The sequence below is a fragment of the Chenopodium quinoa genome, unplaced genomic scaffold (genome assembly GCF_001683475.1).
Source record: "Chenopodium quinoa cultivar QQ74 unplaced genomic scaffold, ASM168347v1, whole genome shotgun sequence".
NCBI lineage: Eukaryota > Viridiplantae > Streptophyta > Magnoliopsida > Caryophyllales > Amaranthaceae > Chenopodium > Chenopodium quinoa.
In genome coordinates, this window is record NW_018745170.1 from 4838054 (window position 1) to 4910142 (window position 72089).

The 72089-nt window shown below is 39.0% G+C and overlaps 6 protein-coding genes across 7 annotated transcripts; 2 read left to right on the forward strand and 4 right to left on the reverse strand.

The window, feature by feature from the left end:
* Positions 1-21189: 21189 nt before the first annotated feature.
* On the reverse strand, positions 21190-23424 carry LOC110710399 (kelch-like protein 12). Of its 2 annotated transcripts, XR_002509160.1 has the most exons (4): positions 23158-23424; positions 22390-22710; positions 21824-22303; positions 21190-21611 (listed from the first exon to the last, which is right to left on the reverse strand). XR_002509160.1 is itself a non-coding variant. In XM_021888694.1 (3 exons), the coding sequence occupies exons 1-3, from the start codon at positions 23204-23206 to the stop codon at positions 22202-22204; spliced, it is 333 nt and encodes a 110-aa protein (XP_021744386.1). In that variant the 5' UTR covers positions 23207-23424; the 3' UTR covers positions 21933-22201. The 2 variants fall into 2 exon arrangements, 1 of the variants encoding a protein (XP_021744386.1); XM_021888694.1 differs by lacking the exon at positions 21190-21611 and having other exon boundaries at positions 21933-22303; positions 22529-22710.
* Positions 23425-25339: 1915 nt separating this feature from the next.
* Positions 25340-27541, forward strand: LOC110710450. Its single transcript, XM_021888742.1, has one exon. It carries the CDS (start codon positions 25340-25342, stop codon positions 27539-27541), a length of 2202 nt encoding a protein of 733 aa, XP_021744434.1.
* A 6679-nt stretch (positions 27542-34220) lies between these two features.
* LOC110710387 (probable RNA-binding protein ARP1) lies at positions 34221-38548 on the reverse strand. The gene is made up of 5 exons (XM_021888678.1): positions 38232-38548; positions 37617-37957; positions 37452-37494; positions 36126-36393; positions 34221-34678 (listed from the first exon to the last, which is right to left on the reverse strand). Exons 1-5 carry the CDS (start codon positions 38442-38444, stop codon positions 34659-34661), a joined length of 885 nt encoding a protein of 294 aa, XP_021744370.1. The 5' UTR covers positions 38445-38548; the 3' UTR covers positions 34221-34658.
* A 4987-nt stretch (positions 38549-43535) lies between these two features.
* LOC110710378 lies at positions 43536-50988 on the reverse strand. Its single transcript, XM_021888669.1, has 8 exons — positions 50714-50988; positions 50162-50630; positions 49152-49269; positions 46863-46984; positions 46010-46095; positions 44683-44792; positions 44549-44581; positions 43536-43816 (listed from the first exon to the last, which is right to left on the reverse strand). Exons 1-8 carry the CDS (start codon positions 50802-50804, stop codon positions 43766-43768), a joined length of 1080 nt encoding a protein of 359 aa, XP_021744361.1. The 5' UTR covers positions 50805-50988; the 3' UTR covers positions 43536-43765.
* A 3719-nt stretch (positions 50989-54707) lies between these two features.
* LOC110710358 (protein NRT1/ PTR FAMILY 2.6-like) lies at positions 54708-56927 on the reverse strand. Its single transcript, XM_021888644.1, has 2 exons — positions 56671-56927; positions 54708-55627 (listed from the first exon to the last, which is right to left on the reverse strand). Exons 1-2 carry the CDS (start codon positions 56808-56810, stop codon positions 54787-54789), a joined length of 981 nt encoding a protein of 326 aa, XP_021744336.1. The 5' UTR covers positions 56811-56927; the 3' UTR covers positions 54708-54786.
* Positions 56928-71393: 14466 nt separating this feature from the next.
* LOC110710451 lies at positions 71394-71942 on the forward strand. The gene has a single exon (XM_021888744.1). The coding sequence runs from the start codon at positions 71394-71396 to the stop codon at positions 71940-71942; it is 549 nt and encodes a 182-aa protein (XP_021744436.1).
* The last annotated feature ends 147 nt before the right edge of the window (positions 71943-72089 follow it).

Here is a 72089-nt window from a genome sequence, read left to right on the forward strand (position 1 = left end):
AGTGTAATCGGGATTTTGCGCGCACAAATGCCAACGTGAACAGTATATTGACGACGCCATTTGCCTGTAGGTTGGCCCGCCTTGTCGTACTCCAGGACCATGGGACCGACGGGTTTCTTGAAACTTGTCGTCGGACCCCTCACCTTTTTCTTAGCTGGTGCCTTCACCCCTCCTCCACTTTGTCGTTGGCTTTGAGTGTGGGAATTAGGGTTTTCACCAACCGTCTCAGAAATTGCATTTTCAATAGGAGGCGCTTGTTCAGCAGAAATTTCAAATTCATCAAGCCTACGCTTCAACTCATCTTGAGCCTGATCTTCTGCCTCACCCAAATCAGGCTCCTTGTTCGCATCATACAGCTCGTCCTCATCATCAGAGAGATCATCATCATCATCCTCTACATCCTCGACACAAATACGGTTCTGATCGTTCGCCATGAGATGTAAACACCTGCCATGACAAACATAACACGATATTAGTTGTAATATAAATAAATTTGTAAGTTAAAGTTATAAAATCAAATATAAATTGCTGAATTATAATACAAATCAACATAGAAAATGGACAAGTGTAGGTCGTTTTTATTCCATAATTCAAATGTTTTAAAAGTTACTTCATTCATTTAAAAGAAAATGTGAAAAATGGGCAAGTAAGTTAACACTTTCATTCATTTTCACCTGACATGTGATTTAATAATACTTTCAACGCCTACAATTTCAAAATTGCTGAAAAATAGTACCTTAATCTAATATTCCTTCATTGTGGTCTGATCGCATATAATTGGCTTAGTCGTCTATGTCATTTGGTACAACAGGTCTAGGAACAGTGAAAGGTGTTGAGTCATCAAACGCATCATATTCTTCTTCATCCTTGACATCTCCAATACCTAGGATTCTTCTTTTGCCGGCTAGCACAATAGACCATTTTGAATCGGCTGGGTCAGTTACGTAAAACACTTGCTTAGCTTGAGATGCAAGGATGAAAGGTTCTGCACTGTCATTCAGGTGGCCAAGATCTACAAGAGTGAAGTCATCATATTTGACGTTACACATGATATTATCAACCCACATACACCGGAAAAGAGCAACCGTGAAATTACAATAATCAAGCTCCCATATTTCTTGAATTCGACCATAGTATGACAACTTTGCATCAACGGGTGATTTATCCTTAGCACTTGCATACTCCCTTGACGATGCCACAAGAGTTACACCACTGTTTTGGGTCGAGGAAGATTTCAAATCTTGACGCTCAGTCCAAAAAGTGTACCAATTTATCTCATATCCCTCAAATGAGCGAACATCATCCCTAGGACCATAAGCAAGCCACCTCACTGTATCAGTGACACTCTCGTCCATTCTACCCATCACTCGATCACAAAACCAACTCACAAACCTCTTATTGTGCAACTGCATCAATGGCCTTTCACTTTTCGATGGGAATTCATCATGTAAACTAGCCATGTGCTCATCTAAGTATGGGTGAACATCTGCAACATGGTGCAACACATACAAGTGTGCTTGTAAGAACTTATCTCGATCAGGTGACATTTGTTTCGACCCGATTGTGCCCTGATCATCAAGTCTCCCTTCATGTCGAGAAGTAGGAAGACCAATAGGTTCAGCAACGGCTATGTAGTCGGCAACAAAATTACCAATATCCTCACCCACGGTCCCTTGAATCATACTTCCTTCCGGGTTAGCCCGATTCCTTACCTTATTTTGCAATGTACCCATGTGTATTTCAAAAGGATAGCACCACCTCATGAACACTGGATCGCACAATTTAATTTCACGCACCAAATGAAGAATCAAATGGATCATTATGTCAAAAGATAAGGGTGGGAAGTACATCTCAAATTTGCACAAAGTCACAACCACATCCGCCTGCAAAGCATCAAGTGTACAAGGATCAAGCACTTTGCTGCATATTGTATTGAAAAACGAACAGAGGCTTGTAATAGCTTCCCTCACGTGCTTTGGTAAAATACCACGTATTGCAATTGGTAGGAATACTTGCATCAGAACATGACAATCGTGGGATTTCATACTTGTCACCTTCAATTGTCCATTCAAGGATACAAATATTTTCATGTTAGATGCGTACCCTGATGGAACCTTAATGCCGTACAGACATGCACAAAACATCCGTTTTTCTACCCTTGACAATGTGTAGCAGGCCGGAGGTAAATAAGCCTTGTCATCCTTGGCTTTTCCCGCATATTTCTTCTTCCACGCATCCGTGGCCTTTCCCTTTCCCTTGCTCTTCCCCTTTCCTTTTTTCGAACTCATTTCATTTTCCGTTTCCTGTTCCTTTCCCTTTCTAACCTTTTTCTGAGCCCACAATTCTGGACGAACCCCCATCTTTTCCAATTCTAACCGTGCACCCTTTCCGTCCTTTGTTTTGCCTTGAATATTCATCAGCGTTTCCACAAGAGCATCACACACATTTTTCTCTATATGCATTACATCAAGGCAGTGCCTAACGTCATGTTCTTTCCAGTACGGAAGCTTCCAAAAGATTGATTCTTTTTTGAAGAGAGCAGTTGAGTCCACATCTTTTTTATGTTTTCCCAAATACTGTTCGTATACCCTTAACTCGAGCATAAACCTCCTCACCAGTCAATGGCCTAGGCGCAGTCTCCTCTTCCGCTTTCCCATCGAAAGCCTTTTTCTGCCTACGGTACGGGTGATCGCGCCTGAGCAACCTTTGAGTATGTACGTACACCTCTTTGTGAAAATTATCAAGGTGTATGCTTGGGGTGTCATCAATACAAATGAGGCATGCTTTTTTTCCTTTGTTCTTGTAACCAGACAAGTTGCCATATGCAGGAAAATCATTAACGGTCCACATAAGAGCTGCACGCAATGTGAACATCTCATTCTTATGCGCATCAAAAACGAAAACCCCTTCGTCCCACATCTTTCTCAAATCGTCAACAAGTGGCGCAAGATAAACATCTATGTCGTTTCCAGGTTGCCTTTGGCCCCGTTATTAGTAGTGAAAGCATTACATACTTACGTTTCATGCACAGCCAAGGAGGCAAATTATAGATCACTAAAAGTACCGGCCATGTGTTGTGTTGGGTACTAAGAGTGCCAAATGGATTCATCCCGTCGTGCACAACCCAAGCCTTAAATTTCTGACTTCATCACCAAATTCTCCAAACTTCATATCAATGTTCTTCCATTGCAGGGAGTCGGCTGGATGCTTCAGCATTCTGTTTTTCTTTCTTCCCTATGCATGCCACCTCAAGTTTTTAGCGTCTTTTGGTGTTGAGAAAAGACGCTTAAACCTTGGAATGATGGGAAGATACCACAACACCTTATTAGGAGGTCCCTTTGTACCAGCATTGCAACTCATGCGCTTGTAGCACGACTTCTTGCATCGTGGACACTCCTCCAATTGTTCATATTCATTTCGATAAAGAATAAAATCATTAGGACATGCATGTATCTTCTTATACTCCAAACCAAATGGACACATGAGCTTCTTTACATAATAGTAAGACTTAGGAATTTCATTCCCGTCAGGCAACATCTCACTTAACGCGGTTAACAAAGAAGTAAAACTAGTGTCCGTCCACCCATGCTTCGAATTAATGTTAAAAAGTGTTAGCACGGCTGATAGTTTGGAGTATTTTTTGCACCCAGGATACAAAGGCTTTTTAGAAGCCTCCAATAATGACTCAAACACATCACCTTCAACACCACGCATCATTTCATCCACCCCTTCATCCTCGACCTCATCCACCTGATCATCCTCAAATCCATCCTCATCACCATTATCAATAATATATTCATCATTCCTGTATTCCTCGTCCACACGAATCAAATTGCTTCTATAATGCACATCATTCCCATCAACATCCCCACTGTACTCTCCTTCTTCACCGTGCCAAATCCACACATGGTATTTAAGCCTAAACCCACGACAAACTACATGATCTCTAATGATATCAACACTATTAACCACCTTCACATTATTACAATCAACACAAGGACAATAGAGGCAATCGACACCCATTCTGCGCTGATAAGATAAAGCCCTCTCGCAAAACTCTTGAACCCCATTAAAGAATTCCAATGTATCAAGTCTACCATACATCCAACCACGATCCTTCTCCATTGAGTAAATTGTCTCTAAACATAGCAACACATTACGAATAATGTATAATTGCTACATATATTATATATGTAAATAAAATTCAAACACACACCATGCATATAATATTCTTATAGTAAAAAAATGCATATATGCTTCCAAAGGGTCCTTATCACTCCAACCTAACCCATCCTTGAACGTCTAATCTCACTAGTGAATGTATGTCGACATTCCAATTTTAAGGAAAATCCGGCAGCATTTCCCCCCAGTTCTCCAAGCACACGATGTAGATAATTACTTACCCACATATGTACCCAGAGAACAGTGTAAGGAAATGCTAAGCCAAGATATCGAAAAAAGAAGACATACATTCACCACCTAAGTGAGAGTAAACGTTCAAGAACAGTCCCAACCGGGGACTATTCAAGACTTTCTCCTAATGAGAAAGCCTTGAACGGGTATCTAGGCATATGATGATGCAAGCATTTATATATTGTTGTATTTATTTGTCATTAAACAATACACAAGTTGTAATAGCATGAAAAAACTTTCATTAAATGAATCAAGAAAAAGAAATATAGACTAAGTTTATAATTCATACCACTATAGCAAGTACAATGGATGTATTCCTTCTAACTTCCCACTTGAGCTAAATATGTAGTCTTCAAGCTAAACTTGTGCTTCAATTCACATATGAATCTATAAAAAATTAAAAAGAAAAAAACAAAAGTTAGTAAATAATTAATACCTACATACATTGGTAAAGAATAACGCATCATTAATCAAACTAACAATTGCTAATCACTAATTTTTTTAAAATTTAGAGTAAATAATGTAATTCCACTAATTTATTCACTAATTTATAACACAATTGCTAATCACTAATTCAACCACATAATATTTTCTTAAGATATAATAGACAATACTTGTATTAATTTTTTTAAAAAATTTAGAGTAAATAATGTAATTCCACACTTCACTCTTTTCTTATTTATTTTAGTTTAACATTTTTTTAACTTTGTTTTATTATTTTATTATATTTCCCGATAACCCCCTTGTGTTAACTTGGTTATTTAGGTGGTCGATCAAGGTTCGAGGCTTGACATTGAGCACGAGCAACAAAGACTACTAACCTATTTTGTTCCCCTGCCTCCCCCTTGCTGCTATGTCACCTTCAAACCAACACAACTCCACCAATTCGAACAAACAACCACGCCTCACCTCACAAACCCCACTATCTCCTGTTCTGCCAACACACAGCAACACCAAGCATCAACCACCACCGTCACCTCCCATCCCCAACAAAAACTCAAATCCAGGTACGAGAATGAAACACTCTATATACATTAGCTTAACCAAACCCAATAGTTAATGCATTTTATAAATTTATAAGTTATCCTAATCTTCAACTTAGGAATCCAAATCAAGACCAAATATCAGTATGCGTATGCATTATCGGGTTATCAGTCTATCAATTTCTCTGAATTCTCTACAAAACAAGCTAAACTAAATGAAATTTACTATTATATCAGGCATTCTTTATTCAGTACTTGTTATAAATCTGATGTCTCTTCACACTAACAGATACTCCAAAAGAATCAAGGCCAAACTTCTCTAACTGGGATTCACAAGGAAAGGGCAAAAGACAACGTTTATCTACAGATGAATGTACAACAAAATGCTGAGAGGCACAAATCTTAAAGGTGTTGGAGGAAAACACAACAGATTGTTGAATGCACAACTCGAAAGTCACAACAGCAGGCGAGCAGACAAACCTTATAATTATGAAATTGAAAAGCAAGTCAACGACTAACCCTAGATTGCAAAAGAATTCAATAGATTAAGAAGACCACAAAATAAATCTTACCTCGAAGCTGCTTCAATGGAGGTGAGAAAGCTCATAATGCGCTTCAATGGAGGTGAGAAAGCTCAGAATGCGCTTCAATGGAGGAGAGCTATGGTGAAAATTCGGAGCTATGCGCTTCAATGAAGGAGAGCTATGGTGAAGCTAGGCGAGAACGAGAGAAGAGAGAAGGTGGAAAAGCAGGGGAAAAAATTGAAGGAAGAAGAAGGTTTTCACGAATTAAGGCGGGTTTTTGGTTAAATTTGCGCACCGGTTCGAACCGGTTCTAAATAACTTTTTCGCACCGGTTTGGTCAGAACCGATGCGAAATCCCTTTCTCCCTTTTTTTTTTTTTTTAAAAAAAAAAAAAAAAATCGCACCGGTTCAAACCGGTGCAAAAAACAAGATTTGGCACCGGTTTATAAGGAACCGGTGCGAAAAGTAAGAATCCAAATCCCGCCCTTATCTTATCCCACCGGTTTTCAAGAACTGGTGCGAAAAGGGGGGCGCGTATTTCGTTTTTTTCTACTAGTGTAATGTTAATGATGAATTTATTATTGTATTGATCACCATATTGCATGTTTAAAGGGAATATGTAATTAAATATAACGCCTAATAAGATAATTTTGACAATTAGTTTAGGTTTCTTTTTAATCTTATTGTATAATCAAGTGATCACGATATTTTAGATTTATGTGAAAAGTAATTTAAAACATAGATAGAAAAAATTCAGAATATTGGGAAAGAAATAATAGCATAGAAAATAAGTTTAGAACATATACTAAAAATTTTAGAACACAGGAAAATAATTTAGAACATAAGGTGAAAAAATTTAGAACATAGGATAAAGTTTAGAACATAGATAGAAAAAATTTAGAACATACGGAAAAAAAAATTTAGAAAATATGTAGAAAAATTTAGAACATAGGATAAAATTTAAAGCATACGGAAAAAATTTAGAACATAAGGTTAGAACATAGGAAATAAATTTAGAACATAGACAAAAATTTTGAACATAGGATATATATTTACAACATGGACAGAAAAATTTAGAACATAAACAATAAAATGTAGAATATAGGAAATTAGGTAGAACATACATATATTTAGAGCTTAGATTGAAAAATTTCACAGCTTAAGCAATAAATTTTAGAACATATGCAAATAATATTTAGAACATATGATAAAACCTATTAGCTCAATTGGAAGAGCACTACGCAAATGCATAGAGGATGTAGGTTCAATTCCTACATAGGTTATCTTTATAAATAACTAAAAAAACTTCAAATGTATTTTTTTTTTTAAAAAAAATCCAATAAAACAAATTAAATTAGCACTAAATTATATGAGCAGAAAATTGGCTTGAAATGATTAATAACTATAGAAACTTTTTTACAAGTGAACTCTCATTATACAATGCTCGTCTCCACATTATACAAATAAACCTACGTGGGATTTGAACCTACATCTTTGTGCATTTGCACAATACTCTACCTACTGAGCTAGTAAGTTAATGTATATATAAAACATTTAAACTAAAAAAATTACTAAAGAGTAAATTAAGGTTAAAATAAAGTCATGATGACTATATCAAGATACTTGGTAAAGTAGATTTGTCAATTTATCACCATCGTATCCTCATTTTCCTATCTAACTCTTATGTCATTAATTAAGTAGTTTCAACCAAACATTAACATATATTATCAACCTACTTCTAATTTGAAACAAAACAAGTCAATTAAGCTATCTTCGAACAAGTTACTAAACATCCAAGAAAAAAATAAGGTAGAAATTAAAAATAACTTGGACTAGCAACTAGCCAACTATATAACATTGGTAAGTTGATATATATAAACAAAAAGATGATACACAGCTTATATATCAATTGATAGCACCACGACAACTAACCTATGTATGTAACTAGACCCCTTTCCTTTAACAATAAATTAAATCTCCTGATTCACTCTTAGTTCTAACCCCTGAAGGTCCAAGATGATGTTTATGCCTTTTTTTTTTTATCGGTCTAAGAGCCTAGGCATCCACGACTTGCCTCTTCCATCCAGAAGTTACATTTTACTGATGATGGGGATCAATTAGCCACTTGCTTTGAATCGATACTATGTTAAAAAGCCACATAAGAAGCACAAATGGTAAGCATATAAATATATTTTTGTATGTGTACTATATCTCAGCCACTGCTGGTGTTTCGGGGGTTTTTGATGTGTCCTGCGGGAGAGTTACAATCCCTAGTATGTGCAACTGACGCCCTTACCTGCAATACCACGAAGACTCCGGTTGATGGGAGCTCCGCCTCCAACGATCAAATTAGTAACTTACAGGAGGTAATAAGTGCGGAAATAGTAATTACTCCTCGCTGATACAGAAGGATTCTGCAATTAATATTGCTCGGGATTTGTGTTTGTATTTGTAGATGGATTTTTGAATGCCCCATAAATGAGGTCTGACCCACTATTTATAGTGGGGAGACCAGTACCCCATCTAGGGTTCAAAGGACACGTGTCAACAGGGGATTGACGTCCTGTTGACCCATGGCTGGCTGCCATGTGTCGTAAGGCCATTGGGCCACGTGTCTAGGGTGATTTTTACCCTAAACATTTGCCCATCTCAGGTGCTGACGTGACGGTGCCACGTGGCGCCTGAGACGTTTTTTATTTTTTAATTCGAATTTTTGAAGTGTAAGAAGCAGAAGGTGAAAAGGCGCGAGGGTTCGCCTTCTGAGGATTGCCTATAAGTAGCAAACCTCCTCCCCCATGTTCACATTTACAACCTTAATCAATTTCAAAGATTTTGAGAGCAGCCGGTTTTGAGAGCAAATTTCTCCAGAAATTTTCCGAGTGCACATCCGGTTTTTCGCTTTCTTCAGAATTTTCTGCCGTCTGTGGGTGTTGTGAACAGCATCGCTAATTTGCAGCTGCTACTCAGAGAATACATCCGGCTAGGAGGACGCCTGTACCTTCGCAAGCCACTTGAGGATTTTCCTGTTCGGTCAAGCGGTTTACTCTCCTCCATTTACTTAGGTACCGCCTCTGTTCTTTTCAGCTCTTCCATGTATTTACGTTTGTGCTTCTTTCTTGCTTTTTTCTTTATTAGTTCCATAAGTAGATGGACCCTTTATACCCACACCCGGAACATAGCTTTGAGACCAACCGGTTCCTCAGTATGGTTGAGTCTAGGACTGGGGGTGACGCCTCTGGTCATTGGAATCTTTCTTGTTCATCTCCCAATCCGACCGTCTCCGTGACTGTGCAGGACACAATGGCCAGGACCAGGAAGACGGCTGTGGATCCCAATTATAGAGGGCGAGGCTCAGAAGAGTTGCCGCCTGAGGAGAGGATCCCAGATGAGATGACAAGGGGATCTCCAAGAGGCACCCCAAGTACCCCTAGTGATGGAATTCTAGGGTCTTACAGTGGAGGCGGTGAGGAAGCCGCCTCTACTTCTGGAGCTGTGGATCAAGAAACCTCAGCCAGAAACGAGAAGAACCCCGCTTCCAGTTCCGGCTCTGAGTCCGGCTCTAATGGGAGCGACAGCAGCAGCAGCTATCTCACGCCGTCTGTGGATAGCGAGGAGGAGGAGTGGCCTACATGGAATAATAAAGGCGACCCTCTCATGATTACCGTCTCTGCAAAAGACAGGGCTAACATGTAGAGAAACTTGGCCAATTTCATACTCAATCGGCCCTTAGGAGAAGGGTACAAGTTAGTCGTCCCGCATGAGATGGGGACCATTCCCTGGGAAGACAACCAGCGCAATGCAGACGGTTTCTTTGGCTGCTATGAGGTGGCTTTCTTAGCGGGGCTCCGCTTCCCCCTTCATAACACAATAAAGGCCATACTCAGGGGTTATGGCCTTGGCGTCTGGCAACTTACCCCCAAATCTTGGGTAAATATTCTAGGGTATATTGCCGCCTGTGAAATGCAGAACCTGAACCCCGGCTAGGAGGCTTTCACCCACATGCATTACCTAAGTCAGAGCCTAGGCGGTTGGAGGGCCTGGTACACTTTGACAACATATCCCCAGTACTTAATGACACTTGAAAAGCCGTCAAAGTGGTCGGATTGGAAGAACCGCTTCTACCTGGTCAAAGCTCCCACCAATGAGGAAAATCGGGAGTTCCGGATGTACAACCGGAAGCCTGAGTTGCTTGGGCAAAAATGTAAAATGCCCCAGATACCGGATGGGGATTACGAAGCAATCATAGAGTCCGGATTCTTTGAGCTCACCACTTCCACTATCTCAACCGGCGAACTTATTAGTGTATCCAAGAATTGGGTACCCAAACAAGAGTTCTTGAGGGACGAGGCGTTCCTGTCCGCATGCGGGTTGAGCACCATGTTTAAAAAATGTAGGTTGGAGGACTCAGCCGGCCAACTTGTGCCGGATGTATGTTTCTTGCTTCGCTTAGATATTCATTTTTGTACTTTTTCTAACCAGGCGTCTCATTGTTATTTTGCAACTGAAGGCCTAGCCATGTTGCCAACATACAAGACGCCTGCTAAGAAGGCCTCTGATATCCGCAAGGAGAATGCAAAGAAGAAGAAGGCTGCCCAGGCGGCTAAGAAAGTAAGTCCGCGTGTCCTATTTGCGTATTACTCTATTTTTTCTTCTATTCAGTTGTTTCAAATCTAACCGTCTGACCCCTTTTTACCTTGTTTCAGGATGGGAGCAAGGTTCCTCGCTCTCTTTCCAAACAACTCCGGCAAAAGCCGGTTGGGGAGGAGCCTGCTCCTAAGGTCCAAAAGACCTCTCATGCTGACCGACTGGCTGTCGGCGGCAAAACAGTGAAAAACACCGGAATAGGGTTCGACCTTTCACACCGGAGGTCGGACGTCCCTCCGGTACCCCAAAAAACAGGCGGTACATCTGCCAAAAAAGTCCCAGGCGACACTCAGAAGACCCAAGGTACGGATGACCCCTTCAATTTCACTCTGCTTGGCCTGCCCATGCGGGTCAAGTCTTACTCCCAACTCCAGCCGGAGGACTCGTCATCGAGCCGGCAATCTATTGGAGGGGCATTTACTCCTTTCTCACCGTCTGTTTTTGGTGCAGATAAATCTCCTCGCTGGCCGGACGTGACACAATACGCCCGGGCCATGCTGAAAGCCGTCCCCAAGGACGAGAAGAAGGCGATCCCTGGGATCAACGCCTTCAATGCTGACCGTGTGATGGTAAGCCTGGCTGAGGTAATCTTATACATCTGTCTCTACTTTAAGCCATAATTTCATACTTGTCCGGTTTCTTCTAACATCGGCTGTTTCTTCGCAGTCATTGCTGCGCGTGGAGGGGCTAAAGAGAGCCTATGCACGCAAACAAGAGGAGGTAAGGAGAGCCAAACGAGACGCCAATGACGCCCATAATGTAGCTCAGTATTCAATGATTGTGCATGACTTAGAAACTAAATCTATAATCATGCAACAAGAGGACCAGATCAAGACCCTTCAAAAGGCCCTCAATGAGTCAAAGGTCAAGGCTGACAACCTTCAGGTGGCGTTGGAGAACGCTGAGACGGAGTGGAAGAACTACGAGGATTCTCTCCAGACCTTGGAGAAGACTCAGACGGAAAACTCCTCCCTGAAGAAGGAGAATGACCGCCTAAAGAAGGAGGTTGCCACTTCAAAGAAAAAATTCGAGGCAACCCTTTAGACGGAATAGAGCTGGCTCATTGAGGAGAATGAGCAAGACTGAGAGAACTGCATGAAGCTGACGTTCTCCCTGATTCACACAGAAGCTGACTACACCGCCTGGGAGCTCGCCTATCGATACACAGATCTTGCCATTCTGGCTGAGGCAATTGAGAAGAAGATGTAGACTCAGGCGGCCGAAGAGGAAGAGGAGTACCAGCCGGGAGTTGAGGAAACCTCCAACCTCCCTGGCTCTGAAGCTGTTGCCAACTAGGCCCAGCCACAGCAGACTCAGGCGCCTAGTGCTTAAACACCAACAGCCCGACTGACAATTGAAATTGAATGAATGTAATTTCCGAGCTGCGTGTCGTGTATCTTTGTATCTATTTTCACCGAACGGGGGTCCGGTTAACAATTTCAACATTTTGAATTTTTATTAAATATATTTTGCCGTCTGTGTCGGCTTTGCCTTGATTCGATTCTCAGTTTATTTTTGCTTAGCATTTTCTAATTTTCGCAAATTTTTGCCAAGTATAATGATGCCTGACTTCCCATATATACTGGGTGGGGTTATTGAGTTTGACCCTGGATGCCTGGTTGTTAACTTCAAAAGGTTAACAGGCAGACGTCCACATGTGCACCCGGTTAGACAGACAAGCGGTGCTTGATTGTTTGAAGGAAACTGATCGCATTACTAACCGGCTGGGGTGTGCTGGTAAAGCACCCCGTTTTGCCATGTTTGTATGCAGCCGGTTATTTGGCCGGCTGTAGATCATTCATTTGTTAAATGCTAAGGTTTGGACCTCGCTAAGCTGGTTATGGCATGACCAAGATTTCGTGTGCCGTCTGTACTGTTTGGCGGCTATATTTTCCTGTTGGGGGTACCGGCTGTATTACTTTGAAGTAAAGCCCAGGGGTACCGCATTGCAGAAATGACTGGTTGTACTATTTTTAGTGAAGACCGGTCGCATCTTGGTTACAAAGGATCATTCAAACAATCAGTTAGAGCCGTTTGATTCATGATCGCTAGAATAATGTACCACCCGGAAGGGAGATCTTCTCTTCGACGAATTCACCCCAAATGGGCGTCGCTGAATGTCTGCTCTTTTAGAGCAGACAGTTTAATTTTTAGCTGGCCGGTTAGCCTTTAATTTTATAGCTACCGCCTGTGTATTGCACAAGACAGGGCATATGTATGCGAAAAGGAAAATTTGGAAATAAAGCATTCTCATTAATATACTCTATTTACAAAAATTTACAATTTCTCTGAAGTAGTACTTTTTCAAGTTGTCTACATTCCAAGTTCTGGCTAGCTGCCTACCGTCTAGGGTCTCCAGGTGGTAGGTGCCGCCTCTGACTTATTCAAAAATCCGGTAGGGGCCCTCCCAATTAGGAGTTAGCTTCCCCTGCTCATTTGCCCTACCGGTTGCCTCCATTTTTCGCAGCACAAAGTCCCCCACTTTGAGGGGTCGTTTGTGTACTCTTTTGTTGTAGGCCCTCGTCATTCTCAGACGGTATATCTCATGACGCAAGGCGGTGTTGCCCCCTGCGCTCCTGGAGTGAGTCCAATGCAAGACGCATGGCCTCCCAATTATCCTCCTCATCATAGAGCATGACTCGGAGTGTTGGCTCATAAAGTTCAATAGGCAGGACGACTTCAGTGCCGTATGTCATGAGAAACGGGGTTTCACCGGTTGCCCCTTTTTCAGTTGTTCTGATGGCCTAAAGGACATGAGGTAATTCATCCGCCCAAAGACCGCAGCTCTCTCAACTTTCTTTATTATGCCATCTGAGATGAGCTTGTTGAAGGCTTCAATTTGGTCGTTTGCCTGGGGCCGGCCAACGGATGCAAAATAATGTGAGATCCCTTGATCTCGCAACCAACTCTTGAGCACAGGCGTTTCAAACTAAGGACCGTTGTCAAAGACCATGGACATGGGAACCCCAAACCGGGTGACTATGTTTCTCCAGATGAAAGAGATTACGTCCTTAGTCTTTATGCCTTTGACCGCCTCTGCTTCAACCCATTTGGTGAAGTAATCCACAGCAACCAAGATGTAACGAAGACCTTTGAAGCAGGCGTGTATGGTCCCAGAATTTCCATGCCCCATTTTGCAAAGGGAACCGGGCTGGGAATGGCTGTTAGGTTTGTGGCCGAACGGTGTATCAGCCGGCCAAACCGCTGACATCTATCACACCTCTTCACCAAGTTCATGCCATCTGCCTCAAGAGTGAGCCAAAAATAGCCCTGTCGCCTGGCTCTCTTAGCTAGGGATCTGCCACCTATATGTGATGCACAAAAACCCGCATGCAGATCCTCTAGGACTTCTCTCCCCTTCTCTGGGGTAACACATTTCAAAAACGGCTGCAGATACCCCTTTCGGAGGAGTTCCCCTTGATGCATTACAAAGCTCAGAGCTCGTTTCTTAAGAGCAGCCGCTTCTGAAGGGACATCCGGCAGAGTGCCATATGTCAAATATGCCCGGATGGGATCCATCCAGATAGAGCCTTGGTCCAGAACTCCAATGGGTTCATGTTCAATACTTCTTTTTTCCATGACCTCCCAAAAGACTGACCTAAGCGCATCACAGGAGGCGAATGATGCCAATTTGGAAAGTGCATCCACCTGATTGTTTTCAGATCGTGGCACTTGACGTAGTTTAAATTTGTCAAGTGTCGCAGCCTCCTCCCTAACTGCCTGCAGATATTTGATCATCGCCGTATGGGTGGCTTCAAAGTCCCCATGGAATTGGCTGACGATCAATTGAGAATCAGAGCAGGCATCAACTTTTCTTGCCCCTGCCACCTTGCACATGCGTATACCAGCCAGCAGGGCCTCGTACTGTGCCTCATTGTTTGAGGCTTGGAACTTAAACCGTAGTGCATATTCATATTTATCCCCTTCTAGAGAATGACAGATTACGCCTGCACCACAGCCGTTCATAGTAGAGTTTTCGTCTACAAATAACTTCCAATCCTGATCCGTATTTGCCGGCTGTACCGGCCTAGTCATTTCGACAATGAAGTCGGCAAACGCCTGACCTTTCACTGCCTACCTGGGTTCGAAAGTTATCTCTAGGCTTTGTATTTCAACGGCCCATTTGATCATTCTGCCGGATGACTCTATAGTATTCATTGGCCGCTTGAGCGGCTGATCAGTATACAAAGCCACCGGATGTGCCAAAAAGTAAGGCTTCAATCGCTTGACTGCTTTGTAAAGAGCCAGCCCAAAATTTTCAATCATTGGGTACCGGAGTTCAGCATTTCTGAGGACGTGACTGATGAAATACACTGGGAGCTGATTGCCCTTTCTCTCAGCAAGGAGAACATCACTAAGGGAGTGATCTGAGACGGCTAGGTACATGTAGAGAACCTCCTGGGGCAGGGGGCTCACTAGCCTTGGAAAAGAGTGCAGATGTTGTTTTAGCCTCTGAAATGCCGCCTCAGCCTCTTCACCCCACTCGAATCTTGACCTCTTCCTGATTGCTTGGAAAAAATAGAGGCATTTGTCGCCTGACCGGCTGAGAAACCTCCCCAATGCCGCCAGGCAACCGGTAAGTTTCTAGACTTCTTTGACAGTGCGGGATGACTGCATGTCAATAACCGTCTGTACTTTTTCCGGACTAGCCTCTATGCCGCTTTGATCAATCAAAAATCCGAGAAACTTCCCAGACTCAACACCAAAGACACACTTCTTGGGGTTAAGCATGACCTTGTACTGCCTGAGGGTGGTGAAGGTTTCTCGGAGGTCAGCCAGGTGATCCTTCTGTAGCTTGGATTTGACTATCATGTCATCAATATACGCCTCTACATTCCTTCCAATTTGATTGAGAAAAACTATGTTAATCATTCGTTCGAAAGTAGCAGGCGCATTCTTCAACCCAAACGGCATCACCGTATAACAATATAACCCCTGATCAGTGACGAATGCCGTCTTCTCTTGATCTTTTTTCCACAAGGGTATTTGATGGAAACCTGAGTAGGCGTCCATGAAACTCATCAGAGCATGACCGGCTGTAGAGTCGACTAGGCTGTTGATCTTTGGAAGTGGATAGCTATCCTTCGGACATGCCCTGTTCAGATCTGTGTAGTCTACACACATCCGCCAGGTGCCATTCGGCTTTTTAACAAGGACAACGTTTGCTACCCAATCCGCATTGCCGGATGAACCCAGCATCTAGCAACTTTTTAACCTCGGCGGCTGCCGCCTGAGATCTTTCCTCTCCGTGATTCCTCTTCTTTTGCCTAACCGGCTTCTTTTTGGGATCAACGGCGAGTTTATGGACAGCAAGATCCAGGCTGATGCCTGGTATCTCTTCCACTTCAAAGGCAAAAATGTCTTTGAACTCTCTCAGCAGTTAGAGCAAGTCTGCCCCCAATTTCTCAAAAGCGACTGTCCCAACCTTAACGGTTCTGTCGGGCCGGATGTCGTCTAGAACGACATCAACGCTCTCACCAGCCGGCTGGGGTCGGAGGTCATCCGACCGTTCACCGGTCAGTGATTGCTATTGTTTTTCTTTTTTGACGGGTGCTAATTGGTCCGCCTTTCTCTTTTTACTGGCAGCCCTTGGAGCCGGCAATGCCTGATTGCAATTATCAAGCTCTATGAGCTCTTCGCCGTGACCGGCTGAAGCCATAGTTGGTTTGACGTCTGAGAGGTAACACTCCTTAGCCGTCTTTTGGTCCCTATTTAGGGCACCGACTGTCCCATCATCCTTCTAAAACTTGAACAACATGAGAGACGGGATGATGACTGCCTTGGACTCGTTGAGGGTGGGGCAGCCAAAAATCATATTGTAGGCGGTCAGTTCCTCAACAACTAGGAACTTGACGACCATGTGCCGCCCTTGCCCCTTTTCTCCCAGCCGGATGGGTAGGTCAATCCTTCCCACCAAATGCACCACCCCTCCCCCCAAACCGACTAAGGGGTGAGGAGCCTCATGCATGTTGCTGGGCTTGTACTTTAGCTTTGTCAAGCACTGATAGCTTATCAAGTCAGACGAGCTCCTGGTATCGATCAGGATCCGGCCAACTCGTTGATTGGTAACCTTGCATTCGATGACAATGGGGTCATCGTGAGGCCGTCTGACCTGGCCTCGGTCCTTTTCAGAAATAAGGACCTTAGGAAAGGAATCTTTCGACGCCTGGCCCTCATCTACTGACTTGACCAGCCGCCTGATGTTATCCTTAGCACCCCGGATGTTATCCACCCGCAAAATCGCCTGCTATGGTGAAGACTGTTTCTTCATCTGTTTCAGAATTAGCAGCCGGTGATTTGGACGGATGCCCCTTGTTTATCTTAGGGTTACCCTTGGATTTGGGTTAATAGGACTTCAGGGCCCCCTCGTCAGCCAGACGGTCCAACAGCCGCCTGAGGCTATAGCAACCGTTGGTGTCGTGGCCAACATCCTCATGGAATTGACAGTATTTGCTCTTGTCCCGGCTGCTGACCGGACTTTTTATTGCTGCCGGTTTTTCAAGAGTCAACCGGTCTTTGATCTCCATGAGGATGGAGGAGTAGTCCTTGGTGAACTCTTACTTTGGGACGTACGGTTCTGATTTTCGTCGATTCTTCTAGGCCGACTGACCAGATCGATCTGCCGCCCATACTTCTTTTCTTTTCTTTTCTTCTTTTTTGTCGGCTGGGATGGCCGGCTCTCTCTCCGTTCAGACTTTTTGGGGTCCGACGGGTGCCTCACGGCACAAAGCTCCCTCGCCTGTATATAGGCTTCAGCTTCCATTAATGCCTCTTGGAGGGTGGAAACCCTCTTTCTAACCAAGTCGAACTTGAAGGTCGACCCGTCTTTCAGACCCTTGAAGAAGTCTGTGTAAGCAACGTCGTCAGACAGCCCTTGAATCTGAATTCTCATCAGATTGAACCGCCTGACGTAGGACCTAAGTCCTTCCTTCTCTCCCTGCTGTATGGCTCCAAGGTCGAGGCTCGTTTTCTTGGCAGGGATGTTTATTGAGAAGTTCGACGTAAATAAGTACGCCAAAGTTCTGAAGTTGTTGATGCATCTGGCTGGCAGGTTGCCAAACCATCGTTGGGCTATGCCCTTCAATGTAACCGGGAAGCACCGACACCAGGCAGCATCATCCAACCCCTGTAAGTACATGAGGTTGGTGTAGGCCATTAGGTGATCTTCTTGGTTGGCGGTACCGTCATAGGTACCAATCAACACGTTTTTCACCTTATCCGGCTGTGCCGCCTCGGTAATTTCCCTGGAGAAGGCCGTTAGCTGTTCCCCAAGGTTAAGCAGCCGGAGCTGCCAGTCCATAGGTTGGACCGGTTGTGCCGCCTGACCCCCGAAGAGGGCCGGCTGCATGTATGGAGATCCATACGGCATGTACGGTGACTCGTAATGTACCGGCTGGATAATTTTGGGACCAGAACGTGCGGAAAGACCGCACAACTGACTCCCTTTGTCTGATTCTGAATGCTTCATGGAATCATTTCGGAAGCTGTCTGGGTAGGTCGACGTTGAAGCTGACGCGGACAGCTGTAGACTTCTCTTTTCCTAGATAAGCATCCAGGCATCAGAGTAAGTCCTCTTTGATCCATCTGGCTGTACTTGGCGGATGGGCTTCCTTTGCCCTGTCTCGGGGAAACGAAGCTTTGAAACGTCGATCGTGGACCCATCCACCACCTTTGGTTTCGGGTGAGGGGTAGGCACACGATCTTTCAGCACCTTCTTCCCGGAGGACGGGAGCTTCTTAGCTGGCTGACCCTTATGAGGGCCAGTGGACTTGTTTAAGAGGCTCTTGATCTCGCCCTTGAAACTTGTCATGAATTTCATGAGTTCGTCTCCCGTGACGGGAGCAGCACCTTCTGCCGCCCGGGTTGTCCCAGTCGGCCTGCCAGTTGGGCTGCCTGGAGCAGCCTGACTTCCACCCCGCTCCTTTTTTTCTTTGGAGCAGATGTGTTTTGTTCTGAAGGACCCGTCTGGGGCCGCATAGGTGTCGATTTTATAATTGTCACCACTTTCTTGGTCCGTATGGACCTCAGGCTTGATCGTAGGCTGTTTGCCTTCATTCGTTGGTACAGTTTCAGAAGCCACCTAGGAAGTACTCTCCCCACAGACGACGCCAAATGTTTTGGGGGTTTTTGATGTGTCCTGCGGGAAAGTTACAATCCCTAGTATGTGCAACCGACGCCTGTACCTGCAAAACCACGAAGACTCCGGTTGATAGGAGCTCTGCCTTCGACGATCAATTCAGTAACGTACAGGAGGTAATAAGTGCGGAAATAGTAATTACTCTTCGCTGATATAGGAGGATTCTGCAATTATATGCTCATTTATCAAATGAGCACATAATTATTTGCTCATTTATCAGACGAGCAAACAAATCTTTGCTCATTTATCAAATGAGCAACAATTCTTTGTCCATTTTATCAAATGAGCAAACAATTCTTTGTTGATTTATCAAATGAATTGATTAAAAATTTATAACATAGAAAATGATTTAAAACATATGATAAAACCTATTAGCTCAATTGGTAAAGCATTATGCAAATGCATATGGGATGTATGTTCAATTTCTACATAGGTTATCTCTATAAACAAATTAATTAAAAAAAAATCAAATTCTTACTAAATTATATGAGCAAAAAACTGGTTTGAAATGATTTATAACTATATAAATTTTGTTACAATTAAACTCTCATACAAACTTGTGTCTCCACTTTACATAAAGAACCTACGTGGGATTTGAACCCACATCTTTTGTGCATTTGCACAATGCTCTACCCTTTAGCTAGTAGGCTAACGTATTTAAAACTGGAATGAGCAAACATTTGTTTAATTATTCATTAAATCAGCAAGCTGGAAAAATGCTGGAATTACTCAATTACAATTTGTTTTGTACTTATGCTCACATAAAGCTGGAAAAATCAAATTCCAGGTTTAGTTGAGGCAACTTCTTCAACGCTAGATGTGGCCATTGTAGACAATGCCTGGATCAAATAATCACACATGCAAATCAAAGAATGAATTTGATGCTTAAGGTCAGAAATAGAGGAAAAATAGGAAGGGAAAGAAATGTGAGTCAAAACCATAATTGTGCCAGCAGCAGATGCTGCCCTCGTTGTTGCAAATTCTCCTGAAAGAAAATGATCACTTCAAAAAAGGAGGTTTTTCCAGTTTCTCAATTCAGCACAGAGTATCTATACAGCAAGCTTAGACAAAGAAATTAAACACTCCACTATTCAGGAGGAAATAAATGTCATAGTAGAAACAATAATAGCATGGTGAGGATGCCCTGGGGAGTCTCAGATATATGCACCTTATGCAGGTACATGCCACATTATATACTTTAAAAGCAGGAACTAATGTAAAATGTGGCTCATGAGACTGTAAGACTAGAGTATTGACGAGTGTCAGACTGTGAATACTATTAATTAAAGTATCATATTCATATATGATAGAGCATCTAGTTTAGAGCATTTGATTCAAAGCATTGATCCAATATTGCTTTTAAATTAAAATGAAATATCAAGTTGATTGAGCTTTTTAATATTCAGATCATAACTCAATGTATTACTAAAGCCTACAGGCTACAGGATAGCAGGTGTCTGCTGGCCTTGTGTTAATTTTGACCAGCTATCCTGAAAACAAGAGTAGTAGTAACCATAACAAATTGCATATTGAGGATACTTTTAGAATGACTTGCATTAGTTTTTTGCATATGAGCATCAATAAACCAAAACACAGATTGACATATCCTGAAAGCTTAGTTTCTCATTATCATTTGGGAAATGAGCAATCAAATTTTTGATCATTTGGGAAATGAGCAACCAATTTTTTTACTCATTTAGCAAATGAGCAAATAGTTAGTTGCTCATTTGTCAAATGAGCAAATACTTAGTTGCTAATTTAACAAATGAGCAAAAACTTAGTTGCACATTTGTCAAATGAGCAAATAGTTAGTTGCTCATTTGTCAAATGAGTAAACATTTCTTTAATCATTCATTAAATCAACTAGTATTTCTTTGCTCATTTCATCCACATGAGCAATCAACAAGCATATGATATTCTTGTAATAAGCAGAGTATCATCCACATTCATTCAAAAATCTCAATAATAACACAATGGAGTTATAGGAAGCTGACTCAGAGATACATAAGTTCATGTAGGTCTGAGGTTGTTTGTCCACTTGCCTCCATTAGCACAGATTGGTAAATGCACATGGAGATCAGAGGATCTCCTCGAACTATGAGAGAAAAAGGGAGGGAAAAAAAGGGTACTATAATTGAAAACAAGGGATTTAGAGAAGTTGTGAGGAATGATCAGCAGTAGCTGACGTTTTCCTTTGAAGATAGAAAATTGCACATCGAGTATATAGAAGCTGTAGCCCTCCAAAGTTGCAGCCAACTTGGTTGCGCAATTCAAACCAAACATACAGGTTTAACTTCCAGCACATAAAAGAATCTTCAAGCTGCAATTCACTTTATATACAATTTCAGCTCTAAAGTTAACATGTGATATAATGCTCCATACAATTCTATGTTATGAGTCATGTGTTTTGTGATTACCATAGGTCTAATTGTTATCATCAAAAAGCCACATATAATACAAAGTGTTTTGAATAGTACGTACAGTCAATCAAAGTAGAAATCTTAAAGTACAAGTGGAGGTATTATCATGTGTAGGGATTGAAGGACGGAAGGAAAAGTGTAATAAGATTTAAAAGGCATCGCATGATATTAACAGAAAAAAATTTGACAGTCCTAAGGTAATGAAGTTTAGTGTCCTAAGTAGTGAAATAGTGTAATAAATGCCACCCTGTTTCCTATTCTAGTTACACATACATGCTAAATCATTTTAATCTAAAAGTAAGCAGTATATAGCTGAATGAAATGAACATATACTCTCATTAAAGCAATAGTGACAAGGAATAAAGCTCTGCCTTAAATTTTTATCTACAATTCCCATATGTTGCATCTCAAATATAGCGTTCCAATGTACATGTTTCAGGCCTTGATCACAATGAAACATCATTTCATTTACTTGGTTCAGCGAGCATTCCTACCACAAGTGAAATACGAGTAATTTTAGTTGCTTTCATCTAACTAAAATATTAGCAAATGACTTTTAAGAAGTATATACAAAGTGCTCAAATTGTAATACTAAATTACCGTCTTCTTCTTAACTAACCAGTTGTTTCTCTTCTTCGGAAAGAGAACTATCCATCTGGTTGAACAACTAATCAGTATAGAATATTTATATGGGCATTTTACCTTTAGTGTATCATCATGTGTGTTGAATGTGTTCATCAGAACCAAAGGCACTTTGGATCCATACTTGTTGTTAAGGTTCCGAGTTGTATATATATAAAAAAAACACTAATGAACATCAGCCTACCATATTTGGCTGTATTGATTCATATGTATCTGTCCCTATATGTGTATGAAGATTCATATTAATCATATGTAGCTCCAATTTACAAAAACATAGCTGAGACCAGAGAGAATTGCTGGATTTCGTTTCTCTATTCTGCAAGAAAATCTGTACAAAAGTGGATTAACAGTTATGCTGTACCTCCTATAAACAAAATTACAGTAAGCTTTAATGAACCAGCCCCTCTGAAATTCTAGCTTTCACATCTCCTAGCCCTTTCAATGCGCAAGCTGTACGACTACTGTTGGAGCAAAGCACCTTTTCCCCACAGCCTTGAGGTTTGTCACTTGCCAACCAAGACCTTCCTGGTATCGCTCGACCTGTTATCACATTTCATGAGAAATCATATACAAGTGTAAATATTTTAGAGAAGGAAAGGAATATGGTGAGCACAGACATGACCAACCTAATACGGAAAGCCTAATGCAAGTTGAGGTAAAGGAAGTGAAAGCTTAACCACAATTCTAGCAAGAAACAAAACTCATTACAGGAGAACTATTAGTAATTGATATTGCAGAACGAGGAAGAAAGAGAAAGGAATGCGCCTTATCCAGAACATTCTCATTTCCTCTCATTCCCCTAATTGCATATATCCTATCATTCAATACAACAGCTGTTGAATATCCCCTTGAGTGGTTCATTGGTGCCTCACTCATCCAGGTCCCTCGACGAGGGTCAAATACTTCAACACTGGCTACCATATTTCTTCCATCAAAGAACGATAATGCTGAAATATCAAAAAAAATGGAAGTGGATAATCAAACAAAAAAACAAACTGAATAATCATAGAAAAAAATTGAACACAAATAAGATGAAATTAAAATCGAAAGCAACAAAACAATAAAAAATGGAACAAAAATAGACTTAATAAATTTGATCAAAAAATTGCTCAAAATAATCGCTCTGAAATGCACTCATGAAATTGCTCTGAAATCACATGGATTCAATTAAAAAAATCGACTCAGAAATCGCATAAATCAATTAAAATGGAACATAACTCGAAAATCAAGCATAAATCAAACATAAAAAGAGCATATAAATCACAAAAATCAGGGAAAAAATTGAAAAAAACGTAAAAAAAAAAAAAAAAAAAAATGCAACAAAAATCATGAGAATATATAAAATAGAATATAATGAATAGAAAGAATTGAATCATAAGAATTGAATAACTAACCTTTATTTCTTGAAGTAAACCCTAATTTCTTGAAGGAATTTGCACCCATATTTATGAGAGGAGAGAGCTGTTTGATGTAAGTCTAGATAGAGAAAAAGAAAGGGGAAACAAACCGTAAAATAAATCAGATCGTGAATGAGGAGAAAGAATGGGGAAAGTATGCATTAAAAATTACAAAAGTGCCATTAATAACCAATTCATTTTGAGTGGTCAGATCAAATTTAACCCTACGGTCCAGATTTTTTTTATATATATTGCTCTTCTGTTGCAATTAATAAGAAACAGTGATTGTATTATGTATCCGGTTGATTGGTCACCCCAGCTTGCAAAACGCTGTACAATCACATTCATTTATTTTTGGGTTTTCTATATAGTAACCTCGTCTTTTGCACTTTTCTACGCTGTGCCCTAACATATATGACTTTCTACGCTGTAACCTGAAAGTACGAAGAGTCACTATATGGTGACCTCGCCATTAAAATGTCGTTAGTTGCTTTCGTTAACTTTAATGACACTACTAGAAATAGACTTAATTCCGACGGACTGCAATTCCCTCGGAATATTCGAAATTTCCGGCGGAAATTGGAGTTGTAGGAAAAATCCGTCGGAAAAGGTACGTTATGACAGAAAAATCCGTTGGAATTATTGCGACGGATTTGTATTCTCTCGGAATTAACCTCTTCCGACGGAATATTCCGCCGAGAAAAAAATTTCCGACGGAATATTCCGTTGGAAGAAATTAATTCCGAGGGAATTAATTCCGTCGGAACGTTACATCAAATTAAAAAAAAACCTGGAGTTTAATTTGTTTTTTGCGACAGAAAAAAAACCCCAAACAGGAAGAGAGAGAAAGGGAGAAAGAGGAAGAGAGAGAAAGGGAGAAAGAGAAAGAGAGAAGGAGAAAGGGAGAAGGAGACCTCACCTCCACCACCAGCCGCCGGTGTAGGTAAGTCTCGTTTTTTTGGTTTTTTTTAAATGTTACCGGAATTCACCATTAGCAGCGCCGAATTTCACCACAAACACCAAGGCTTCACCGGAATTCACCATAAGCGCCGCCGTTGGATAGTGGTAAGTGTTTACCCCTTTTTTTTTTTAAATAAACTGTTTTGGGGTTTTTTGGGGGTTTTTATGTGCTTTTTTTTTTTTTTTTTGGAATTGCTACTAATAGCCACAACCCCCACAACCACGAACCAGTCAGCCACCGGTCTGCAACTAGTACTACAGGTGCAGATCTACATGTTAGAGACTATATAAAACCTAAAATTATAAGTTTAGTTTATACTTGGCATGTTAGTCGGTAATTGTATTTAGATATATGTTAGTTTATTATTGTTTTTAGTGTAGTGTATACAATTTGTTGTATTTATATTTTAATATGTTGAAATATTTGAAATGAATTTGTTTTTGTTATGATATGTTAGTTTAGTTTAGTTTATTTAAGTTTAGTTTTTAATTGTTGTATTATAACATGTTAACATAGTTTGGTTTAGTTCATTATAATAATGTATGTTAGTTTAGTTTATTTTAGTTTAGTTTAGTTTATTTTAGATTAGTTTAGTTTAATGTAGTGTATGTTAGTGTATTTAGTTTAATATTTTTGTTTGATATAATGTTTAATATAATATTTAGTAATTGTGCTTATTTATTTGCTTAGTTTAGCTTAATTATGATAAATCTCTGTGTAGTATAATGCACGTGACCTTCACTTTATATATATATAATAAATGAATCATTTTCATAATCATTTGCCCAGATACCCGTTCAAGGCATACACATTAGGAGTATGTCTTGAATAGTCCCCGGTTGGGACTGTCCTTGTACGCTTATTCTCACTTAGGTGGTGAATGTAAGCCTTGCTTTTGATTCTAGGGAAAATCTTGCCTTTTCATTTCTCTACAGTGTTCTCTGGGTACATATGTAGGTGTGTTTAATCGCCTACATCGTGTACTTGGAGAACTGTAGGGAAATGTTGGCGGATTTTCCGTAGAATTGAAAACCTGGCTTACATTCACTAGTGGGATTAAACGTACAAGGATGGGTTAGGTTGGAGTGATAAGGACCCTTTGGAAGCATTTCAAATCTCATTTGCATTTCCATAACACTTTGATGGATAATGATTAGGAAATACGCTTTGTGACTAATGTGGTTATACATATGCGTGAGTTGTGTAGAAGTTGTAATCATGAAACAAACAGAACGTAGCTGGATGTATGAAAGGAAGGTTGGGCAATATGTTAATCCAGAGTTCGTGAAAGGGGTTGATGAATTCATGAAATACGTCAAAGATAATCCCGAGAGTAGCAACCCGAATGAAGTTAGGTGTCCATGTGCTAAATGTAAGAACAAACGGCTTTGGGATCCAGATACGGTTAAACTTCATTTGTTTCGCGCGGGTTTTATACCTAATTACTATGAGTGGATGTGTCACGGGGAAGGGTTTCCGACAGTTCCTGAACGGGGGTCCAATGAATATCGTGAAATGGTTTTCGATGCTTTTGGTCATAGTCAGGATCAAGGGCATTCCGAGCAGGCCAGTGTTTCATCAGAGGAGGAGCCTAATGCACAATCTACGCATTTTCTGGATTTGTTGAAGGCTTCTGAAAGGCCATTATACGAAGGGAGTTCGTTGTCTGTGTTACAGATGGCCGCTAGAATCACCAGTCTAAAGTGCGAGTATAATCTGCCCCATAGATGTGCTGATGGGTTTGTTTCTTTGCTCAGTGAAGCAATTCCTAACAACAATCAAATGGTCGACACATTCTATGAGGTGAAAAAGATTGTGAAGGGCTTGGAACTGCCTCATGAAAGGATTCACGCTTGCCTGGAAGGATGTATGTTGTTTTGGAAGGATGATGCCCAACTGTCTACATGTAGAGCGTGTGGCAGCGATCGATACAAGCAGACTTCCAAGGGTAGCCTAGTGCCTTTGAACGTTTTGTTTTATTTCCCGATCACACCCAGGTTGCAAAGGCTGTTTACAACCAAGAATATTTCAGAGGAAATGACATGGCATTCGAAAAATCCTCGAGTTCAAGGCACTATGGCACACCCTAGTGATAGTGAAGCCTGGAAACACCTCGATAGTTGCTTGCCAGAGTTTGCCTACGAGCCTCGTAATGTTCGGCTTGGCTTGTGTACAGATGGTTTTGCTCCTCATGGCAAGTTTGGAGGCCAATATTCTTGTTGGCCTGTCATTTTGACCCCTTACAACCTGCCTCCCTCAATGTGTATGAAAAGACAATTTATGTTCCTTTCGTTGCTCGCTCCTAGTCCTAAAAACCCTAAGGGCAACTTGGATGTGAACATGCAACCGTTGATAGAGGAGTTGAATCATTTGTGGGAAGTTGGTGCGCATACGTACGATATTTCCACGAAACAGAATTTCAATCTTCGAGCAGCCATCCTATGGACCGTTAGTGACTTCCGGGCTTATGGTATGTTGTCCGGTTGGGCCACATCTGGTAAGAAAGCTTGTCCATATTGCATGGACAAAAGCAAAGGAATTTGGCTAGAACATGGTTGTAAGGTTTCTTGGTTTGATTGCCACCGCCAGTTCCTTTCGACAGATAACCCTTTTCGGAATAGTAGAACTGCGTTCTGTAGAAACAAAGTCGAAAAGGGTGCACTTCCACACATTATGTTAGGAGAGGAACTGTGGGAATGTGTGAAAGACCTTCCGAAGGCTACAGATGGGTCCGAGTCACTTCAACGCCTCAAAAAAGAAAAGAAGGGGTGGTTCAAGAAAAGCATATTATGGGAGCTTCCATATTGGAAGCATCTGCTTATTCGTCACAACCTAGATTTCATGCACGTTGAAAAGAACTTCTTTGATCAGTTAATTCACACAGTAATGGATGTGAAAAAGCATACGTGTGACACGCCATCCGCTCGAAATGACATTGCCAAATATTGTAAACATCTGCAGCTTCATCTTCAGGAGGATGATAGAGGAAAAGAGTTCATGCCAAGGGCTCCATTTGGTCTTGACAAGGCTCAGAGAAAAGTTTTGTGTGAGTGGGTTAAACAGTTGCGATTTCCCGATGGTTACGCCTCCAATTTGAGCAGATGCGTGGATATGCAAGCATGTAAGCTACACGGAATGAAAAGCCATGATTGTCACGTGTTCATGGAGAGGTTGTTGCCTACTACTCTGAGGGAATTGCTCCCTTTCTATGTTTGGAATGCAATAACAGAGATCAGCCAATTCTTTTGTGATTTGTGTTGCTATACAACATCGATTAGTGACATGGAGCGATTGGAGAAAAACATAGCTGAGATCCTGTGCAAGCTTGTGAAGGTCTTCCCCCCTGCATTCTTTAACTCCATGGAGAATTTACCCATTCATTTTCCATACGAGGGGAAGTTATGTGGTCCTGTTCAATAAAGATGGATGTATCCATTCGAAAGGTAAATCAAAGACCCATGCACATCCTATTTCTTACATCAAATTCAATTTCATGTCATGTTTATACATTTACATACATAACTATGATTGCAGGTTCCTCAATCATTTGAAACGAAAAATTGGAAACAAGGCTCGAGTTGAAGGATCCATTTGCAATGCTTATCTTACCAAAGAGATAGCAAACTTCTGCAGTAACTACTTTCAGGCGATGGTTGACACTAAAACACGAGATCTCGGTCGAAATGTGAATGCCGACGTGGACTCCACAGTGGACGACGCTGAAATTCCAGAGTTGTTCACGGAGGATAGCGGTCGTGTGTCAAATGAGGGAAAAACTCAGTTTTTAGATGAAAAAGAACTCGAGTGCGCTCATCTGTTCGTGTTACGAAACACCGACATTCTTGGTGAATACGAAAGGTATAATATAGTTTAGGAATGAAGTGTAGTTGGATGATATGATCAACTAAAATGATTACAATGTTGATTTACATTAATTTTGGCCTCATAGGAAGTTTGAGGACTACGTTCTTAGTACTCGACCTTATCTGTGTAGAGAAGAAGTAATGGAGAAATGCGAAGCTGAATTCCCTGATTGGTTTCATTGCAAGGTGATGTACACTGTCTAAACTTAGGATAATTATGATTTACTATTCGTTGCTATTTAATTTACTCATTTAGGGAAGTGTGACGGTTATATTCAAAACGTTTATAGGTTGTTGAGGAGGAACAAAACTCGGATGTACTGCGAGCGTTGTGCATGCGCTCTTTCAAGCGTGTTCGAACTTGGAAGCAGATTTTTGTCGGTGGCTTTAATTTCCATACACATGCCCATGGCAAGCACAAATCTACGATGAATTATGGCGTGTGTGTATCAAGTGAGGATGGTGGAGAGTACTTCGGCATTTTAGACGACATTATTAAACTGGTCTACACTGGTCCCGAAAAAGAGTACAAGACTATTTTGTTTAAGTGTAGATCGATGAATTGTGGTAGGGGAATGAACATACATGAACAGTACAAGCTTGTCGAAGTGAATCATACTAAGAAATACCCCAAGTATGATCCCTTTGTTTTATCTTACCAAGTGACTCAAGTGTACTACATCATACCTTAGCCTGAAACGGGATCGAATACAATGGTGGGCTGTATTTAAAACACAAGCAAGATCAGTGGTTGATGCTCCGGTGGACTTAGAGTTCTTGCAGGCACTATCCCCACAATTACATGCAACGCTTTGCCCACCGAATGATATTCCTGACTATGTCCAAGATGATGATGATGAGGATGATGACGATGGCTTTGTTATCTCCAGCGATGAAGATGATGAATCTAGCATCAACTCTAGTGATAGTGACGAGGATGATGATATCGATGTATTATTAGATGATAGTAGTAATGATTCCAGTACTGATAGTAGTAGTGATGACATTAATGAATAGGGGAATATGTTACTCTCCTTCTTTGAATTTGCTTATTATTGTAAAATAGACAAATGACTTGGTCTTTTAATAAATCGATCATTACTTTTACACTGAAATGTTATTAGATTGCCCGAGTCACTTGTAACTTATAATATGCTATAATGTTATTAACAACAATTTCAGGTGATCATGGCGGGCGGTAAAGACAAAGGTAAACGGACAATGGAGATCGACTCTTCCGATGAGGACATGGAGGATGCACATGATTTGGGTACTACTCAGGAGCCCACTTCCAGCTCATCACGAGATCAGACACAAGAGCATTCACAGTTGCCGGTATTAGACCCTACTGTGCTCTAGTACGTACATACATTAAATGAATTGGGATTATAATCTTTTTTTTGAGAAGTTAACCTATTTATTACTTGTAACAAGTTTTGCAATACGTAACTTTGTGGTTTCCTCATTTCATGTAGGTTTGACGATAACAAGGTGAGGAATGCGGTCTTCAGGACACTAACCGGATACTATCGAGAGCCTTGGAGGAATTACGGGGAGGTGGATGCAGCAACCAAGGAACACTGGTGGAACCTATTCTGCGTAAGCTATTATAAACTTAATTGAAAACATGTTTTATGAAAATGTTGAGATGAAGTTGAATACATGACTTATAAAGTTTATCATTTGCAGAAAGAATTCACGTGGGCACCTCAATTGACCGAGGATGTGAAGCACACTTTTGAAAAGAAGCTTGCTACTCGGTTACGTGACATGTTCTACACAGTCACGCACAAGATGAGAGGTGGAAAGCCAGCCTGGCTCATTGAGGACGTCTACAAGAAAATGATGGATATTGTTGCCGCCGATCCAACTTACAAGAAGAGCTCAGCCCAAAATAAGAAAAACAGGAGGGGCAGCTCAATGGAAAATCCGGTTGAAGCTACCCACTATCAGGGTTCGATGTCAGCTGTATAACATGCTAAACGGATGGTAAGTTTGTTGAATATGCCGGTAAAATAGAAGAGTATTGTGTATTACTATGTACAGGTGCTCTAACATTTACAGTTTATCATTTTCTGCATGTATAATCAAAGGCGGCGAAGAATAAAGGCCAACTCCCAACAGCTCATGAGCTGTTTATGAAGACACACTTCAAGGAAGTGCCTGGGAAAGGCACAGTACCAGCCAACACCAAAGCACAGCATATTGCGGTATTAAATTCAATAACACCTAAAACTGTTATATGCATGTTATAAGAAAGGTCAGCTTCATTTGGTAACAAATGTAGAAAATAGGCAAAGAATAGGTCATATAGGCAAAGAAAATTGTTATATGCATGTTATAAGAAATAGGGGACTTAGTTGTTTTTGTGATTTCAAGGCATGTGCACCTAAAACTACCTATAATATGCATGTTATGAGAAAGAAATGGTCCATTAGGTCAGAAATGATGAAAATAGGCAACAAATTGGTCATATAGGGGTCTTTTGTTGAATTTGGTTCCAAATCGTCCCCGGAACTTAGAGACTTGGTTGTTTTTGTGATTTCAAGGCATGTGCACCTAAAACTAACTATAATATGCATGTTATGAGAAAGAAATGGTCCATTTGGTAAGAAATGATGAAAATAGGCAACAAATTGGTCATATAGGGGTCTATTGGTTGAATTTTGGTCCAAATCGTCCCCGAAACTTGGGGACTTGGTTGTTTTTGTGATTTCAAGGCATGTGCACCTAAAAATACCTATAATATGCATGTTATGAGAAAGAAATGGTCCATTACGTAAGAAATGATGAAAATAGGCAACAAATTGGTCATGTAGGGGTCTTTTGGTTGAATTTTGGTCCAAATCGTCCCCGGAACTTGGGGAATTGGTTGTTTTTGTGATTTCAAGGCTTATACATGTAAAACTACCTATAATAGACATGTTATGACAAAGAAACGGTTCATTTTGTTAGCAATGTAGAAAATAGGCAAAGAATAGGTCATATAGGTCTCAGTTGGTTCTATTTGGGTCTAAATCGTTCATAAAACTTAGGGAGTTGGTTTTATTTGAGATTTCAAGGCATGTACATCTATAACTACGTATAATAGACATGTTATGAAAAAGAAATGGTTCATTTGGTTAGAAATGTAGAAAATAGGCAAGGAATAGGTCATATAGGCCTCTGTTGGTTCTATTTGGGTCCAATTCGTTCCCAAAACTTAGGGAGTTGGTTTTGTTTGTGATTTCAAGGCTTATACATGTAAAAATACCTATAATAGACATGTTATGACAAGGAAATGGTTCATTTGGTTAGAAATGTAGAAAATAGGCAAGGAATAGGTCATATAGGCCTCAGTTGGTTCTATTTGGGTCAAATTCGTTCCCAAAACTTAGGGAGTTGTTTTTTTTTTTGTGATTCTAAGGCATGTGCACCTAAAACTAACTATAATAGCCATGTTATGATGCAGAAATGGTTCATTTGGTAAGAAATGTATATAATGGGCAAAGAATAGGTCGTATAGCCCTCAATTTGTTGTATTTTGTTCAGAATTTTGATTTTAACTTACATCTGTGTGCACCTTTTCATATGTGTATCTTGTAGGAGGCCTACAAGAAGAAATTTGAAGAAGCAAGCACCCAAGGGATTCAGAAGAGTCCAAATGAGTTGTACTAGGAAACCGTAGGTGGTCGCAACAAGAAGGGTCGTGTGAAGGGACTTGGCCAAGGTGCAGAGCTGTATTATGGCAACATGATGGGTTCCAAGTCTTCCCAGCAGTACACGCCTTCCTTTCTTTCCCAGATGCAGGATCAGATCGACCAGAGGGTGGAGTAGAGGTTGGAGGAGAGGGTGCAAGCTATGCGGAGTGAAATGGAAGTCGAGATGGAGACTCGATTGGCCGAAATAGAAAGGAGAAACCAAGAGAGGTATGAAGAGATGATGCGTCGATTCTCCAGCAACGACCCATGTTCCAACATTCCACATCAGCGTCGAGACCCCACAAACGACCCGAGTAGAGGCGGTGCAGGGCAAGGTACACCGGCTGTAGCTTAGCATTTGTGTATATAGTATGTACATATATTTAGATTTAGATTATGTTGTATAGTTGCACAAAATGTATACATTATTATAAATAAATATATAAAAATATTTTCGTAATTAAATCGTCAATTCAAAGTTATCTTAAATTAGGTGCAGGATATATTAGGTGCAGGATATTAAATTAATTCATTTAATTTTTGCTAAATAAACAGGACTATTCCGATGTATTTTTTCGTCAGAACATATACTATTCCGATGGAATTTTTCGTCGGAACATATAATCTTCCGACGAATTTTTCCGTCGGAAGGGTATACGTTGCGACGGAATTTTCCATCGGAAGGGTATATGTTCCGAAGGAATTTTCCGTCGGAAGCTTATATGTTTCGACGGATTATTTTTCGTCGGAAGATTGCGACGGACTCTCGTTTAAAGTCAGATCCAGCTCCGACAGAAAGGAATCCGTCGGAGATTCCGTCGGAAGTTGGTCTTCCGACGAAATTTTCCTCGGAAAACGTCGATTTTCCTAAGAGGTGTATTGCGACAGATAGTTCCGTCGGAAAGCCCTATTCTGAAGGATTTTCCGATGTTTCCGACGGAAAAATTCCGTCGGAATGCAGCTGTTTTCTTGTAGTGTGATAGTGCGTATAGGTAGTCTGTTATTAGTTTTTGGGGGAATATTTCACAAGAATGCCATATAATATTATCATTCTGCTAAATCAATCAAAGAAACAAAAAGGAAAGCGATAGACCTGGCCGCCGGAATATAGCAAGCCTTCTTCATTAGCCTTTCTACCAAGAGGAACCAGAGGTAAAACTTGCCACCAAATTTCAAGCAATTAATTCAAAAAATCGCCAAATTAAAGCAGCAATTTCATCTAAAAAAACTACAAAATCATATCAAAAATTAAAACCACCTGCCAAAGAGAGCAACCAGCATAATGACGCCAATCGATGAACCGAAAAGCTTCGTCTCCAAGATCGCCAATGCCATGAGGTCCAGGCAACGACATCGGATACAGTAGAATTCCAGCTCTCCGCCGGTCTGACGGAGACAACTCCGGCAAAAACTCATCGTAATTAACCGGAAGATCCTCGCCGACCCTGGTGGCAGTGACGGCAGCGTTAGATACGGCGGTGACGGAGGTAAGGTGTGTGGAGGTGACGGCGGAGGAGAGAGAAAGTGAGGAGGTGAAAATGAGGTTAGGTTTGGAAGGAATGAATGAAGATGGAAAGAAAGAGAGAGAGTTGAGAGACGCCATTGTTATAGGTATCGCCATTGTTAGGGAGGAATTGGAGGAGGAGAGAGAATTTGTATGGAAGTGTAATAACATTAAAAGTTAACGGAAGCAACTAACGGCAGTTTAACGGCGAGGTCACCATATAGTGACTCTTTATACTTTTAGGTTATAGCGTAGAAAGTCATATATGTTAGGACACAACGTAGAAAAGTGAAAAAAACGAGGTTATCATATAGAATAACCCTTTATTTTTTATGTTTTCATGTCGTACTCGATCTTTTTACGGATCACTATCGCTTATATGGTTGGAAAAAATAGGTTGTAAATTGTTATTCTGAATGCAAATCCCATAGAAGTACCATAAGGATATGTACTGCAAATATGCATGTTGTGATAGTCAGAAGTCGAGCTTCATGAGCATGTGGCCAAGTCATAAATGGTTCAAAGAACATGCAATTAATATACTTTTCAATCTCTTAGTCAGTACTCTCCATATCTGATCTTTGAATCTTACGCACAATATCTATTTCATCAAACTACCAGCTGTAAAGATTCCATAACTCTTTAGAATATTGATATGTATATCATATTAGTCCCTCTATTTTTCTTCATCTGTTACTATACTTTTCAACTCTTGCGTGGTTCTTTACTTCGCTTTTTGTAGGTTAAATACTTCAAAATAGGGGAAAAAGTAAGGGGAATCTTACCTCCTAGTACCCTCACTTGATAAGATTAGAGCCATAAACTTTTAGGATTTAGGTTAAGTTTCTTACAAAGTGAGCCAAGCCTTGATTGGTATGATCGAGAACTGTGATATGCTATAACTGCTGTACATTTGTGTTATAAATATATACGTAGTATTTTTATTAAATTATAGCATAAAGTTTTGATAATTAATTTTCTATTTCGTTGAATACATTGAAATATTAATGATAAAAGTCTGCATTTTAAAAACCATAAAATAAATAAATATAGCAAACAAAGAGGCCTAAGAGAGTATATTGTATAAAATAGTACTCCGGTAATTTATATATTTGGATATTGTAGGGGTGATTACATGATAGTACTTGTACTACACAACATGATTTAATGATCTATTAGAATCTCATTTTACATCATGTAAGTTAGAGAGAATGAATTTATTTATTTAATTATTTAGTTAATTGTCCAATACCTAAGAATGTAAATTAATAATAATAATTAAACAAATTAAATTTTAAAAAATTAAGGGTCTATTTTCCCCCTTTTTTCTTGTTTTTGTTGGAAATATGAGCCATTCTTCCAGCAAATGAATTGATAACAATGTTAATTCCGAGCCAAAGACGCCATCTTCCTTAGCTTGCACTTATTGAATGGTTCTTCCTTTAATTATCTTCGTCCATTCATTAAGCAATCTCTTGCTCCACTTGAACCTACTCCACAGCCAAACACACTGAATCTCAAAATATTAGCTTATAATTCATATATCAATTAATGATTAAATGACCTAAAAATATTTCTTATGTAAACTTAGTAGGAGAGTTACACGACACTGACACAGTACTATATAGTACAATAAAGGGTTCTATGGACTCCTATCACTTGTTATTTCAAGTACCCGTAAATAATATAACAATTTATACTCATAAAATCAATTTTGTTAATTATGATTTATGGTCACCACTTTCTATTTAAGATTGATGGAGTCCGGCCTCGGTGATCTATGAAAGGCTTGATACATGAATATGAATTCTTAACCTCATACACGATCGATTAAGCATTATCAATCTTATATTTGCAATTTCCGATTAAGGGTATGCTAATAGATTTTAAGTCTATCATTTAGCGGCCAGTGCCCTATTTACTAATCGTTTTTTTTTATCATAAACAATACGCGGTATTTAATTATGACACTTCATATATCTAATAGGATCAAAAAAAACAACAAAAAATAAGCTAAGAATTTTTTCCCTAAGATGAAATGAAAATTAAGGGAGAATGTATTGTAAGAACGTTTCATAAAAAATTTTCTAGTAATGTTTATATCTAACTAAAGAAAATGATTATTTTTGAAGGTCTTAATATTATAATGGTGCTACTTTATACGTAGTAGAAGACATAGAATGACATAGATAGTTGCACACATGTAATGCCAGCAAAATTAGTTGTGGCCATATCTTTAAGACAGCTTAGACCGTAGGAGAGGCCATGATTGATGCCAACTAGATCACTACATGAGGAGGCCAGACGTATAGTAATTAATAAATTGAGGTAATTAAATTAACTAATTTACTTACTACGGAATAGTAGTTATTTTCATTAAAACTACAATATATTGTACAAGCTATATAACATATACTTTTTTGTTACAAAAAGTAATTATTAACAATACGAAGTACGTATTTTGATTCAAGTGTGCCTACAGTCTAGATCGCAAACAACATTATTTAGCTTTGTGAAATGCTACATATTCTGATCTACACCATGTTATGTCTTTTGCAACAACAACAACAAAAAATTACAACTTGAAAGAGAATTAGATTTTGATGCTAAGTGTATTCACTATAAATTATTGAATAATAATTGTGGTACTTAGATTTGTAAATGGTGTGCATTATTTGGACTTATTTCATCAAAATAGAATTAAAAATAGTAATTTTGCTTGACGTGATCTACGGAATAATAAAGGAATAAAAATCAATAATTTCCATCAAGATTCTTTTGGTGTGCACTAGGTCTAGCCTAAGGTGAGACGGTCCAACTAAACATTAACAATTTACCCAATCATAGACCACAACTATAAAACCGTCTTCTACAAGAATTTGCGATGTACAATTAATAACTCAATAAATCATCAAAAACATCATGATAATGAGAGGAAAAAAAAAAAAGTAGTTTACCTGAGGGAGAAGTTACACAAACAGGAGTAGTGGGCTTAGAGATGATGGGAGGTTGGGCAGTAATTGGGCCAGAAGAAGTGGGTTGATAAATATGGGCTGGTAGGCCCATAGCAGCAGCCTGATGATGGTGTTGTTGGTGGTGATTAGAGTAAGGGTAAAATGGGTAAATTGGCATCAAAGTATTTGCTCCAGCCATCATAGCCTGACCTGGATACATCTGTGGGTAATGCCCCCCGTTTATGTAGGCCCCACCACTGTAGCTTAATTTCTGCAATTTCCAGTAACATGTTAGTTTGAGTTTGACCACTCAGTCAATACAAATAACGGTCTTAATAAATATAATAACGGCAATTAATAAAGATGCTAGTATAATAAAAGTATTTCTCCCGTTTAATTAAAAGCTTGAGAGTTTATACATAAGAAATTCTATATTGCAGAAGTCATTGCAACTAAAAATGAACAGAAAATTTTAACTCCATATTATGTGTAGAAAAATGTACTAGCAATACTTATTATCGTAGATTCATAGATGATGTAGTTGTAATTATTATTGACATGTAATAATACATTGAATCAATAATAGAGAGTTCGTTCCAAATTATGGAGTACAAATTACACATGAATAAAGCTTAGCATAGTTGCAAATAAAGTGGGGACATCAATAAGATCTTTTTAATTGCAAGTTTAAAGAATAATAAGAGATATAACAGCCAAAATATAATTATATACGGAATATTTAAGTTAATATGGACCACTCCTTGTATTATTTGTGTAATTTAATTGACTTGCTATACATAAAAAAATAAAAAAAATAAAAATTAAAAATTAAAAAATTAAAAAAAAAAATTCATTGTTCAATGTTCATAGATAAATTTGTGCAAATATACAATCCAAATTGTGGTCATTAGTGGTCTCATCGAACAAGTCGTCATTAGTGCAATTATGAATTAAGGGTAGGATTTAATCAAAGTTAATTGCACTACATAAAAAACTTATTTCTAACGTTTGGAATATACACCAATGTTTAGTTACAATTCACAATTGAGTATACTAACTAATAACTTTCATTATAAATCCGAGTGTGTAAAGTTTATTTATGTTTTTGCACATTTATATTATTTAAGGGGATTTTTTATTATTAGCAACAAAAATAAAGTATGCATGTTACAATCAAGTCTAATATGAGCATACACGACATTTAAACTATACGAAATAAGTGTTGATTAAATGATAGATAATAACAATGTAGTCATCGCAAGACATAATTGCACACATGACAATGTATTAGATTACTTACTGCATGCTAATTTTAATTTATTTACTTACATGATTGTAGCCAACATCAGCTGCAATATAGGTAGGAGAGTACCTGAAAATCAAAGTGTTACACATTAGCACTATATATTGTAACAAGAAGTTGTGTCTTAGTGTCAATTAAAGCAATGCATCTAAAAATAAATCGAGTGACTAAGAAAATTTATTAATTAATACCCGTAGAAGGGAAAAGGTTGATGGTGTTGATGGGGATGATACGGAGTCGTAGGAGTAGGCGAACCAGCACGACCACCAGCAACAGCAGCAGGATAGTACCACTGCACATGAGCAGTAGGTGCAGCAGCCGAGGTAGGGCTCAATGCACTATTGCCACCGCCACCACTACCACCGCCATTGTTGGATGCTGGCCTTTGATGGGGTTGAGGAGTAGTCGACGATGATCTTGGTGGGCGGCGAGCCCCTAAGGCTGCTAGGTTGCAGTTAGCACGTCTGCTGTTGATAATTGGTGTAGCATCTTCACATGCCTTCTTTGCTGCTTCCGGCTCCTTAAAAGTCACCTGTTTTATGATAACACATAATTATTAATTTGGAACATAACAATTAACAACTCCAGCAAAAAAATAACGTTAAAGTCCAAATAGTACAACAATTTTACAACGGATATAAAACATTATGGTGTCGAACCTAATTAAAAAGATCTAAACTTACAAAGTTATAACAATTGGAATACTCTGGCAAATAAATTAAATAAGGTAAAAGTCAAAGTGGTGCAACTATTTTATAACATATGTATAATGTTCTGGTGTCTACCCTAAAAAGATTGAAACTTACGAAGCCGTAACCCTTGGATCGGCCGGTGATCTTATCAGAAATGATAACAGCCTCTAAGATCTCACCAAACTTCTCAAAATGCTCATACAAAGCTTGCTTAGGGGTCTCCCACGCCAATCCACCAACAAAAACCTTTGTAAGCGTCGTATCGCCGAATTGCGGTTTATTACTATTGTTATCACCATTGTTGTTATTGAAGTCGCTCATGGTCATGTTAGGATGAATATTAAGTTAATTGGTAGAGTGAAAGTTTAAGACAAAGAAAGAATAAGAAGGAATAGAGGAGTGAAAGAAAAAAGAGGTGAAATATAAGGGGAAGAAGGATAGTTGGGAAACTTAAAAAAAAAAAAAAAAAAAAAAATAGACAGGTAATGACAGGTAAGAATATGCTGATTGGGATATTTAGTGCTATAGGTGTCTCTTAGCTTAGCAACGTGATCTCATCTCTCCAATCTTGGATGTTTTTCCCACTATTATGCGGCGTATGTCATCATTTTTACGGTTTTTTTTTTCTTTTTTTAAAAAAAAAAAAAAAAAAAAAAAAACTATATTTAGCAAAGAAATTAATTGATGGAAGCTTCGTCAATTAACTAGTTCTATAGTCCGATTAGAGGCACAAGCACAATAACGTAAAGGTGTCCTTTATATAAGTTGAAACAAAGGTAGCAAACAAATCATCCGTAACTATGCTGTGTAACATGACTTATTAAATTTTTGGGTACGAATTGAGTTATGTTGTGTAACACGAGTTATTGATTTTTCGGAAACATATTAGGTTATTTAGGTAGAATAATATATTTTTTTTCTTTTTTTTTATTATTATTATTTTTTTTTAATACTGGTAGCTAAGTGAAATTTAAGCTTTGTAATTTAATACACACTTTTATGCATATTTGATCTCCATTAGTCCAGATGTTCTAAACAATAGTCAATTTGAAAATTACATCAGAATTTCTTAATTGAAAATATATTATAATTTCTTGATTATTTTTTTATAATTGACACATACTTTAAGGCCTTGTTCTTTTGGGTTTCTCACCAGAGCAAAACAGTTAAGTATTTTTATTATTATATTAACAAAAACCTACAAAGTCAATCGATTTACAAGAAATTAGTGGGGAGCCGAAATACAATCTGGGCCCCCACTCCTCTAGGTATAGCGAACCCGATCCTACTGAAAATGTGAGTAGCTACACAAGCACCTGTATCCCGAGTCCATACGAACGCCTGAACCCGCTTCAGCAACGCTACAATATCCTTCTCTAATTCCCCCAATGAAGAAAAGGAGAAGGGAAAACCATAGCCAATAGCTCTGCAACGCGCCTCATACTTGTCCCGCTTCCTCTGAGTAGCAACCTATACAACACGACCAGAAACAAAGTCAGACAACCCTGATTGTGATAAGAAATTATTATTATTATTGTTATTATTATATTATTATTATTATTATTAAGAAATGAATAATTATTAATTTGGACAAGAGAATATTAGGGAAGAAGAAAGAAGCTAATTAGACCTAACAACATAAGTGCCTCTTATCTATTAAATCACTAGGGTGGCTAACACGCGTGATGCACGCGCCATAACTAGCATTTTTCGGGAAGTTCTTTTAGTTGTTGGAGACATAATAAGAGAAAATATGTCAGCAAATATTTTTAGGGCTATAAATGACCGCACACTGTACTTATGAGTTAAAAAAAGGCAATTAATGTCAATGATGACAAATACGTAAATAAAACATTTTAGAGGGTAACACTATTCATAAGAGTTAAATCAATAAAAACACACAAGTAAAAGTTTAAAGGCAATTAACATCATATCAATTATCAAAAAGGGACATATAAGTAAACACACATTTTAAAGATATAATTGTTTTCACACTATTTATAAGTGTTTTTCTCATACTTTTTAAAATGTAGGGAATCGCTTAACCCCTCCCCTCCTTAAGTATTTTGCTTTTAAATCTAATTTTTCATTTTAAAAAGATGATTCTAACAAAACTCATTTATTTCATGGCAACTTTTCAAAACTAGTACTAAATGACTCATTTTGAGCCTAAATACACATGTACATAGCTTATAAAATTAATGGCTATTCTGATTTCCAAATTCAGCCAAAATGAAGTCGAGTTAGTTGTACGAAGATGATCTACTAAATTATCAAAGAAATAAAACTAATATTAATTCAAATAAAAAAGAGTGACTTGGCAAGTAAGGATTGGAGAGGCAATGATTCAAGCAATTGAGCACCCTCACCCATCAATCACGCGTGAGAATCTTGACAATTTAACATTCAATTAGAGAATCCTCAATCTCTTTAATTAATAGCTTTACAATTCATATAATGATATACTAATTGATTCATGCAAATAACAAATCAAATACAAGTTAAGTAGAAATTAACAAAAAAATCAAGAAGAAATGAAAGGGTTGTTCCAGCCTTAACATCACATGCAATCGCGTGTTGTAAATGAAGCACCAAAGCTGTCTTAACTTTTGGCACAGAGTAGAGTAGACATACACACATTCTATCAGATCATAATACTTATGTTAACAACCTATTTATCACATGCTTTCTCCCTCACCTTTGACCCACTCACTCACTGCCTAGAACTTTCACTCCTATTTGAACACTAGTTTCAGTTATTTCACGTGATCCATCAATCTATCCATGGATCGTTACACTATTCGCCAAATTATATATTCTCCTAATGAGGACTACGAGTACTTATTTAGTTCCGATTTAGTTGATGTACTTTTCTTATAAAGCTGTTCTTATTTACTTGACGTATTTCTCTTTGATTAACTCATTTTTTTTACTAGTTATTTCAACTCAGTTTGGACTCAATTACCATCGATCACAAAATAAAATAAAGAGTACGTCAATTAAATTTGTTAAAAATATTATGCTGGTTAAATTGTTTCAATTAAATAGAGACAAAGAGAAACATCTTTTGGTATACTATCTTTTATATACTTAGTCCTCATTTTGTGCAATTGGTTAATCATGTAGGAATACGATACTACAAAGTATTTTGAATTGTTAATTTTTTTAAGGTTTAGGTTACCAAAATAGTCTTATATTATGGTAAATTTAAATATACCTTGAAGCTCAAACTCAAAGGAGTAGTGGATAGAAAATAAAACGAACTGAAATATAAAAGTATTCAAAAGGGTAGACTATAAAGGATTTGATATTTCAAGGTTTTTCATCCTTCTCAGTTTACTATTTCTAGGTAAGGGTACTAAATTTATTTAACCTAATCTTATAGAGTTACAAGTATATTAACACATGTAACTAACTATAAAGTGAAACATCTTTATATCTTAGCAAATACTCCTTACTCTCTCTGCGATAATCTGTATCCTAGATTGTAGTACAAAAACAAGTATTATATCCTAACTAAATTTATAATTCCACTGCACTTATGTGGTCAAAGGTGGTTAGTTTTGACCATCACTTTTTATTTTTAATGCATACTTTCCATCGCAATTAAATTATCTACATTCAATTTCTATAAGTACTCTGAGACTGGATATAATCGCCAATGTATTGATATAATAAGGAGAATGGATCAATTTGGATTGATAAATCTACATTTGATCCTTAAAATCAAATACAAGTAATAAGAATGTTATCTCATAAGAGATAACATTTGTTTGATCGTTTTGAAATTACTAAACAAATTAATACTATTCGTCCATCAATTGCCTTGAAAAAAATAAAATTTGTATCGAGTATGTATTATTGTAATATTGCCTTACAATATCCTTAGTTTGGCTAATAAATTATGTTTTTGGTATTAAGAGCTTGTTATAATTATGTAACGGTCCTAAAAAGGGAGTACACATTGGTTATAATGCAAGATGAAAATGATTTGAACATATGTTTGGATCATGTAGTCCGAAAGAATTGGCGAGCTTTCCAAATTGACCTCACTTAGGATATCAAGAGAGGGCAAAGCAAGAATATTTGCCACCTTTCTAAGTTACAAGTAAAGATGAATTCATATGTAGAGGATAGAAAAATTCATATGTCAAGTTGAAACTAGCAATCCCATGTTGAATCAAAAGAGTTAACAACGTATCAATCAGGTATGTAACACCGCCTGTTACTAACTTGTACGATAATGTAATTTTGTGAGGTTATACGTAGTCAAATTGTCCTACGACATTGAGATTACTTACCCCAACGAAGATTTATCAAGGACAATATCTATAAGGCAAAGATCAAAATATTAATAAATATAAAAATAGAATGTTGAATGGGTTAAAGTTTGAGACTTTGAGCAGCTGGACTCATAAACAAGGGGTCTCGACATAGTGAGCATTGAGCTGGAAAGTACGCACTGTACCGATTGGACTCCCATCATATGGGTCTCATAATTTGTGAAGCGCCATATGCTTAGATTAGCTTTGTTTTCAACAAATTAATTTAATAATAAATATTACACAAAAAAATAATTATTATAATTTAAAGGTAGCATATCACTTGTGTCCCCTTGCTTGTTGTACTAAATTATTTAAAGCATATATTCTAAATATATTTATATAATGACACAAAACTATTCTAAATAAAATCTATAGAGTATTTAATTTTATTATTTACATAGAGAATAGAGTATAAATCATTCAAGGCATAACTGCTGCTGGCTGTACACAAGTACTCCGTATAATACATTTATATTTCCAACTTGGTTAACAAGAAGCAACCTCCTCTGTCTATAACGTGCCGTAGAAATATTTAACTTTTACTCTTATATGCCTGAAAAGCAGAGTTGATCTTGAATTCTAGAAGGGGGTAGTTTTGGTGGACTCTGTAGCAATGTCATACGGTATGTGTATTAGCAGGCAAGACCCTTTAGAAGTGAGGGAAAAGGGTTTAATCCCGCGGACCTTTTCTGTTTGACAAGTCTTGCTTAGAAGTAAATTTGTGTATGATTACATGAATTTACATTGTATATGTAAAAATAAGTACAGAGTAGTTCGTAATATAAATCTTATGTATCAAAAGAGATAGAAGTACATTAGTGAGTAGGAATTGCGGATGGGAGTAGTTCCGTAACATATCCAAAGACGGTATAGGCATCAAGAAATTTTAGATGGGGAAATCGTCTTTAGAAGGGTCCGTGCTACCTAGATTAGAAAGGCTATTAAGCTTTGCAAAAGCAGTATGAATATGTATTGCCATGAGAATATATGCTGCAGCATTGTGTTTGGTTAAATTTCATTACTTGAAATTGCCAGATTATTGGACGAAAATTGTGAAGGTATGAAGCATTTGGAATACAGCTCAATATTGAAATGCAGGTTGAAAAACACGGCGAATCAATACAACACAGGAAGATTGATAACAGAAGATTCAAGGTACTATAATATCTAAGTTACAATCAGGAAAAAAAAAAGGGGGTTAAAATCACCTAACCTTTAGGCAGATTGTAATTTGCTTTAGCAGCACAAAAAGTAACAAATTACAGTATCAATTTCTTTATAAACAATTAGCACAGGTTTAACTTACACAGTGAATAACCTGTTTCATAAAGCAAATGAATAGCCTTCAAGTCCAGTTCTCTTCATGATTTCATTCTGCAAAAGTATATCAGAAGTGAGAGAGATCATTCATCGGTTTACTCTTTCATGAAAGAAATTATAGCGAGATAGTTATCCCTAAGGTCCATAACCTCTAATCCATAAACATGTCTTAGGGGTCAATGTTTTGAAAAGTTTGAGGCGCATAAAAAAGGACTTATCATGGTGAATCTAAGAGCTCATCGTTACAGTTAAGTATAATTATTCATATAGAACTTTTACAATTAAGTTGATGATGGATTAGATAAACACTTCTACCTGCACCAGCCATGCCAGAGAGAAATACCCTTCCACAAGCGCCCCATATCTCTTATTTTAGACTAGCCTTTTAACCTATATATACCTAAAAAACTGAAAGACCTCGCTGTTGCAGCCAGTTTGGAAGGAATAGGAAAGGGAGGGGGGAGATGAAAAAGATTGGATCAGCACTCCCAAAATGCAGTAGAATTTTATCATTCAAAGTGAAGAATTTATTTTGTTCCTCCAATGTACAATAAGAAAAAGAGTTCCAAATAACACTTCCAAAACTTGAGCAAACAAATTGCCAATGCCCACATTATGCAAAAAAGGAATGCCTTCAAACTGATGCTAAGGACCAACCATGTAGTTTAAAAATGCAGTATTACTGTTGACTAGAACAAATTTATACCTCTGCGGGTAATTTTAACAACCTAAAACAGCAAATGATATATCAGCACTATTAAAGCTCATGTACATTAATGAATATACCTGGATTAATGCAGTAATCATCCCTGGACTCTCCTGTTTAATTTGATAGAAGGTGAAATTAGAAATAAGGTGAGAAAGCTATATAATAGCATATGCTGGTTTGAAGTGTACGGGAATGAAATGAAAATGCATACCTTAAAATGCTTCTCCATCCACGACACTTCTTTCCAGGATTTTGATCCTAATGAGGTCCATGATCGAGGGGCTTGAATAGTTTCGACATGCTGCAGAAGTCTCAAACTATCTACAGTAAAGCAGACAGAAAAAAAGGAGTTAGGTGGAACAAACAAAAATATTCATAGGATTCCAAAAATTTATGCTTAGTTATAAAAACTGAGATGACACATGACAAACTATATTTCTCCAAATTCAACCAAACTAGCTCTTCTTTGACCAATGTGTTGTTAATCATTAATGTTGCTCAGGTATTTCAAAGTTGTCAGGCTTCTTAGAAATATCCAAACAGATACATCTAGCATTGTTTCATTAGAGGCCATGCCAAGACTATATATACCTTTAAGGTGTTGGTGCATGCCCAACATGGGAAAAGCAATTAAATGAGGTCCAAATTAATTACTTTAAAGACCGTCAAGAAAAGATGAAAACCTAGAAGCAAGTGATAATTTAGTACTCCAAACATTTATAGTGATAGAACTCCACTAACGCTTTGTAAGAGCAATTGGGAGTTATCGTATAACTCAAAGGATTTCTATAATCATTCCCCCCCCTTCCCCTGCCCACACCTACCCCCTTAAAAAAAGATTACATCAAGTTATGTCTTTAAGTTTGCCAAAAATTTCACATCATAATCTTAAACTTTATTACTTCAAATGTTATCAAACTTGTGGAATTTGCTATCTACATTAACTTGATATTTGTGACAGCTTTTAATTTTCTTTCAAAATTATATTAGGGTGGATGCCATTCAAAGTTACCAAATTTAACAAGCAATTTGTGGTATAATATCCCAACAATTGAAATGTTTACATAAACAGAAAAAAAAAAAAAATAGAAAAACCAAACTCACATCAATTACTTCGTATATTCTTAGTTCCAATTAAGATCAAAAAGAAAATGAGAGAAAGTTGTAGACTGAATAGCAAGGACTAAAGCAAAAGAATCAAGACCAAAAAGAATGGTCTAGACAGCACAAATAACTTCTTTCTACAAATATTGATGCACCTTATGCATGTTGTATATTGCCAGTTTGCCATGGATGCATACTCAAGTTCCATATAACCAGCAAAAAAAAAAAAAACAAGAGATTTTAACCATCAAATTGGCACAAGGCTGTCTATTATACCTAATATAAAAGCAAATGAGGTAGAAGAAACACAATGCAGATTTTTTTTTTAAAAAATTTATTTATAATAGCCCAGCAACAGGGCTGCAGCAAAGGTGCCTCTTTCCTTTAAATAATATGGAGAAAGTTCACATACAATAACAAGATAGGATATTTACTTGTAACAAATGCTTCTTCCCAACTGTCATGTTCTGACCAAGATGGTGATTCTTCTCGAATTGCAATTCCCTTGCTCAAACATATTCTGTTTTTGTAAAATAGCAGAAGCAAATAATGTTACCAAATTTACACAAAGAGCTTGATCTTTGACTAGGGAAGCATAAAGTGCGTTGCTTTAGAATAATTATGAAGAATATATATATTTCAACAAAATTCAATATATTCCATCGCACGAACTAAGAAGCATGACCTAAACAATTGTAATAATTGCCCTAATAGATAGCTAATATGATCAGTATTCTTCTCATGTGAGTCATATTATAATACTCCATAATTCCTTTCATCAATGGGGGTGGAGGAAAGCAACCTACCAATTATAAGTTAAGTTGTCCTCCCCTTGTTCAGAATATAAGCCCTGGGGCTATAGCAAAACAAGAACTACTTTGAAAATACTTGCAGTTAAATACGAAATACAACTATTTCTTTGAAAGATCATAAAGGACATGTTTTCTTAGAGTAATAAAAAAGATGAAGCAGATTTGTTTGACAATCAGACCCTTAAATTCAGATGGAGGATTATCTCGTGGCAGAACTTGACTACAAGCTTCCAAAACAACCTTTCACTTTCTAAGAAACCGAAATAACTGAACAAATTTGAATGAAAGAGAGGTGGGATTTATGCCCAATGACAATTCTGCCAAACCAACCACTAGTCTGGGTCAGAGGGAGTATAGTGATGGACTGATGGTTATAAGAACAATAAACTGAAAGCAGCATTTAAACTAAGATATTAACAAGCATTTCAGGGAGATATTAATGCTAAATTCTAAATTAAAAGGTGAGTGCACTTACTCAATTACTAACTGGCGGATAACACCAGGAAGGACTCCGTCTTTTACAGGAGCTGTCTGTAATTCATATGATTGCAAAGTCCCGCGATTTATAGATCTTTTCTCAGTGACTTCATTATTCCCCTATATTCATAAAAACTCATGTTTAAGAAAACTCGATTTTATTAAAAACAAAAAAAAATAATAATAATAATAATAAAAAGAGAAACAAAAAGAATCACAGCAACAGGAATGCCTAGTTTCCTATATGTGGTCAAATTAAAAATCACCTTCACAAGTACGTTCACCTACTCTGCCAAAATACGGCAGACACACACACAGTCACAATTAAACATTTAGACCAACAAATCGAGCCTCATACCAAGCCAAACACCCCCTCCCCCGCTCCTATAAATATTCCAATTTCAGAAACCCAACAAAGATGACATTTCATAATCCCATTGCATTCAAGATTTTATATTCATTCAAGTATATTCACAGGAAGAATTGATAAAAGCAAAAATTAAAGGAAACTATCAAATATATACCCCCTTATTAAAACAACTACCTCATAATAATTTTCAAATTTAAACTACATTTTTGTTCAAATAATACCACCAATAACAGTATTCACTTAGGAAACAGATCATTACACTCTTGTGTTATATAAACGTCTCTATCTCCATCCTTTTTCCATTGAATTACTTTCCCCAATTTAATCCCTCTATTCTTCTAGTATCAAGCAACAATTATTCACTCTCTATTGTTGCCCATCTAGGCACTACGGGTATGCCATCTTGATGTGCTCTCAACTCAATAAGAATGAACGAAAAATGATGGAGAACCGGAGAAGAACCTAAATTTCAAACTTGAAAATTTGGAAAGATAAATAACAATGATGGGTGTATCTAATCAACTAATCAATATTATTAGATGTTTACCACAAATCCCACTCAACCAAAATTTAAAACCCTGGATTAAAAAATTAAGCATCTAACAAGTATCTGTTGAAGTAACATGATAGATTTAAGAAGTGAAGTTAAATTTTTCATTACTAGTTTCAAAGAAGTTTAAGATAGGAAGCGAGAAAACCTTAAATGTACAAAGCTTGTGATGGAAGCGAATTGGTTGTCCCATGTAAAACGGAAGGAACCAAATAACACAATATGGGTAAAAAGACTAAATACAGGGGAGAAGAGGGGATTTAGATTGAAAACTAAAGATGTTTTTGAAGGTAGGCTTATAAAGAATTACAATGTAATTTTTTATAAGGATAGAAATAAGGTAGTTCTCTAGATTAAATAAAATTAGCCTTATGAATGTTAAATCCAATAAAAATGGTAAAAGGTTGTCACTTATTACCACAAAATAGAAAAGTTCCAATCATATCTAAGCTTTATTGATTTTTAAAACATCCAAAACTATGGATGGATACAAACAAAAATTATACTTCATATGTTACTTGGCAGCTAGAAGTGCTAGACACAACCATTCAAAGAAAAATTTACCCAATTTTGTTCCAAAATGAAGTGTTCTGAGTCATACGAACATACCAATGTCCAAGGGTCAAGTTTCCAACATGAATACTTAAGGCGAAATGAAGAGTCAGAGTAACATATTTCCTCCACTCCACATATAACAATTGTATATAGAAGAGTGCAAAAACTTGGGTCCACATGATTTCTTTATTATATTTGAGGAGGAGCAAGGCTATGATTTACTATATTTTAAAGAAGTGAGCGTGTGTGTGGGCCAAAATAAGTAACCTATTAAGCATCCTTGGCCATTAAAAGGGTTAAAGTGAGGAGTTTTTTTGTGGAACATGTGAAAAAAGGAAAGGTAGTAGTGCTTGAGGAGTGGAGGGGAGTGGCATAATTTCTTCACTAACTACATGTTAGTACGACAATAATTCTTCTCACAAAGTCATATGGATAAACTCACTAATCAGCTGTAGAACCAATAGACCACGACCAGATGTATGGCATTGTGCATGTCCCCTACTCCTTTTTCAACCCTTTACATTGCTATAAAGAACTCAACAAAACTTACAAACTACAAAAATATAAATCATGATTATGCAAACTGATACTGTACAATTGATATTGAAAACTAAGTTTTTAAACAAATATACAAATAGAAAAAAAAAAATTGCAACAGCAACAGGCATTAAAGGATCATATTTTAATGTTCTCTTTCTTTTAATTAAAAGTCAGTAAAACCAGAATGAAACCTCATCCTGCTTACAGGGGCTCCTTTATGGAGTGCAAAAGGTCAGGTTCCTATATGATACCTATACATAATAACTTCTCACCTTAAAACGAACTACAAAGAAATTTGTTATCGACCCTTCAAGTATTCGATCACCATTGTCTGACAATAAAAGTTCGGTAGCAGAAGGAGGTCTCAACATTTCCAATGGCTTCCTTAGCCTACCTAGAACATAGCTTCCCATATTACAACTCAGAATGACCACAGGAGTTAAAGCCATAAATATTCAGCATAAAATAGGAAGATCCATGAAATGCCTATGCGAACATTCTTTTATAGTAATGTTTTATACATCAGTTTCTCATGGTTTGATTATGGCAAAGCATAAGATTTTATATTAAAGAATTTACACCAACAGCAAAGATGCATCATACATTCATCTTACAAATTTCAAAATGTGTAAGACTGGAAAAGCATCATAAAATGCAGTAAATAAATCACACTCTGATATTCAAAGTTGGTTTGGTCAGACAAGGCCATCAAGGGGCACATAAAGAGAGTAGTATGGATAACCAGCCAGATCTCCCTACTATATCTCCCTTTCTCCTCACTTCCCTCTTCTTTCCCTTCAAAGATTAAGTCCATAAACTAGTAACTCAACATGAGGAAAATAGGCGCTCAAATATTGTTTCATGGCCTCTAGTTCAACTAATATAGTACCACCTAATAATTAAGTACACTCGGTCATGATGAAAGCTCACATTTACGAAAGTTTTGATGTTGATCCTAACTGATTCACAATTACTTCTAGCCCTTCACATGAATATAAGTCTCCTTGAGTCTCAAAATCCAGTGGCAAACCTTAAGCAATCATCTAATTCAACAAAGGGGTAGAAAGCTACTTCTGCTTCTTTAACCCTTCTAAACCACATTTCCATGTATCACAAGAATATCACACATTTCTCTTTTTCAACCTCATATCATTCATATTCATACATACACCAAAGTACTCAAATGTTGATGATAATAATAAAAACATAAAGTTCAAAACTACATAGCACAAATAACAACAAGACAGTTAAGAATCAAACAAACAAAACTAGATATCCAAACCTTGCCCAATCAGAGTACTTAGCCTCAGCAAAATCCCTCCTACATCCAACCACAGCCAACCGCGCCGCATTCCCCTCAACACCAAACACCGGCGGCATATACATTCCAATATGCACATACACATCCAACACCCTATTAATCATCTCCTCCTCATCTCCCCCCTGAATTCCACTCAATTCCTCGAAATTCCCTCCAACAAGCGTCGAAATCGCCAATTCCTCCCCTGTACCCCTCTCCTTAATCGCAACTGGCAGCGAAACCGTCATTGCATCGTTAACACGACGAAGAATCAAAGAATCCCAATTCACAGAAGACGAAAATAAGGAAGACCCAGAAAATTGGGCCCCAAAAACAAGGCGTGGGTTCGATTTAAGCAGGAATTGGAGTGAATTGGAGAGTCGCTTGAGATGGCGGTCCCAGAAGAGGAGGATTTCGCCATTGTTGTGGGTTCGAGTAGTGGTGTAAGCACCTGCAAATTGTTGAATTTCTAGGGTTTAAGCTTCAACGGTTGAAGAGAGAAGAAGAGAGAGAGAGAGAGGAGAGAGAGAAAACCTGGGTGAGTTGCGAGGAAGGTGGAGACCGACGGTGTGTCGGAAGGTGGTGAAAGGACGCCATTTATGAAGAGGAATCTCGCCGTCGACATCTTCTGCTTTCAGGTAGCCGTTTGAAAAGGCGCCACCAATTTGACAGAAATCAGAATTTTGGTTGAAAATAGTTGATCACATGCAGGGTTAATGTAGGAGTGAGGAACGAGGGCTGGGTCGTGAACAAAAAAAATGGGCACGAGCCTGTGGCGGCACGAAATTTTGGCCTGTCAGCACGGCCCGCAAGGCACAACCCAACACGAGCAACAACCATATTTCCCAACAGCTTTAATTTAATGGTTAGTTTTTGCTTCTAACGGCTACATCAACTCATCATCTTTTTCTTTCCCTAATTCATCAACTCATCTATTCTAAATTCTCTTATTCTTATAATCTCTTATTCTCTAATCTCTTATAATATTTAATTCTCTCAAATCTCAATCATCGAAATTCTTAAGAAAAATTAAAAGTTCATGAAATTATTTAGTGGAAAGCAATCGAAGCTTATTATTGTTATTGTGATTATTATTGTTATTATTATTATTGTTATTTTTATTGTTATTATTATTGTTATTATTATTATTGTTGTTGTTGTTGTTGTTGTTGTTATTCATTATTAATTTTTTGTTTTAATTAATTGTAGTATTTTTAATCATGACATCAAACCGAACCCCTCCTTCTCTAGAAAAGCCAAATTTGTACGTACTAGTAGTAGTAGGGAATCACCAAATCCAAACACTATAATACCCCCCCAAAATTTCTCAACACCATCCACATGGTTTCACTTACAATTATGAGAGGGATAGGGATGAACTTTGGAGAATGTTAGTCCATGCTGAACAACCTTTTCTTTTCGCCGAAAATAATCCGTTTAACAAGTACATTAATAGAGCACTACAACCCCAACACAAAAAAAAATCTCTAGAAGAATTGTCCTCCTAATATTATCATCATTTAATGTAAGCTATTGATGCATATAATCTTAGGCCCGAAATCATGTCTATGACCTTTGATAATGCAACATCCATGACATATAGTGCAAATTTAGTTAAACAACAATTGATCGATTTCATAGTAGATGAAGATGCACTTCATATTAGATGCATTTGTCATGTTCTTAATTTGTGTGTGAAGGATGGAACTAATGCAATTGGTCCATTTTATCACAAAATTAGAAATGTTATTATTTCTATTAACAGTTCTAACATGAGATTTCAGGAATGGAAAGCTTTTCTTAGGCAGCAAAAGATAAAGGGTATCAAAATCAAAACGGATTGTCCAACTAGGTGAAACTCAACCTATGAAATGTTGAGTAAGGCAATCAAGTACAAGGTTCCACTAACAGTTTTTTTTAATCAAAGGTTTACACAATTTGCTTTATTAGAAGAAGATTGGTCTAATTGTAAAAAATATATGCAATTTTTACAATTATTATAGTATGACACATTGTTTTTTTTTCTATTTATAATCCTTGTTCTTAACCTTTTCTTAGCAATGCATGTTTACTTGCCAACCTTTTCGTTGAACATCAATCCCAACACGATTATGATGTATATCTTCCATCAATGGAGGAAAAATGACATAAATATTATACAAATCTTCTTATGATTTATATTTTTGCTTCTATATTAGATCCAAGGCAAAAGTATGATGGCACATTTTTATTAATTGATATCTATTTTCAATACATGCAATTTGATGATGATGTTCAGTCTTATAAAGCTAATGTGACCAATCAATTTTTTGCATTTTAAATGTAGAATCGTTTCTCGATTTGCTCCTTCTCAATCATCCAAAAACGTAAGTAAAAGGGCCAAAGGTTTATTTGCACAAGCTGCTAACATGATGTCTAATTTTTCAGGTAATGAATCATCGTCTAAGAGAACACAAAGCGATGTTTCGGATTTGCAAATGTACTTAAGTTATGACTTCATGAAAGGCATGGACGAAGAAGCGAAGTATGACCTTGACCTCCTTGATTGGTGGAAAGCACGAAACATCTAATTTTGGCGGCAATGACACGTGATATTTTCGCTATTCAAGTCTCCTCTATTGCCTCCGAACGAGCTTTTAGTGCGTCAGGAAGGGTTTTAGACGATAGAAGAATAAGTATGAAACCCAAAACACTTGAAATGTGTGTGTGTTTCAAGGATTGGTTGGATGACGAATATCGCTCGCAAGATCGTACTTATGCACAAAACGACAATGATGATGGAACTTCTGCTTCCAATCGTTCGGGTTCTAACAGTTCCCAATCAATACAATTAGGCGATGACCTTGAATGAGAAGAAGAAGAAGAAGAAGAAGAAGAAGAAGAAGAAGAAGAAGAAGAAGAAGAAGAAGAAGAAGAAGAACTATAATTGAATGAAATACTAATAATTATAGATAATTTTTGTATTAACGTACCCAACGTATAATAAAATAAGTTATTCATCAATTATTGTACGATCTTTATCATTATCCTTGAATTAGATAAGAATGATCTAAGTTTGTTTTTAAGCTTTACTCCTGAGTCTCGACTTATATTAGACTTGAGTTTAAGTAAGTAAATCTTGAGTAATGAGTTGTAACCATATAATTAAACAATCTTTCAAGTAATAATAATAAGATGTATTCCTTATTTTTTAATTACTATACTATACTTAGATCCTCATAAGTAGTACTTGTAAATTTTTTAAATGTATGCATGGTTTCTATTTGTTGAATAATAATATAGAAGTGTAATAATAAAAATAAAAATAACATAAATAATAATAAAGAACTATTATTAATAAAAAAAAATAGAATAATAAAAAGAGCTATAATAATAAAAAGAACATCAACAATAAAAAGAACTATAAATAATAAAAATAAAATAATAAAAAAAACTATAACAAATTAATAATAAAAATAACAATAATAAAAAGAATCATAATAATATAAGAACTATAAATAATAAATTATTCGATTTTTTTTTTAAATAAAAGCCTAGCCTTGCCCGCGGCCCACATGTCGTGGGCTAGGGTGTGTAATTTGACGGCCCGGCACGGCATGACCCGCCATCAGTTCGGCCCTTCACGGTACGGCCTGCTCCTTCATCCGGCCCACGGCGGCACGACCCGACCCAAATTTCAGCTCTAGTGACAAGTGAGTATGGAGCAAATTGAAAGAGACGAACTAAAATATACGATTAAAAGTAGACTAGCATTACGAATAAAGAATGACTATATTTTTCCTAATGTATAAATCACACAAGACATTCATAGAACATTATTTGAATAATGCCTTAAAAAGAATCAATGAGGTAAAATAGTGCCTTTACACCTTTTGTTCATAATGCTAGCCTAATTTTGAGTGGTGTTTAGCAAATGAAAAACAAAACGCATACATAAGGGCTTGTTTGACATTGTTTTTTGTTTTTAGTTTTCTGTTTTTTTTAAAACCAAAAACAGGAAACAAGAAAAAGGTGTTTCCATGCACTTTTTTTGTTGTCAGTATTCTAAATTATCAGGATTTTAAAAAGTTTGACTAATTTTTTATTCATTATATGACATATATCATATTATTTTGAAAATAAAAAAACCAAAAAACAAAAAACCACAACAATGCCAAACGAACCCTAAAATAAGAATTGTGTATAGTAGCTAACTTTCTATTGATATTTGCAAAAGAAGTATATAAATGGGAAAATCTTAAGGTCTAAGAGTTAGGCATTTAACAAATGTCATTCATCATTATCCTTATCCTTATCTTTACCTATTGAAAATTGGGAGTTTATCCATTTATGGCTTATAAACCGTGCTCCGAGTAAAAAAAAAAAATTTAATAAAAATAAAATACATATTGCATAACTTTATTTATATCACAAAATTTAACATCCATGTAGCTACAATTCAATCTCAAACAAGCAAATATTTCTTACGAATTTAAAAAAACCATAAGTTATTGATGTGTTGGTAATACGTCGTACATGATCTGTTTAAGGCATTATTCTAAATTAAGAATAAGATTGTAATAAAAAAATGTTAAACATATTAATAAAGTGAGTTATTTCTCAACTAGCTAAGTATGTACAAGATTAGCATCATCTAATGCTGGATCAGGATTATTATACTTGTATAATATGGCACATAAAAGAAAGTAAGCAAAGTTCACAGTTGCAATAATTGCAAGAACCCAACAAGCATAATCAACCCTACCTAAGTTTATATCATTTGGTAGCCAAGAGCTCATTTGCCCTACCAAATCGATAAACGCCGAGCTAAGGTAATAACCAGCCGCGATATGCAATGAGATCATAGCAGTCGAGGTACTTCTTAGTGATTTAGGAAATTCTTGATAGTACAATGCCACCTCCGGCGAAAAGTAAAACCCTTCTCCAATCCCCATTATGGCTAATGGAAATATTAGCCATAAGGCGGATAATGGTGCCACGGCGTTTGGTTGGTCCATTAAATGGTATATTTCAATTAATTTGAGTCGTCTTCTTTCAATTAGGGCAAAGGCTATCGCGGCAAGAATGTTGGTAACATGACAAATTCCGATTCCTTGTAAATATGTTAAACGTCGACCAGTTAATTTTTTGTATGTAGGGTATATGAATCGATCAAGTGCAGAGGATGTGATTGCAGTGAATACAAGGGTGACGACTGTGAAAGTTCCGGCTGGGATTTTGAAATGAGAGCCGACTTGTCTATCCATGACTAATGCCATTAGCACTGTGAAACTAATGATAACTCCCATTGCACCACTTAGTAGGATGCTACTTGACCATAATGGTATTATTTTGATTAGCTTCTTTAAGTCTTCTACTTCTTCGACGGTGCATTGGCTCCATGATTTTGTTTTGGTGCCGTTTACATGGTTATCTCCTTGTTTTATGTACGCTGCTTTGTTTAAAAACCTTCAACATAATGTATAAAATCAAGTTAATAGCATGTTTATGATTATTCATCAAATTAAAATTAAACTAGTAGTAGTAGTCTTTGAAACTTTATAATTAGCTACTCACCAAATCTCACCATCACAATTAATAGTCTTAGATGTTTTTATAAACAACATTTTGATGATACTTGGTCTAGTGGTATAATATATTAAATTACATGCTAATCTCATACAAATTAAACCCACTCAACTTAGCTAAGTGACAATTGGTATAGCATTCTAGACGAGGAAGTCCATGCCCATAATTACTATTGTAATGAATGACAATAACAAGTGTTTGTTGGTAAATTTATACCTCATGTTGGTATAGTAATTGTACCAACATAAAGTCTAAAAATACCAAAAAACTTGTTGATATATTTAGACCACATATTGGTATAGTAATTATACCAACATGAAATCTAAAAATACCAACGGGACTTTGTCATTGTCATTGAAGATATGAGCAATTATTGATTCAGACAACCTCATTCTAGGCTGCTAAGTTGAGTCTAGTAGACTTGTATATATGTAGAGATTTTGGTTTAGCTTAGCAGGATACGTCTCCTTACTATATGCATTATAAAATATATACTTCTTTTGTTTTTTTTACTTATCTTACAATCCTTCTCATTTCACGTTTGTCAATGCATGATTTTAATCACTAATAATATCTTTAATGACCAATATCTAAAAATTATAAATTGAAACGAATCTAGCAAGATCTCACATGATCATATTTTTTCTGAACTATTTATGATAGAGTATAAAAATATATTTCCGGACCTCAACCATCAGCTTATGCTTTTAGTTGAGATGGTTTCTTAACATGGTATCGGAGTCAGCGTGACACAAAGGTCACGAGTTCAAATCTCATCCACCCCTCCTTTAAATTGGAATATAACCATCAAAGGAAGTGGATAAATATGGGACATATATGAAAAGCAAATATATATGATAACAATTAATAATGTATATGGACAATTATTCATGTAAAACATAATTAAGTAGTTAAAAGCATACCTGAGACTTTTACTTGGCTCTCCATATGTAAGTTTTGAATCCTCACTTTCATGAAGATAACAATCTTCTCCATTTGCTGGTTTGACCATTTTCATATTTCTAAAAGCAGCAACCATAACTGAGCCACCCTCCTTTGCCATTATTATTGATGTCTCCACTTGACTCCATTTTGCTGCCTTTTTTCTTCTCCTGAAACTCCAGAAAATTTGTATACGACTCTAATTTTATGCAATACAAGTGATTAATATATAATAATTGAAGTTCACCTAACACATAAAAGTATAATTGATCAATAAATATCTCATATATATGAGTCAACCAAACTATTCTAATTTTGATTTTGGTAATAATTTGGATAATGGTCATCCGGCAAGTTGACACAATAATACTGTAGCGCAGCCTAACCAAGTTGATTATTATAGGTATGCTCAATAATAATCTATCCTCATCTATATCTCTAAGGCACATGTGAACCATTTTTTTATAGCTAAAATATATGATTAACTTGACTTTTTCTTGTTTTTTTTAGCAAATATTTAAATTAATATTATATTTCTTTCCACCAAATTTGTATGGATTATAGTGATTAAAAATTGTAAGTAGGTAGCAAAATACTTTCATGATGCATGATTGTTGATGAAGTGATGAATATATACTAGGATTTAACATCATTGAAACATGCTTACATATGTATATATGATGATGATGTGAAGACACCATTATTGCAACTTCTCTTTAATGACTTGTTGACAACTGTGTTTAGGTAATTCTGATTTACTACAAAAGATTTCGTTCATGCATAATTTTTTTCTTCTCTTTTAAGAGTATTTCTAATTATTCTAATATATTATCTCTTGAAAATTTACTATAAAAGAAGAGTTCGTTCATGTCATTTTAATTTTCATGTCCTTTAAGAGTATTGGATTGTACTCATACTAATGCATATCATATCAAATTTGCAAAGGAAAACAGAAAATCAATGGTTTACTCGTAATATATGATCTTTGTTATTTTAAATAAAGTGAGTGCAAAATTCGAGATTAATTAAGGTTACTTTGGTGGGTACGGTGGTGGTTAAAACTTAAGAAAATTACTCTTTTATTTATATACGTACTTTGTATAAGATTTTTCCATTTTCATAAAGTTACGAAGATATTGATTAAAGGGCTTGTTTGTTTTCACTTTCGTATTTTTGAAAACTATAAACCTGAATGTGGAAAACAAATTAAGATTATGGCTAGTGCTTCACATTATTTTAAAAACTTACAAATAGTAGTAATTTTTTTATTTCAGACTAATAATATACTAGAAATATAATTCAAACCAAGATAGGTAGATTTTCTTACATGTGGTTGATTATTGTAAATTAAAATACGTTGTACTTGAAATTTCGTATTAATACTAACAAATAGATATTTGGAAACTACACCTCAAGACGAATCTAACAATACTCCACTTTAAATTGAACAGGGTCACTGTTAGAGCCATTTATTATGGTTACTGCTATTAAACACGTGGGTGTTCAGAAACAAACTAGATGAACATGTCATTATAGTCAGAAATAAAGCAAGACTGGTGTTCAAGGTTTCAACCAACAAGAAGGCATAGATTATGATGAGACATTTGCTGCAGTTGCAAGGTTAGAAGCCATTCGTTTACACATAAATTTTGCTGCTTTTATGGGATTTAGACTGTACCAGATGGACGTCAAGTGTGCGTCTTTTAATGGATTTCTTGAGGAAGACGTCTATGTGGAACAGCCTCCTGGATTCGAAAATCCAGAGTTCCCAAACCATGTTTACAAGCTTGATAAGACCCTTTATGGACTAAAGCAAGTTCCTAAAGCATGGTATGAAAGACTGTCTAAGTTCCTTTTGAAAATTTTTTTTAAATGAGGAAAAATCGATAATGTTATGAAATATTTGTGGATATCCATTATCCTCCTTATATCATTCCGGAATATTCTAGATCTAGGGTTTATTGTTATCTAAGCAAACCCTAGTTGATTAGGGGATTTTGCACCCACCAATCGGAATGCGCCACGTGGGCCAATCAGGTCCTGCCAAGTGTCCCCCAGTTGGAACTGTCAGGGCTTGCCACGTGGTACGCGCTTATTCGTCCACCTTGGACCTATTATGTCATGACATGTGGCATACTCCATGCCTAATGGAGAAACCGGCCACCCAGGCCCAACTTCCGAGGGAAGCCCAGTCAGCCCTAGGTTAACCTAAACCTAGGATGGGCACGTTTCCCAAGGTTATAAATACCTCCCTTAATCCTCATTAAGGGGGAGAACGGAAAAAACACATTAATTACACACAGTAATAACCGGCTGATCTCGCTAACAAAGCAGATTACCTACATTAAACACTCTCACCTAGAGAGACCCAATCACTTTAATTTTCGCATTAATTACTCCTTAATCAAGTACTAACTTGACCGTTGGAGGCGGAGCTCCCAGGAGTCTCCGTTATTTTGCAGGCACAGGCGTCCGGTTCCAGTCTCGGAATTGTAACTCTCCCGCAGGACATCAGAAAACCCCGAAATATTTGGCGCCGTCTGTGGGGAGAGTACTTCTGAGATGGCATCCAAGTCTGTACCGACTCCTGAAGAGAGGCGTCCCCTAGACGACCCTCAAGTTCAGTCGGACCATGATACCGAGAGTGAATTTGAAGTTGAAGCTCACACAGCTTCAGACGGGACCCTAAGGGCCCGACGTACCCGTCATACCGAAAGGAGGGAACGGGAACATCTTCAAACTGGAAGTGAGCCAGCAGGCGCACCGCCTGTTCGGCAATAGCCGATTGATGGGTCTGCTCCCATCACAAGGAACGAACTCATGACCTTCATGAGGGACTTCAAGGGAGAGATTCAAGAGTTGATCAACAAGAAGCCGCCTGCTCCAGTCAAGGAGCAGTCGGCTAAGAAACCCTCCACTTCACTGAAGAGGAAGCCAGTTCAAGGGCGAGAGGCGACTCCTCATCCTAAATCTAGGAAGCGGGAGCCACCTGCCCTTGATTTCACAAAATTCCGTTTTCCTACAGGAAATAGGAAACCTGTTCGTCATATTCAGGCGGACGGGTCGAAGCAAACATTCACAGACGCTCGGCTACTGCTAGAGCAGAAGAAGAGTGACCGATTGTCAGAGTCGGCCTCTACTTCAAACTTTCAAGACAGTCTGCGAAATGCCTTGATGAGGCATACTCAGTCGTATCATGAGAGTCAGTCAGGCGGCACCTCCCGTCAGACCAGCTTTCATAGCGACCAGGCGGTACCAAACTTACCATTTGTGCCGCAACAACAGTATTTTTTGCAGCCACCTCCGTTTGGTGGACCTGCAGCAAAAAACGTCCAACCTATGGACTGGCAGCTACGGTTGCTTAGACTTGGTGAACAGCCGTCGGCCTTCTCCAAGGAAATTACTGAAGCCGCTCAGCCGGCCAAAGTGAAAAATGTACTAGTAGGCGCCTATGACGGCACTACTAACCCAGAAGACCATCTGATGGCATTCACCAACCTGATGTACCTTCAAGGGTTGGATGATCCCACTTGGTGCAAGTGTTTCCCAGCGACTCTGAAAGGAATCGCACAACAATGGTTCGGCAACCTGCCGACTGGTTGTGTAAATAGCTTCAGGACGCTTGCTTACCTATTCACCTCCAACTTCGCCATGAACATCCCTGCGAAGAAAACGACCCTTGATTTAGGAACAATTCAGCAGGGCGAGAAGGAGGGGCTTCGTTCTTACATCAGGCGGTTTAACCTGATGAGAATACAGATTCAAGGGTTACCGGATGAGGTAGCCTATACTGACATTTTCAGAGGTCTCAAAGACGGGTCTACCTTCAAATTTGATTTGGTTCGAAAGAGGGTGGCGACTCTTCAAGAGGCCTTGATTGAAGCAGAAGCCTATATACAGGCGACTGATCTTTGTACGGTAAAACAGTCGGACGGGAAAAGGTTCGACAAAAGAGAAGGACGACAGAATCAGTCGTCAAACAAAGATGAGAAGAGAAAAGAGGTCTGGGCGGCTGATTCTTCTAAACAGCCGGCCCAGAAAAAGAAAAAAGAATTCAAACCATACTCCCCAAAGTATGCGTTTAACAAGGATAACCAGTTTATCCTAAAAGAAATCAAGGGACGGATCTCAATTGAGAAGCCGGTCCCCATGAAGGGTTCTGCAAACAACCGGAACCAAGATAAATTCTGTGCTTATCATGATGATGTTGGTCATCACACCAATGACTGCATCAGTCTCATGCGGTATCTGGACCGCCTGACTGAGCAAGGTGATCTTGACACTTATGTCAAGAAATCTACGGGGAACACTTCCTAAAAAAATCAGTCGGCCAAAAAGAATCAATAGGCTGACAGCTCCGATACAGATGATGCAGTCGTCTACACCATTGCAGGCGGCTTCTCAGGAGGCGGCCCCACTATTAGGGGCAACAAAGACAATATCAGGCGGTTATATGTAAATTCCGTTCAACAAGAACGGCCGTCCAAATATTCATTTCCTGAGATTGTCATCACTGAAGAAGATCTAGGAGGGGTAAGAGGGCCGCATGACGACCCTATCGTTATTGAATGTAAAGTGGCCAACCAGAGAGTTGTCCAAATCCTCATAGATACCGGAAGCTCCTCAGATCTCATCAGTAGCAAATGTCTGTCGAAACTAAAATATCAGACTGATTGCATACATCCGGCCCCCCACCCTTTAGTAGGGTTTGGAGGAGGAGTCGTCCACCCACTGGGACGAGTGTATTTACCCATCCGCCTGGGCGAAAAAGGGGAAGGACGACACATGGTAGTCCGGTTCCTGGTAGTAGAAGAACTCTCGGCCTAAAACATGATTCTGGGTCGACCAACCCTGAATAATTCCAAGGCTGTTATAATCCCATCTCTTATGTTGCTCAAGTTTGAGAGGGATAATGGAACAGTCGGCTCCCTAAGGGGAGATCAGAGGATGGCCTGAGAGTGCTATCTCTCGGATATCAAGCCCACTGTTATGGCCACTGGGTCAAGCGGTGAAAAAACAGACCTTGACAATGTCAAGGACAGTGCGCCTGTTCAAGAAGCAGGCGGCAAGAAGAGAAAGGCATCCCAGACAGGGGCCGCAAGAAAAGAAAGAAAATAGCAATCAGTGGCAGAGGAGCGGTCGGATGAGTTCCGCCCTCAGCCGGCTGGTGAGCATGCGGACCTGATCTTAGACGACTCACGTCCTGACCGAACAGTCAAAGTTGGGACGACTGCTCTGAGAAACCTTGGTGACGACTTTCACAAACTATTGAAAGAATACAAGGACATCTTTGCATTCGAAGTCCATGAAATGCCAGGCATTAGTCCTGATCTGGCGGTACATAAACTGGCCGTGGATCCGAAAAAGAAGCCGGTACGGCAAAAGAAGCGGAACCATGGCGAAGAAAGAAGTCAGGCGACAGCCGCCGAAGTTAAAAAATTACTTGATGCAGGGTTCATTCGGCAATGTTACTTCCCAGATTGGGTTGCAAATGTGGTGCTTGTTAAAAAGCCGAATGACACCTGGCGAATGTGTGTAGACTACACAGACTTAAACAAGGCGTGCCCCAAAGACAGTTACCCTCTGCCTAAAATTGATAACCTGGTCGACTCAACAGTCGACCATGCTTTGATGAGCTTTATGGACGCCTATTCTTGTTTCCATCAAATTCCTTTATGGAAGAAAGATCAGGAGAAGACGGCCTTCGTCACTGATCAGGGGTTATTCTGTTACACGGTCATGCCGTTTGGTCTTAAGAATGCCCCGGCTACCTTCCAGCGAATGATAAACACTGTGTTCTTTGATCAGATTGGGAGAAACGTCGAGGCATACATTGATGATATGATTGTCAAGACTTAACTTCAGAAAGATCATCTGTCGGACCTCCGAGAAACTTTCGCCACACTCAGGCGGCACCATGTCATGCTCAATCCCAAGAAATGTGTCTTTGGAGTTGAGTTTGGGAAATTTCTCGGATTCCTTATCAATCAGAGAGGAATAGAGGCGAACCCTGAGAAGGTGCAGGCGGTCATTGACATGCAGTCGCCTCGTACCATCCGAGAGGTTCATAAGTTAACAGGTTGTCTGGCGGCCTTGGGAAGATTTCTAAGCCGATCAGGCGACAAATGCCTATACTTTTTCCAGGCAATTAAGAAAAAGACAAGGTTTGAATGGGGGTCGGATGCTGAGGCCGCCTTCCAGAAATTGAAAGTTCATTTGCATTCCTTGCCGAGGCTAGTCAGCCCTTTGCCCAAAGAAGTACTCTACATGTACCTGGCCGTCTCTGATCATGCGTTAAGCGCTGTTCTCCTTGCGGAGAGAGACGGATGTCAGCTCCCGGTCTACTTTGTCAGTCACGTACTGAAAAATGCCGAGTTGAGGTATCCCCTAGTGGAGAAATTTGGTCTTGCACTCTTCATGGCTGTTAAAAAATTGAAGCCCTACTTTTTGGCACATGCAGTCGTCGTGTATACAGACCAACCTATCAAGCGGCCACTTACCATCATGGAGTCGTCAGGCCGAATGATCAAATGGGCCATAGAAATACAGAGCCTCGAAGTTACTTTCGAGCCTAGAAAAGCAGTGAAGGGGCAAGCCTTTGCTGACTTTATTGTAGAGATGACTCGTCCTCCTGACTCTCAAGTTCCAGACCAAGTATGGAAGGTATATGTGGACGGAAGCTCTACTTCAAATGGTTGTGGAGCAGGCGTCATATGTCAGTCGCCAGAGGGCGACAGGTACGAGTATGCTCTACGCTTCAGTTTTCAGGCTTCAAACAATGAGGCAGAATATGAAGCTTTACTAGCCGGGATCCGCATGTGCAAGGCGGCAGGGGCAAGAAAAATAGACGCCTGTTCCGATTCACAATTGATAGTGAGTCAGTACAATGGCGAATACGAAGCAACCCATCCGGCCATGATCAAGTATTTACAGGCGGTCCGACAAGCAGTCGGCTCCCTTGAGGATTTCCATCTGATCCAAGTGCCGAGATCAGAAAACAACCAGGCGGATGCACTGTCAAAATTAGCATCATCCGCCTCCTCTGATACTCCTCGAACTGTTTTTTGGAAAGTAATGGAGAAGAGAAGCATCGAGGAAAACCCTATTGGAATCCTAGACAGAAGCTCAACCTGGATGGATTCAATCAGGGCATATCTGACAAACGGTACACTGCCGAATGATCATCAACAGGCGGCAACACTGAAAAAACGAGCCACCTGTTTTGAAATGATAAAGGGAGAACTTCACAAAAGGGGGTACCTTCAACCCTTCTTAAAGTGTGTTACTCCAGAAAAGGGACGAGAGATACTAGACGATGGGGGCCGGATGCTGTGCTTCTCATATAGGCGGTAGGACGCTTGCTCAAAGGGCAAGGCGACAGGGCTACTTTTGGCCTACTTTGGAAGCAGATGCAATGGAGATGGTGAAAAAATGTGACAAGTGCCAAAGGTTTGGCAAACTAATTCACCGTCCGGCTACTGACCTCACTACCATTCATAGCCCACTACCGTTTGCTAAGTGGGGCATGGACATTCTGGGTCCATATACGCCTGCTACAGGCGGAAGGAGGTACATACTTGTTGTCGTTGACTACTTCACTAAATGGGTAGAGGCGGAGGCTGTAAAGGGAATCAAGACGAAAGATGTAATTTCATTCATTTGGAAAAATGTCATCACTCGGTTCGGGGTTCCCATGTCTATGGTTTTCGATAATGGTCCACAATTTGAGACGCCTGTTCTCAAAAGCTGGTTGGGTGACCAAGGAATTGCAAACTACTTTGCATCTGTCGGCCGTCCACAAGCAAACGACCAGGTAGAAGCCTTTAATAAAATCATCTCTAACGGTCTCAAGAAAAAGATTGAACGAGCAGGCGGCCTATGGGCGGATGAACTACCACATGTTCTCTGGGCCATTAGGACGACTGAAAAAGGGGCGACTGGAGAAACTCCATTCCTCCTAACTTACGGTGCGGAAGCTGTTCTTCCAATAAAACACTACGAGCCGACTCTTCGAGTAATGCTATATGACGAAGAGGTAAACTGGGAAGCCATGCGCCTGGCATTAGACTCACTTCCTGAAAAGAGGGGCAATGCTGTCTTGCGCCATGAAATCTATCGCCTGAGAATGACTAGATCATACAACAAAAAAGTACACAGGCGTCCACTCAAAGTAGGGGACTTTGTACTTAGAAAAATGGAAGCAGTTGGTAGGGCTAATGAGTCTGGAAAACTAACTCCCAACTGGGAAGGACCCTACCGAATATGTGAGGAAGTCAGGGACGGTACCTACCGTCTGGAAACACCAGACGGACAACCGTTGCCTCGAACTTGGAATGTAGATAATCTTAAGAAATATTTCTTTTGAATGATGTAAATAGTCAAGAGCTACTTAATAAAAGTTTGCACTTACTATTCAATTTTGTACTAAGAGGGGCACGCCTACTAACAAATAGTCGGCTACTCTCCATGTTTAATTTTTATTCTTACTTAAAGAGGGGCATGCCGTCTGTACCTTTACAGTCGGCTACTCTCCATTGAGTATTTTACTCTATTTTCAGAGGGGCATGCCGTCTGTTCCTTTACAGTCGGCTACTCTCCATTGAGTATTTTTACTTCAGAGGGGCATGCCGTCTGTACCTTTACAGTCGGCTACTCTCCATTGAGTTTTTCACTCTATTTTCAGAGGGGCATGCCGTCTGTACCTTTATAGTCGGCTACTCTCCATTTGAGTATTTTACTCACAATAGGGGCATGTCGTCTGGACATATAGTCGGCTACTCTCCATAAGAAGATTGCCGACTGGTTCCAAACACATAGCCAACCCCCTAATACTTAGCTAAAAAGATTAGGGCCTGGTCGACCCTGTGCCTAACAGGCGGCTACCCTCCTTTTACTTAGCACCTACGTTCACCAAGAACTTACCAAGGCCACAGGCCGAATGATCAGACCACGCGCCAAGCCAACTGATCAAATCTACAAAACTAATACGACCTGTCCCAACATCATAGCAGGCGTCCGGCGGCATCCCTCCGGATGAAATTCGTCGTAGAGAGCAGCTCCCTTTTGGGTGGAACATTGTTCTATAAACTAATTACACGACACCTATACGACTGTCCCCAAGGGCAATCACGTAGCCGTTTTTGAGACAAGGATAACTCTATCACTAACCAAACCAGTGGTAGCAGTTGACATCTGAGTCAGATGACCGCCTGTATTACTTGGGATAAATGCAGGGGGTACCTCTTGAGTTAATAGCCAACAAACATTGGCGAATCAAGGGGTCTAGCCGGCCTCCGCCGCCTGGTACCTCTACTACTCAATCTAGAGTGTGACGAAGACTAAGTAACTCCTATGTTAACTTATAGTCACTCAAACTTAGTATGGAGCCTAAAAGGTATGAGTCGTCCGCCTGTTTTTAGCAAGCAGGGGCTCTCAACCACTACTCCTGCTAGGTTAACAAATTATGAGTTAAAAGCCAACAAACATTGGCGAATAAAGGGAAACAACCGGTACCCGCCGCTTGTTATCTCTACTACTCAGTTCCTTGGCGACTAGGTAATACTCATGTTTACTTGGTCAGACCACTTTCCTACTTGGTTAAATTTACAAATGGCAGCACCGCCTGCCTAAAAAGGATCCAGACCTTAAATAGTTCGAATACCGATTGGATAAATGGCCGACTGATCGTCTATCCTGGAAACAGACAACCAGTCGTCCAGGGGCATAGGCGGCGTGACTAACTATCCGTACCTGTCTGCAACTATCGGCCATGTAAAACAGTCGGTCTAGTGAACAATTGGATATTAGAATATGGAATACTTAAACAAATTTGAAGCAAAACAAAAATATTCATTAAAAGGAAGCCGGTCATTAAAGACCGGAAAAATATTCAGAGCCCCGGCCCCCTAGTCGGGTAAATACAAACAAACGGCACGCAGGCCGGGGAAAGAAGACATAAAGCTTATGAAGGGGGTAGATCTTCAATATTAGCAGCTGCCGCCTGGTCAACACTCTTTTTGCTGGACTCGGCTTCAGCTGCATCCTTCTTCGATGCATTACCCCCAAGCGGCACAAGCGCCACTACCGGCTGCTCCTCCTCCTCCAACGCCTCTTCCTCAGCAGCCGCCAGGATCTCTTGATTATATCTATCAGAACACTGGCGGTACGTTTTTTCCCAGGAAGCAAAGTCGGCATTGGGGAAGAGGCGGCCCCAAGTCATGCGCTGGATTTGAGCAGAGTCTTCCATCATCTCCCGGACCAGCTCTTTCTTTTCTTGCTCGACCTTTTCCGAGAGCTCCTGAGTAAGACTCTTCTCCTGAGTCACCAGGCGTTCCTTTACGCCCGCCAAGGATTTCTCCAAGGTTTCGTATGAGGACATCTTTTGGCGAAGAGGTCTCAGCTCGGTCTTGAGGTTGTTGATGGTCGCCTCCAGCTCGCTATTCCTCTTCTGGGCCGCCTCTAACTAAGCCCGGATAGCGGCGGTAGCCTGCGCCTGATAATAAAGAATATCAATAGTCAGAACTTCATTTTGGGCAATTTGAAACATTGCCTTATCACAGTCAGAGGCGGCCATAGCTTTTGCAGCCTTTACCTCTTTGTTCTTCCGATCAAGCGGCTTGCGAAGGCCGTTCACTCGGAGTAGGGCCTAAGTACAAAGAAACAGGCGTCAGTTTCCAAACAAAAAATAAAACAGGCGTCCAGAAATTCAAATACTCAAAAATATGCTAAGTATACCTCAGCAAGGACCCCTGCAATCCCGTCAAGGTCAAGGGTGCCGACACCCCTGACCGCCTCCCTTTCAGCTGGAGGAACTGCCCTGATCATAGACTTGGCCATCTCTACCAAGTCAGGCTCCTGAGGGCCGGCTGCATCAAGCATAAACAAACGGATTAGACCTAGTTAAAAAGGGAGCGAGTCTAAAATTTACAAGGACAACTTCTTACTTCTAGGCGGCCCAGTTGGAGTTTTAGAAGAAGTGGCCGGCTGTTTCTCAGCCGCCACATGTTTCCTGGCAGAACCAGGAGAGCTCCCAACAGTCGTCTTCCGGGCCTTGGGGTCCGGCTGTTGGGAAGATGAAGCTCTTGGAGCACCCGTCTAAAAAAGAAGAAAAAAAGTCAGTATATGCATAAACACAACTCCAAAAAGAGGGTGAAAGGTTTGGGGCTCACCAAGGGTGCCCCCTTCTTGGGGGAGTCGGTTGAAGTTTGTTGCATGATGGAGGCCCGCAACATGGCCGCCGCAGTCTTGGAGGCGGTGATTTTGCTCATGGCGTCAGCTGCAAAAACAAACAACAAAGTTAATAAAAGTCATAACAAGAAATGTATGGAACAACAGAGTATTCGACAGGCCGACTACCTCTTGAGCACCGACTGCTGAGGCCACAGGCGGCCAAAAAGTACTTGTCGTAGAGCCATTTGAAGCTCGAGACGCAGTGCAGGGGTACTTGCTCTCGTACCCCTGAAGTAGAGTCGAGGGTCGACTCTACTTTAAAGAGTCCTTTATCAAGGATCTCTTTCCTAGCCTTGGGGGGAATAAGCGGCATGCTACGGCCGCCTGCAAGAAGGGGCGGATTCCTGTTCCACCTATTGAAGCGCTTGTTCAGCTCAATGTTTGAACTCTCAATGATGAGGAAGGTGCTCCGCCAGTCCTTCCACTTGTTTGCTTTACCTCTTGTCATGAGGTAGCCCCTGTGGCTTGTTAATTGATACCAGCCGGTACCGGCTGTCTTAGGGGTCCGGCTGAGATAGTTCATATGGGCGAAAGCCTCGAAGCTCGGCTCCACCCCGTGCAGTTCGCACCCGGCCACATAGCCGAGTACGTTGACCTAGGAGTTTGGGGCTAACTGCCATAACCCCAACTCATACCCATCCAAAATCCGCTGAACAGCCGGATGTAATGGGAAGCGCAGCCCTGCCTTGATGGCCGCCTCGTAGCAGCCAAAGCAGGTGCTATCATAACTGGAACCAGCCGGCCAGACGACTGTGTCTTCTGGATCCGGCACAAACACTAGAAAGTCGGGGCCCATGGTGTGGTTTGCAATAAAGCTCTCCACTTTCTCTTGCATGGCTGTGATCCGGCCCCGAGGTACCGTGCAGTAATAGGGGGTATTTAGCTCTCGGTGAGAGGCGGATGGCTCCGCCCAATTGTCCCCCTTCTCAACTGCGTGAGAAAGTCTCGCCTCTTGCAGGCGACTGTTTTTCTCTTCTGTGTCCAAAGAAGCATGGCCAGAAGAGCTTGACTCGGAATCGTCCTCTGACGAGTCCGAAGAGGACGACTCCTCCCCTCTCCCGGAGGGGCCCGCCTCCTCTCTTTGAAAAGGAGCAGATTTGTTAACTGTTAAATGGGAAGGGGTCACTATGACTCCTCCCTCAGAATTGCCGGCTTTCAGGCCGCCTTGTTTCACTTCCACATTTGGCGCCTGGTCAGATGTTTCACTAAGCGGCACCCTGTGGGAGGAGCCGTCTGAATTTGAGATCCTAGCAGTCTTTTTCGTTCTGGCCATCCTGCTCTGCATAGACACAAATACAGTCGGACTTTGTATAAAGGGCAAAGATGGGTCCGGAAAAGGGCAGGCGGCACTCCTAGTCCTAGATTCAGCCGTCCCCGGTGACCGGCTGATCACTAACCTAGGTCGTGTCGTGTGCTTCCGTGGTGCCATTTCAAAAAATAAAAAGAAAATTAAGAGTAGAGAACTGACAGTTACCTGAATGAGTGACAGTTGATGAAGTTCTGAAAATCCTGTGCAGGCGGCTTGTCAGAACAGGCGGTAGGCAGAAAAGGTCCGAAATGTCAGAGCAAGTTCAGGGGTCCGAATGTTCTCAAAAAGTTCTCAAAGTGTGAAAATGACTCAAGACAATCCTCCCTTATATAGGCGAAGTGAGAAGGCGAAGGGTCACTTTCAGAATTCAAAATTTGGGCTGGAAAATCTCTCGTCCTTTCGCCGACTGACACCTGTAGAAGGTCGCCGCCTGTTACAGTGCGACACCTATCACAGGTAACACGTGACCAATCACGTGCCACCTGTGAGGGGCAAATGATTACGGGATTTTGCTCCCACCAATTGGAATGCGCCACGTGGGCCAATCAGGTCCTGCCAAGTGTCCCCCAGTTGGAACTGTCAGGGCTTGCCACGTGGCACGCGCTTATTCGTCCACCTTGGACCTATTATGTCATGACATGTGGCATACTCCATGCCTAATGGAGAAACCGGCCACCCAGGCCCAACTTCCGAGGGAAGCCCAGTCAGCCCTAGGTTAACCTAAACCTAGGATGGGCACGTTTCCCAAGGTTATAAATACCTCCCTTAATCCTCATTAAGGGGGAGAACGGAAAAAACACATTAATTACACACAGTAATAACCAGCTGATCTCGCTAAAAAGCAGATTACCTACATTAAACACTCTCACCTAGAGAGACCCAATCACTTTAATTTTCGCATTAATTACTCCTTAATCAAGTACTAACTTGACCGTTGGAGGCGGAGCTCCCAGGAGTCTCCGTTATTTTGCAGGTACAGGCGTCCGGTTCCAGTCTCGGAATTGTAACTCTCCCGCAGGACATCAGAAAACCCCAAAACACTAGTTATATTGTATATATATATATCCGTACTCTATGGAATAATAAGCTGATTTATTCTCTCTCCATCTCTCATATTTTTCTCCTTATTTTATAACACGTTATCAGCACCATTACTCTAGGTTGGTTTCAATATCAATTGAAGCATCTCAAACGACAATCAAAGTAACTCCCAACATACTCTCAAATTTTCCCCAATACTGCTACCTCTTGATTTCACGAACACCAACAAGAAAGGTAATTTCCCAAACCCCTCTGCCGAAACCACCGTTGCTCTGCCGATACCACCGATTCTTGTTCGTCGGGCTTGTTTGTACTCGTTCTTGCACTTCTAATTTTAAGGTAACTAGTACTATCCCTTAGAATAGATTTCACCTAGTTTAGAATGCATGTTTTAGGCTTACCTTGTATAAAATCGATTTTTAATTTGACGAAATTATGGACTGTTTTCCCCCTACCGATTTTACGCGACTTATATGCATCATGAGCCTGCTATCTTCCAGTTTCTTTTTTAATTTTCAAGAATCAAAATCCATGTATAAATTATGATCATTGTAGTTGATAGCTATTTGTGCATTTCGGTTTCGTGGTGTATTTATATCACTTGGATTTGATGATTTCATGGGGTTTATGTGAAACAGGGAGTTGACTTTCATAACTTATAATGATTAAATTAGTTGCTTGAATCTTAGTTTAATTGGGTCATGGTTTTAATTGATATAATTGGTGTTTTATGAAGTATAGAACGGTTTCGAGGAGTAATTTAGAGTGAGTTGTTGCCTGCAATTTGTGTGAAAATAGCATGGGATTATTACCCTGATATAAAAGTTAATAATCAGATTTCATGTGTTGTGGCGTTGAAAATTTGTAGAAAGGTGTAATCAATTTGATAACAGTTAATTGGCCATGAGTTTTCCTAATTCTTGTTTGTTAATTTGGTTGATTAATAGTTTTCTCTGGGTGTTACTGGTATTGATTCAAATTAGAAGCCTAATTTAGGTGATGGTGGATTTTATTAGTGATTATTACTATATATATATATATATATATATATATATATATATATATATATATATATATTTTATCTTAGTTCCTAATTTATAATATTGTTTTAAATATCAGTGAATCATGTCAAACCTTGCAAAACTCGAATTTGTTGCTCTTGATATTACTGGAAACAACTATTTGTCTTGGGTGTTAGATGCTGAAATACACTTAGATGCAAAGGGACTTGGTGATACTATTAAAGAAAACAATACTGCAACAAGCCAAGATAAGGCTAAAGCTATGATATTCCTTCGCCATCACCTTCATGAAGGCCTTAAGACTGAGTACTTGACTGTTAAAGACCCACAAGTCCTTTGGAGTAATCTAAAGGAAAGGTATGACCATCAGAAAACTGTGATATTACCAAAAGCTCGTTATGACTGGTTACATTTAAGATTACAAGACTTGAAGTCTGTGAGTGAATACAATTTAGCCATGTTTAGAATTACATCACAATTGAAATTATGTGGAGAGAAAATCACGGATGCAGAAATGTTAGAAAAAACATACTCTACTTTTCATGCAAACAATGTTGTCCTGCAGACACAATACCGTGAAAAGGGTTTTACAAAATATTCTGAATTGATATCTTGTCTTCTTGTGGCTGAGAAAAAAATAATGAACTATTAATGAAAAATCATGAATCACGCCCAACTGGCTCTACTCCATTCCCTGAAGCGAATGCGACATCCCATAGTGGGAAAGACAAAATGATAGAGATCACGCCAGCAGTCGTGGTCGAGGCCGTGGTCGAGGTCGTAGTAGCGGCCGCGGACG

Bases quoted from the DNA above. Each gene is read 5' to 3' on its own strand.
- LOC110710358 (XM_021888644.1), bottom strand. From the start codon at position 56,810: ATGGCAAAGGAGGGTGGCTCAGTTATGGTTGCTGCTTTTAGAAATATG. The intron at 55,628-56,670 runs GTATGCTTTTAA...ATTATGTTGAAG, and splicing joins GAGCCAAGTAAAAGTCTCAG to GTTTTTAAACAAAGCAGCGT.
- LOC110710387 (XM_021888678.1), bottom strand. From the start codon at position 38,444: ATGACCATGAGCGACTTCAATAACAACAATGGTGATAACAATAGTAAT. The intron at 37,495-37,616 runs GTATTAATTAAT...TTTGATTTTCAG, and splicing joins CAACCTTTTCCCTTCTACGG to GTACTCTCCTACCTATATTG. The intron at 36,394-37,451 runs GTAAGTAAATAA...TGGAAATTGCAG, and splicing joins CTGATGTTGGCTACAATCAT to AAATTAAGCTACAGTGGTGG.
- LOC110710450 (XM_021888742.1), top strand. From the start codon at position 25,340: ATGAAACAAACAGAACGTAGCTGGATGTATGAAAGGAAGGTTGGGCAA.
- LOC110710399 (XM_021888694.1), bottom strand. From the start codon at position 23,206: ATGGGTGCAAATTCCTTCAAGAAATTAGGGTTTACTTCAAGAAATAAA. The intron at 22,711-23,157 runs GTTAGTTATTCA...TTGATATTTCAG, and splicing joins GTTTACTTCAAGAAATAAAG to CATTATCGTTCTTTGATGGA. The intron at 22,304-22,528 runs GCGCATTCCTTT...ATGTGATAACAG, and splicing joins ATGAGAATGTTCTGGATAAG to GTCGAGCGATACCAGGAAGG.
- LOC110710451 (XM_021888744.1), top strand. From the start codon at position 71,394: ATGTCAAACCTTGCAAAACTCGAATTTGTTGCTCTTGATATTACTGGA.
- LOC110710378 (XM_021888669.1), bottom strand. From the start codon at position 50,804: ATGTCGACGGCGAGATTCCTCTTCATAAATGGCGTCCTTTCACCACCT. The intron at 50,631-50,713 runs GTTTTCTCTCTC...AACAATTTGCAG, and splicing joins CTTCCTCGCAACTCACCCAG to GTGCTTACACCACTACTCGA. The intron at 43,817-44,548 runs GTATATTCATTA...ATACTTTTGCAG, and splicing joins TGATTACTGCATTAATCCAG to AATGAAATCATGAAGAGAAC.